At 39.4% G+C, this 72,089-nt stretch overlaps 1 protein-coding gene across 2 annotated transcripts; it reads left to right on the top strand.

Moving 5' to 3' along the window:
* The first annotated feature begins 30,727 nt into the window (after window positions 1-30,727).
* Window positions 30,728-64,104, top strand: LOC111160523 (translin associated factor X). Of its 2 annotated transcripts, XM_022523680.1 has the most exons (7): window positions 30,728-30,930; window positions 31,402-31,506; window positions 33,672-33,786; window positions 36,693-36,823; window positions 58,339-58,466; window positions 61,735-61,910; window positions 62,243-64,104. In XM_022523680.1, the coding sequence occupies exons 1-7, from the start codon at window positions 30,915-30,917 to the stop codon at window positions 62,286-62,288; spliced, it is 717 nt and encodes a 238-aa protein (XP_022379388.1). In that variant the 5' UTR covers window positions 30,728-30,914; the 3' UTR covers window positions 62,289-64,104. The 2 variants fall into 2 exon arrangements, with proteins under 2 accessions (XP_022379388.1, XP_022379387.1); XM_022523679.1 differs by lacking the exon at window positions 61,735-61,910.
* The last annotated feature ends 7,985 nt before the right edge of the window (window positions 64,105-72,089 follow it).

The raw sequence follows: 72,089 nt of genomic DNA, 5'->3' as shown, positions 1-72,089 counted from the left end.
GCTGAAAAAGATGAAGATCCAGAGGAATTGAGGCTGGCAAAAATTTGATGTTAAAGGAACTCTCAGAGGCATCTCACCAGGTTGAAAGTTCAATCGTATAGAAAATTGATCCAGACTTTGAAAGGAGTAAGACGATGAGCCAAGGCTTAGGGAGGATACTCGCTCCAGCTAAAAAGTTACACAATGAGAAGGTAAACACTATTTATTTATTTATTAAAAAGATTTTTATTTATTTGACAGACAGATCACAAGCAGTCAGAGAGAGAGAGAGGAGGAGGCAGGCTCCCTGCTGAGCAGAGAGCCCGACGTGAGGCTCGATCCCAGGACCCCGGAACCATGACTTGAGCCGAAGGCAGAGGCTTTAACCACTGAGCCACCCAGGCGCCCAGTAAACACTATTTAAACCACTCTTGATAAACACCTCTTGCAGAGAAATAAAACATTTAATTTTCCATGTTTCTCATTTTTAAATTACAGTCAACTAAATATTAGTTTTGCCATTTTTTTTTCAGTTTGCTCTGCCCTGATAACTGACATTAGAGTGTTTTAATGTTTAGGTAAAAAATTTGGACGGGAATGGAACAATTGTAACTTTTCCTAGAGATTATTAAGAATCTTTTGCCTGGGGGCGCCTGGGTGACTCAGTTGGTTAAGCTACCGACTCTGGGTTTGGCTCAGTGGGTTAAGCCTCTGCCTTCAGCTCCGGTCATGATCTCAGGGTCCTGGGGTCGAGCCCCAATCCGGCTCTCTGCTCAGCGGGGAGCCTGCTCCCCACCCCCCCACCGCCTCTCTGCCTGCCTCTCTGCCTAGTTGTGATCTCTGTCAAATAAATAAATAAAATCTTAAAAAAAAAAGGAAGAATACTTTACCTGTCTATAATAGCCAAGATATGGAAGCAACCCAAGTGTCCATTGATAGATGAACACACATATATTTACATAGACACATACATATATATATATATGTGTATATATGTATATTATGGCTGAATAATATTCCATTATATACAATTATATATGTATATAATTATAAATCGTAATTTATGCAAGTAAGTCAGTTAGAGGAAGACAAATACCAAATGATTTCACTAATAGGTGGAATTTTTTTTTTTAGGATTTTATTTATTTATTTGAGAGACAGAGATCACAAGCAGGCAGAGAGGCAGACCGAGAGGGGGAAGCAGGCTCCCCGCTGAGCAGAGAGCCCGACCTGAGTTGAAGGCAGAAGCTTAGCCCGCTGAGCCACCCAGGCGCCCCTAATAGGTGGAATTTAAGAAACAAAACCAATGAACAACAACAACAAGAGACAAACTTTGTCTGAGACTGAGAGAACAGACGCTGTTTACCGACGGGAGGTGGGTGGGGGAGGGGTGAAACTGGTGATGGGGATTAAGAGGACACTTATCTTGATGAGCACTGAGTAATGCACGTAATTGTTGATTACTATATTGTATCCCTGAAACTAATATAACACTGTCAATTAATTAATTATACTGGAATTTTTTTTAATTCTAGAAGTTAAAAAAAAAAAAGAATGGTTCTGTCCTGTGGAGATCTTGAGAGATAAAAGTATAAACCCAGATATATATATATATATATATATATATATATATATAAGATTTAAATATACATATTTAAATCTAAATCTTTTTTAAAAAAAGATTTTATTTGTTTGAGAGAGCAAGAGAGTGAGAGTGAGAAAGAGTGAGAGAGAGCATGACTGGTGGGGGGAGAGGGAGAAAGAGAAGCAGACTCCCCACTAAGCAAGGAGCCTGATGCAGGACTCGATACCAGGACCCTGGGATCATGACCTGAGCTGAAGGCAGATGCTTAACTGACTGAGCCACCCAGATGCCCTAGAGACCAGTATATTAACTTATGAAAATCATAATTGGCAAAGTGATCTGACCTTATGCCCTATGGACAGTGGATTTTTAAATTTTGATTTCAGAAGGCCTCTTAAGGAGTACAAGCAGTGTAAAATCTGCTATCTAGTGCCCCTGGCATCCGTTCTCCATCCAGCTCCCATCATATCCTTCCTAACAGCACCTTGTTCATACACAGCTTATGTGATTATAGAGAATCTGACTTCACCCTCAAATTGGGAGAAAGGCTCTATCTGGTCTAAGCCTGTAACATTAATCTATCCTCTTGTCAAATCATTGACTAAGGGATGACATAAGCCAACCAGCAGATGCCATGTCCGTGTTAATGACAACCAATGCAATAGTGGGTACCCAAGCTCTGTCAGCTTGATCAGACTGATGGGAAAGTTCTCTCCACTCCTCCTCTCCTCTGCCCTCTCTTCCTCCCCTCCATTCCCCTCCTTTTGTAATAATAGTGGAAGACAGTGAGGACAAAGCTAATTCACAAAGGGCAGAATGATGAAATTGAACAGAGCAGAGCCTTCACTATGCTGTATCTGGTGCCTGTCCTGCACTTACACTTCCTGTTTGGTGAAATCTTTCCTTTCCTTTCTTTCACATCTAGGACAGTCGGAGAGTTGTGTTACTTGCAGCCAAGAGCATCTTCTAGATGCATCTTCAAGATACACACATGATCAGTACAAAAGACGTTAGTTTACGGCTTTTCCACGTACTCTGCACAGTGCTGGATGTGCTCCCCACCCCAAAGTCTCCCTCTCCGAAGCTCACCATCTCCTCTGGCTCCCACCTTCTCCATTCAGACATATTAATATCAACTTTCCCACAGCAGTTTTTGTTTTATTAACTCAGCAGTAATTTACTTTCTCTTTCTGCCTGAGGCCTATCAGTTAAGATGACTTCATAGAATTGACACAATACCTGTGTCTTTGGTTTAGGTCCCACTCACCCCTATAACAGGACAGACCCACATATCAGTTGACAGGGACACATTCCAAGGTAAACATCACTTTGTGGTTGATTCAAATTAAGGTCTTTATACAATCCACCGAAATCTCTCCTCTTTATACCTGGCTCTGGTATGTCAGATTCTCTTATTTCAAAGCAAGATACTAGATATTTGAATAAATAAAAACTTCACTGTAGTTGATTTTGACCTGGAGTTTTTTCAGTTCCAAAAAAATAGTAAGTGGCTTTTCCTCAGATAATCTCCCAAACAAATGTTTGGGACAAATGTTATGTCACCCATGGGACTGTTATGAATAGATGCTATTAGAGTTCCAACTACAGATTCCAACACCAGCAAATTTTAACATTCTTTGGGATTAGCTGTCCCTTCTGTCAGCTTGGTTCCTACGAAGCAGTTGAACCCTCATGAAATGCAGGATATGTTCTGCATATGGCTGTCCTGACCTAAAGACACTGTCCGATAAGAGAGGCCTGGGACAGTACTGAGTGTTGACTAAAGATACGAGGTGAGAACTTTATGGCAAGAATTAAAACAAAAACAAACAGCATGTGGATGTCTACAACAAGAAGGGCAACAGATGAATTACTGAATTCAAATGCCTTCGTTTTATCCAGAACCCTATTAAATTTAGCAAAAGAAAAGCATTTCTAAATTAGTCAACAGCCAAGATTGTAAACTGATTATAAGTAATAGTATTTATTGTGCATATACTACGTATCAGGTGACATCATAGAAGGCTTAGCTCCGTTAGCTCATTCTGTCCTCACCACAATTCTGTGGCATAGATAATGTTTTCCAAATCTTAGTGAAAATGTCTTACCCAAGTCCCTTAACAAGGAAGTGCTAAAAATGACAGGTGTTCACAGGTGTGCCTGGCTCCAAGCTCTGTGGTGTCTCCCCGTTTCCAAGCAGCATTTATAGGCACTGTTTTCCATGACTCCATGAACAACGTATGTAAGTACGTACAAGAAGCTATGAATGGGCCTAAAAAAACCCCGGAAGTATATAGATTTACGGCTACCTGCAGCCCCAGGTTTTAACTTCCCTGCAACAAATCCCAGGCCTAGACTTCATGCAGATTAATTTCATTACAAACACACGCGACTGACAAATTTGAATTCAAATGCTCTATTTTAGAGAACTTTACAAATCATTGACATCAACTAATTTCTATAAAGCTGAGAACACATTTTATTTTTATTTAAATTCAATTAATTTGAGAACACATTTTATAATTTGACGTATCATAACAATTTGTCCCCAAAAAGGATGTGCTATTTATACTTCCACCAATACTATTATACGAATATGTTTGTTTCCCCCTTACTCTTGGCTATGGTGGGTTTATCACACTTTAAAATTTTTGTCAATCCGGTCAGTGTAAAGAGTGTTTTCTTTTAATTTGCATTTCTATAGTTAAGGGTGAAGCTGAGTGTACTAACACTGATTTATTGTCCATTTATATCTGTTTTGCACAGATCTCTCTGATTATGCCTTTTGCTTGTTTCTCTTAAGTGTTGATCATTTTCTTGTTAATTATTAGAATCCTCTTTATGGTAAGGTAATGAACCCTTTGTAATGTTTTCCCCCTTGTTATGTTTTAAAAATAACTGTTTCATGAAATCTTTTTTCTAACTTGTCATTTATTAAATGCATATCTTTTTGCTCTTTTAAGACCTCTGAAATCAGAATATGTCTTAAAATTGGTAACCTTTTATTACGGCTGTTACTGAGGTGAAGGAATTGTCCTTGCTTGTGTATGCACAAATTGTTCGTGGTTGTTAATATTTCCATCACCTCAGCTCACTTATTTTATAATTAAGGGAAGGGAATTCAGTGGAACTTGAGTCAGTCTAGCCATGATGACACATTACAAAGCCATCACAAGATCAGATACTTTTTAAATACTAAGAGAATGAGCTGTGTTCATAGAATTCTTGATATTGAACTGTTTTATGTTTCTAAAATAAATTCACCTGATATTCATGTATCATTTGGCAAATATATTACTGAGTTCCATTGAACAGGATGTTATTTATAATTTTTGCAGTGACATTTATTAGTGAGATTCGGGCTATTTGGTACTTTTTCCTTTTGGTACTATCTTTATGAAATTTTGATGTAATAAGATTTCGTTAATTTTATTAAAATACTGAAAGTATTCTTTCTTATGTAAGAACTTAAACAGGTCTAAAATAATTTATTTCATGTATCACTAAAACTTGTAATAAAAAGTGCTGAAACCAAGGTCATGAATAAAAGTGATGAAATAAGATGTCATAACATTTACTGTGTTCCTGAACATGGGAATGGGATAAATCAGAGGCTATATCATACTTCAGTTTATACTCAGTTGATGTTATGGCCATTTCAAGGATCTGGGACAATTTAAACTCTAATAAAAAGAAGTGGCAATTTTCATTGATTCTACAATTTTTTTTTAAGATTTTATTTATTTATTTGACAGACAGGTATCACAAGTAGGCAGAGAGTCAGGTGGGGGGGGGGGCAGACTCCTTGCTGAGCAGAGAGCCCGATGCGGGGCTCGATCCCAGGACCCTGAGATCATGACCTGAGCTGAAGGCAGAGGCTTAACCCACTGAGCCACCCAGGCGCCCGTGATTCTACAGTTTCTAATTTTCAGTTTTATGGGAAATATGAGACATTTTTAATATATATGAATCCAATATGCACATATGTAACATTAGCTTCTATATATTGAGAAATGCAAGTTTGAAAACAGAACATTTGTATTTTTTTAAGGATACTTCTACTCTACTGTGTGTATCATCATGGGAGAACATTTATATTTTATCCTTTCCTGGCAATCGCACGGGATCACACAAAATATTAACAAATAAGTCAATGTTATAACTGTAATGGCTCTTAAATGCTAGCTCATTTCTTAGGGGTCACATTGTATACATCGTCTCACTCATTTACCATCATATACGGATGAGGAGACCGAGGCCCAGAGAGATGAAGTGACACCCCTGAAAACACGAAGCTTTAGCCCAGAGAGAGAGCCAGGGTTCAAATCGACGTTCATCTCATACTCAGAACTCTGTTACTTGGCGGCACTGTGCTGCTTCTCAGTATGAGTCCTTCTGCCATCCAAGAACATACTTTGGCTGCCAGTAATTACCTCAGCTCTCTATAAATGAGTAGGGAATTTCTGAGGCTGTGTGTGAACTGTCAAGAGCCACAGATTTTTTTTTAATTTTTTTTATTTTTATTTAATTTATTTTTTTTTAAAAGATTTTATTTATTCATTTGACAGAGACCACAAGCAGACAGAGAGGCAGGCAGAGAGAGAGAGAGAGGGAAGCAGGCTCCCCGCCGAGCAGAGAGCCTGACGCGGGACTCGATCCCAGGACCTGAGATCACGACCTGAGCCGAAGGCAGCGGCTCAACCCACTGAGCCACCCAGGCGCCCCCTTTTTTTTTTTTTTTTTTTAATACAGGTACCTACTCACCGCTGAAAGCCAAAGATAATTCATTAGGAAATACCAAGTGAGAGAAACTGTATTCTTAGCAGACTTGAAAGCAACATGGGTACGGCAGAAACTCCTTCTTTCATGGGCTCATGTATGCGCTTTCAAAGACTGCTGTTGAAAATTAAATGTACACAGCTCATTTATCTCTCACACGCCAGATAAGAGAGCATTTTTCTGTTTTCTTTCTCAGAGTTCTTAACAGTCTCACCAAAACCAGAGGCAGATTTGAGATTAAGACTGGATATTCTCTAGGTAACATTAATCTGTCCATCACTTAGCTCTGAGTCAAAGCAACAGCATGACACGCGCTCGTAAACTTGTGTAAACTTCGACGTGCTCTGAGGCAGGTACGACTCGGCTCCCTGAAGGAGTGGGCGAGAACTTGAGACACTGAGCATGTGTCATATTCATAGGAAAGTTGCCAGGGAAGTTTCTGCTTGGCTCATGTCATCATAGATTTGCTCATTTTGCCCAAACAGGCTGATTTATTTGGGGATTTACTAATTTCCCCTTGCTAAACATGTTGCTCAAACTTGATCTGAGCCAAGAAGAAGTAGGCCAAGTGGTTTACCAGTAATACAGATAAAAATAAAACTTGTTTAAAGTCAGGTAGCTTGACTAATCACATAAGGGATTTGTTTTATACTTGTACACACCCTTCAACAGAATTTTCAGCTATTCAGACTTAAAATGAAGAAAGGCAGATACTTTCAACCATGGACGGTTTAATTCATTTACTTCATCTATCATAGATGGTTTAATTCATTAATTCATTATCATCGCATGACAAGAGTTAAAGATCCAAATCAAATCAACATGTATTTATCAAGTGGCCATTATATGCAAGGTACTGTGCTTGGAGAAGAGGAGCAGGAGGTGATTGAAAGAGAACTAGGAGAAGAAGAAAAAAGCAAAGAAAGGGAAAAATTATCTCCTTTGGGGCGGGGAGTGTTTGATCTTTCCTTGAAGCTTGTTTTAAAGAGCCCAAGTCGGTGGTGTCCTTGTAAGAGAGAGTGAAGTCAGACTGAACTTGCAGATGACCGTATCTTTCAAAGCACCTTTCATCCAAGAAACTCACAAGGTTTGACAATCAAGTTTATCTTTGAAACTGAAGAGAAACTAGACAATTTCTGCAAAGAGGAGACTCCAGGCTCCTGGTAAGGAGTATCTAATGGTGGCTCCATCTCCCCAATGCAGAAGTGAGAGTGAAGCGAGGCTCTGAGGCTCCAACCTAAAGATTGTGAGAAACCCCAGCAGAGGTGGGAGGATTCATATACTGGGGTGAATGGGGAGATGGTGAGCAGGGGCCTTGGCCTGGGGAGGAGAACAGACTGGGCCCAGAGAGCCAGACCAGAGCCTTTCAATTCTTACTTGCTTCTCCCCCACACTGCCCTGGGAGTACCACGTGGAAGAGCAAGCCTGGCCAGCTGGTGTCTCGGGGTAGCACCAGGGCGGCCCAGAAGCCTGCTGGGGTGTGGTGAGGTGCTGAGGAAGAGAGGCGCTCGCTGACCACGGTTCCCTAAACTCTCACGCCTACACCCATTCCCACCCTGAACACTGGGACTGGTATATGTCACACGCCACAAAGATTGTTTCTTTCCAGCACAGGAGCGTGTTGCTGTGACTTAAGAACAAAGTCTGACCCAACCAGGAGTTTCCGGGTGTGGTGGCAGAAAACAGGGCGGTCGACTGTCCCCTCGTACCTGGGGTTCTCTGCCCTGAGGCTCATCTCCTCTATTATCTTAAAGTCACGGAGGGGAAGATAGATTAAGCCTGGGCATTGGCTCTTCTCTAACATGTATATGGTTACGTAGAAAAACAACAAAGCTGAATAGCCTATGCCACATGAATTTGGAAAGCAGAATTATTGGTACGGATGGATCATGAATTTCAAATAAGTGACAAATATTCTCACAGGAAGTATTAGTCATATGAAGGTGTATGAGAGGTTAAAAAAAAAGAACAAGTAGGAATGAAAGTTATGAAAAATACAGAGCACACAATAATGATAATAATAATAGTAACAGCTGCTGGAATGTACGTATTATTTACTTTGTACCAAGCAGTGCTCTATGTTTGCAGATTAAGTTCTCACAACCCTAGGTAGGTGCCACTGTGATTCCTACTTTACAGATGAAGAAACAGGCACAAAGAGGTTATAAAAATTGCTCAGGTTGGGGCTAGGATTTAAACACAGACATTCTGGGGTCCCTTGGCTGGCTCAGTCAGTAGAGCATGTGACTCCTGATCTTGGGGATGTACGTTTGAGCCCCACAACGAGTGGAGAGACTGCTTACACATAAAATCTTTAAAAAAATAAAGATAAGGGCACCTGGGTGGCTCAGTGGGTTAAGACTCTGCCTTCAGCTCAGGTCTTGGTCTCAGGGTCCTGGGATCAAGCCCCACATGGGGCTTCTCTGCTCAGCGGGGAGCCTGTTTCCCTTCCTCTCTCTCTGCCTGCTTGTGATCTGTCTGTCAAATGAATAAATAAGATCTTTAAAAAAATAAAGATAAGCAGACATTCTGGCTCCATAAAACAAATGGCAGATGGATACAGCCAAAGCAAGAATTAGGGAACAAGATCAATGGATGAGGTAGAGCCGAAGTTTCGGTCTTGCATGGACGAGATTTAAGAATGGAGAATGAAAGTGATTCACAGCAAGTGTGGCTGGCTGCTGTGCTTGGTGGGACTTGACCTCTGCTCTGTTTTCCTCTGTCCAGTCATTCCTCCATGGAGGAACGCACTCCACCAGCCACTGCCGGGATCCTAAATGCAAGTTCTATGAGACACATGAAACAAGGAATAAAATTAAAGCTGAAGTTCATCAAACGCTAGTGGAAAATTGTTGGAGAATTAAGAAAGAAGAGAATATTAGGAGATGGCAATTCAAGACACAGTTGGGACAATTTGAGAACCAAGATAACCAGACGATATTGAAACATGCTAGATACATTTAAATCCACAAGCTCATAAGTAATTATTCTCCCCTCCCCCAGATAAGCTCCTTACAGATCACTGTTAGAGGACGTGGTAAGGCAATTCGTCATTTAGAAAACTGGCAAATAAAGGGAGAGAATCACGCATTTTTTCTGCTTTTCCTATACACACTCTGAACTCATAGATGAGAGGAAGTCGTTTCTTAGAGAAGTAGCCCAGCTAAGAAGCGAGCAGAGGAAACAACTGAATTGAATATTATTCATCGGCAATAAATTAATGCACCCTACCATGGTTTATTGATAGCTGCTAACATCACACAAAAGGAAACACACATTATGTACTTCCTCGTGGGAGAAGGTAGCACCATCTTTGAAGTATCTTTGCCAAAATATCCAACCTGAATCTCAGAAACTACCAAAACACAGAACACTGCATATGATGAGAGAGGAATATATTAAACCATACTGTGAAAGTGCAACCAGCAAAATCCAGACTACAGGAAACTCTACTGCAAACGTAATCCAGTTTTTCAACAAATAAACAATCCTACAGTGTATTTTGTAGATAAAAAATAAAGATGTACAAATAAAGAAACCTTCTTATAGCTCTTCAGATATGACCAGTAGACATTTTTGCTTGACGAGCTTTGCTGATTTTATATAATTTGAAGATGATTTCAAATAACAAGAAATAGGGGCGCCTGGGTGGCTCAGTGGGTTAAAGCCTCTGCCTTCGGCTCAGGTCATGATCCCAGGGTCTTGGGATCGAGCCCCACATCAGGCTCTCTGCTCCGCGGGGAGCCTGCTTCCTCCTCTCTCTCTGCCTGCCTCTCTGCCTACTTGTGATCTCTATCTGTCAAGTAAATGAATAAAATCTTTAAAAAAAATAACAAGAAATAAGCAGTACATTAAAAACACAACTCCTAACATTTTTTTAAAAATGTGTTTTCCTTGACTCTTCTTATACCAGTGGCTTACATAGAGACTGATACACAAGTAAAATGCTTGTTGTTCTATTTTTCTACCATCTGTTCCAAAAGACCAAAACAAAAGGACTCTAGGAAAACTTATCAAAAAAATAATAAAGAGCCACAATCTGACTGGCTGACAACTGGCCTAAAAGCAACCAAGTCAGAATATAAGGCAATGATCTTGAAGGCTGAAAGAAAATGACTACAGGCTTAGATTTCTATATCCAGAGAAAATATCCTTCAACAAGAGCAAAAAAAATTTTGGTGGGGGGGCCAACAAAACTTGATAGAATTGGCCATGAACACTCCTGCACTCAACACCACTAAACCATATAATTCAATTAAAAGATGGGCAGAAGGAGGAGCCTGGGTAGTTCAGTTGGTTAAGCATTCAACTCTTGATGGCAGCTCAGGTCTTGATCTCAGGGTTGTGAGTTCAAGTCCCATATTGGGCTCCACAATGGGCATGGAGCCTAGTTAAACAACAACAACAACAACAACAACAAAACGATGGGCGGAGGACCTGAATAGGTGTTTCTCCAAGAAGACATACAGTTGGCCAACAGATGCATGAAAAGATGCTCAACATCATTAATCATCAGGGAAATACAAATGAAAACCACAATGAGATACCATTTTACACCTGATTCTAGAATGGCTAGAATCAAAAAGACAAAATACAGTAAGTACTCGTGAGAATACAGAGCCACACCCATTATTCAGGCAAGAGAAAATATAATCCCAGATGGAAAACTGGAAATGCAAGAAGAAATAAAGAATAGTGAAAATGGTAAATATTTCAGTTAATCCAATCAATACAATTATCTATACTAATTAATAATAGCTTATGGGATTTAAAATATATAAAACATTTAAAATATGACAACAGTAGCATCCAAATTAAAAAAAAAAAGAAAATGGTACATGCATTGTTCAAGAGGAGGATAAAAGTAACAAGTAACAATAGGTTTTTATAAATCTAGGGTATATGCTGCAATCTTTTAATTTTTTTTAAAGATTTTATTTATTTGAGGGGCACCTCGGTGGCTCAGTCATTAAGTGTCTGCCTTGGGCTCAGGTCATGATCCCAGGGTCCTGGGATTAAGCTGTGACTGGGGTTCCCCTCTCAGCAGGGAGCCTGCTTCTCCCTCTCCCACTCCCCCTGCTTGTGTTCCTGCTCTCACTGTCTCTCTGCCGAATAGATAAATTAAATCTTTAAAAAATAAAATAAAATGTAAATAAACTAAAAAGTAATTAAAAAATATTTTATTCATTTGAGAGAGAGAGAGACAGCATGTGCAGGGGGAAGAGGCAGAGGGAGAAGCTAACTCCTGGCTGAGCGGGGAGCCTGACAACGGGGGCTTGATCCCAGAACCCTGAGATCATGACTCGAGGGGAAGGCAGCTGCCTAACAGACTGAGCTGCCCAGGTGCCCCTATGCTACAATCTTTAGGGAACCACTAACAGAATATTAAAATATATAAATGCAAGACCAAAAAGGGAAGAGGGGTGGGGAAAAAGAATAAAAAAAAAAATAAGTCAATCTAAAAGAATGCACGTAAGGAGTAAAGGAATGACACCAAGTAGATGAAACTAATAAAAAGCAGCAAAGAGAGAGGTGGTAGATTTAAAATGAGTATCTTAAGGGCACCTGCCTGCCTCAGTCAGTGGAGCCTGCCGCTCTGGATCTTGGGGTCTGAGTTTGAGCCCCACGTTGGGTGTAGAGATTATTTAAAAAAAAAAAAAAAGGAAATTTAAAGTGGATATATCAAAGAGTACCTGGGTGGCTCAGACAGTTAAGTGGCCAGCTCTTGATTTTGGTCCAGGTCGTGATTTTGTGGTCCTGGGACTAAGCCCCAAGTCAGGCTCCCTGCTCAGAGGGGAGTTCAGCTGAGTGTTCTCCCTCTGCCCCTCCCACTGCTCACACACACACACACACACACACACACTCTCTCTCTCTCTCTTTCTCTGTAAAATAAATAAATAAATCTTAAAAAAAAAAGAGTGACTATGCCAGTAATTACATTAAATGTAATTATATTAGCTGGTCCAATTAAAATACAAGGATAGGTGCATTGAATCAAAGAAAAAAAACCAGTTATATGCTGTTTATAAGTAACATATCTAAAATGGTAGGGTACAGAAAACCTAAAAGATGGAAAAAGATAAGGCAAACCCTCAACCGAAGAAAGCTGGTTCACTGCTATATTTATAAAAATTTTGATTAAAAAAAAAAAACTGCTACCGAAGATAAAGAATTTCACTTCTTAGCGCAAAATGGTTCAATTTAATAGGAATACACACATTTGTGTGTGGGTAAAATCCACATATAAGTGTATATAATTTGTAGGGAGTTAACTTTAATATATACATTGTTTCACTGCTCACTGGGTGATTAGGTTGTGCTAATAAACTCCAATAACCAACATAAGGAATAAAAGAGGAGACATCACCGAACAGCCTACAGACATTAAAAAAGATAATCAGGAAGACTTCCGTGCCAAATCGTTGGAAATTTTCATAAATGGGCAAACCCTTGGCAAAATACAAATTACAAAAAGAGACATGAGATGAAGCACAAATATGAAGTCTTCTAATTATTAAAGAGATTCATAATACAAACATCTTCACACACATACACACACAACTCATGGACTATTTATTTCAGCAATAGAGCCCACCAACATTTAAGGAATAAATAATGCCAATATTACAGAAATCCTTCCAGAAAAATAGAATAAGAAAAAAAAAAAAAAAAGAACCATTCCCCAATTTTGTTTTATGAAGGCAGCATCATTTTGAAACCAAAACCCAGTAAGGAAAATTAAAGGACATTCTCTCATGAAGACAAGCAAAAATCCTAAACAAAACAAGAGCAATGCAAATTCAGCTTTGTCTAAAAGGATAATGGATCTCGACAAATTTGTGTTTATTTATTGTGTTTGTTCCTGTAGAGAAACTTGGTTTAATATTTGCTATGCTGAATACCAAGACTTAATGCAAAATTATGATAAGTTTGACAGTGTAGTACATGGACACATAATTTATGACAAAGGTGACAATACAGAGCTATAGCTAAAGAATGGATTTTTAATTTTTTTTCAAAGATTTTATTTATTTATTTGACAGAGAGAGAGAAAGATATCACAAGTAGGCAGAGAGGTAGGCAAAGAGAGAGGCAGGCAGAGAGAGAGGGGGAAGCAGGCTCCCTGCTGACCAGAAAGCCCAATGTGGGGCTGGATCCCAGGGCCCTGAGATCATGACCCGAGCTGAAGGCAGAGGCTTAACCCACTGAACCACCCAGGTGCCCTAAGAATGGCTTTTTAATAAATTATGCATAATTGAATATCTGAATGGGAAGAAAATCAAAATTGGCTCTTAAACTACATGCAATAATCAATTCCAAGTGGATTGTAGCTCCAGGTGTGAAAGGCAAAATAACAAAGCTTCTAGAAATTGATACAGGAAAATATCTTCATTACTTTGGCATAGGGAAACACTTCTTTTTTAAAAAAGAAAGATTCATTTATTTATTTTGGGGAGAGAGATTGTGAGAACAGGGGGGAGGGGCAGAGGGAAAGGGAGGGAGAGAAGCTCAAGCAGATACCCCACTGAGTGCAGAGTCTGATGGGGCGCCCTACCCCAGGACCCTGAAATTAAGAACTGCTCTGAAATCAAGAGTCAGACACTTAACCCACTGAGCCACCCAGGTGCCCTGGGAGACACTTCTTCTTCTTCTTTTTTTTTTTTTTTAAGATTTTATTTATTTATTTGACAGAGATCACAAGTAGGCAGAGAGGCAGGCAGAGAGAGAGGAGGAAGCAGGCTCCCTGATGAGCAGAGAGCCCCATGTGGGGCTCGATGTGGGGCTTGATGCCAGGACCCTGGGATCATGACCTGAGCCGAAGGCAGAGGCTTTAACCCACTGAGCCACCCAGGCACCCCTCTTCTTAAAAGAGAAATAAAAAACCCTAGCCATAAAGGAATAGATTGTTAAATTTAACTGTAATAAAGACAAGGACTTCTAGTCTTAAAAATACACCACTGAAAGAGTTAAAAAAAAAAAAAAAGAGTCCAAAGAGTTGAGCAGATACTTTGAAAACATATAACTGGCAAAGAGCTTCTGTGCAGAATATGCAAAAAAAAAAAAAAAAAGAAAGAAAGAAAGAAAGGAAAGAAAAAAATCTACAGAGCAATTTTTAAAAACATTGAACAGGATTTAAAAATGGGCAGGAGATTTCAACAGGCCCTTCACATGAGAAAATATCCAAATGACTACTGAACATATGAAAACATACTTCATCAACAGTCATCACAGTGAAATGAAAGATGTATTAATTATAAAATAAATCTCAACAAATTTTAGAATTGGTTTCAGAAAGACCACCTGTTCTGATCAGGATGCAATTAAATTGATAAAATACCAACAGACAAATAAACAAAAAATAGCATATGTTTGGAAATTTAAAACCACATTTAAAATAACGGGTCAAAGAAGAATTCATATTGGAAATTTAAAGATGCTTAAACAGAAAAAAAAATACATGAAAATTTGGGGGAATACAAATAAAATTGTGCTTAGAAAGATATTTGTGTCATTGAACTTGAACATTATAAGGAAGGAAGAATGAATTTTTGTGAGTTAAGCAGGTGGCTTCTTTAAAGAAAAATAGTCATTTGAGAAGAGGTTTGATCTCGTTTCAAAATCTTCAGGCCCTACACTGTGATCTTCCTGTTGGGACTTGCAATAGCCTTCTTACAGCATCCAAGTTAACTCAGATTCTTTGCAAAGTATTCGATCTGTTGAGGCTCAAGGACCCAACACCAGGACTGTACTGCAGTTCGAACCAGCAAGACACAAATCCAATCTGGCGGCTTTCTCAGCCACTTGGCAAATGTATTGGAGCAGGAAAATAGGAAATTAAAAATGCTGCCTCCGGAATTCAAAAATCCCACTGTTGTCTCACTGACTCTGAAGCTGTGGGCAAAAGATGAAATATCTTTTCTGTGAACGGGTGAACATATCGTAACATGGTTATCCGCTAAAGGCATAACTTCTGGAATGGGGCAGGGTCTTGTATTTCCACAGATCTTTATTTTTGAATGCTAGAAATATGTGTCAGACATGAGATCTTGGGGGCCTGCTGGCTCTGGGTCCCACTGTCATGCCGTTATCAATGTAGTAAATTAGAACGCAACCTTGGAGAATAGCAAGTCCGTCAATCACGGGTGGCAAAGAACAACAGCTCAATGCCCTGAGCCAGGAGAGTACATGTGTACTGCTGTCCCTATCGGATGCAAGCAAACGCTTCTACTATTTTCTCCAATTATTTGTTATCTATTAAAAACAACATTACCCTTCATAACTCATTTTCTACATTTCCTTCAAAATGGGTTGTTGCAAGGTTGGTAGAGTGTGTGACTCTTGATCTCAGGGTCATGAGTTTGGGCCCTATGTTGGCGGTAGAGATTACTTAAAAAATGAAAAAATAAAATGTTTACTGTTTCCCCTAGAACAACTCAGACTGCTCATGGGCCTGATGGCCACAAGTAATAACATTTTGCCACAATGTACAATGGGCTACAATGATTCTCTTTTGCTTCTCATTCTTATAACCAATACTGTGTCCTCCACAAATCCTGCAATCCACTCTGTGGTTATGATTTCTAAATCCAAGTTGTTATGTGGCAAGCAATAGAAACTAATTTAAGCAATATTAAAGAATTTATGCAAGATTCTGGAGAGCAGCCAGCATCAAAAGCCTGGGTGGCTCAGTGGGTTAAGACCTCTGCCTTTGGCTCAGGTCGTGATTCCCAGAGTCCTGGGATTGAGCCCCACATCGGGTTCTCTGCTTGGCGGGAGGTCTTCTTCCTCCTCTCTCTCTGCCTGCTTGTGATCTCTGTCTGTCAAATAAATAAATGAAATCTTAAAAAAAAAAAACAACAAGATTAACAAAGGGGCACCTGGTTGGCTCAGGCAGTACAGCATGTTTGCTGGCAATTTTATTGTCCAGATCTGGGGGTTGAGAGTTCGAACCCAACACTGGGCATAGAGTTTACTTAAAAAAATAAATAAGTAAGCTATGAACAATGAATCCTTGGGGAGGATAGGAACCAGTGCAGTTTCAGGGAAGTCACAGACCTGCAAATGACTCAGCTAAGACTACCTTTCCTCCCAGGGCGTGTCTGTTTTAGAGTCAAATTCTAGGAGAGAGAATAGATTGATTTAGGATTATACAAATAAGAAGAACAAATGCCTAAAGGAGGTAATATTGGGCAGGGCAAAATAACATATTATGTAACACAATAATAACATAATAATATATTCAGATACAAGTCCAGTTTGGGATATATGCAAAATTAAAAATTTTTTTTTATAGAGAGAAAGAATGTGTGTGTGCATGTGCATGAGGTAGGGGCAGAGGAAGGAGAGAGAGAGAGAGATAGAGAGAGGGAATCTTTTTTAAGATTTTATTTATTTATTTGACAGAGATCACAAGTAGGCAGAGAGACAGGCAGAGAGAGAGGAGGAAGCAGGCTCCCCGCTGAGCAGAGACCCCCCCCTATTCGGGGCTCGATCCCAGGACCCTGGGATCATGACCGGGGCCGAAGGCAGAGGCTTTAACCCACTGAGCCACCCAGGTGCCCCTGGACATACAAAAATTTTAGAAAATGGAGAGATGGGAACACACCACGTTCCAACAACCAAAGATATTCAGTTACTCTTTTTCTAAATAATATTTTTCTCATTAGAAAAAATAAAGATTTTATTTGTTTATTTGACAGACAGAGATCACAAGTAGGCAGAGAGAGAAGAGGAAGCAGGCTCCTCGCTGAGCAGAGAGCCCAGTGCGGGGCTCGATCCCAGGACCCTGGGATCATGACCTGAGCTGAAGGCAGAGGCTTTAACCCACTGCGCCACCCAGGTGCCCCTGGACATACAAAAAATTTAGAAAATGGAGAGATGGGAACACACCATGTTCCACCAACCAAAGATATTCACTGTTACTCTTTTTCTAAATAATATTTTTATTTTTATTTATTTTTTTTGTTCTCACTATAAACATATACATGTGGTTACAGTGCAGAAACGTAGGCAACGTAAAGCAAACATTTCCTGTAGGTATGACAAGCATCTGATCACGGATACTCAGTTGAGGCTTCTATTTGCTGGGAACTTAGCAGGCAGTTTGGTCCTGGTGTCTGTATGATCTAGAACCATTCTTTTTTTTTTTTTTTTTTAAGATTTTATCCATTTATTTGACAAACAGAGATCACAAGTAGGCAGAGAGGCAGGCAGAGAGAGGAGGAAGCAGGCTCCCCGCTGAGCCGAGAGCCCGATGCGGGGCCTGATCCCAGGACCCCAGGATCATGACCAGAGCCGAAGGCAGAGGCTTTAACCCACTGAGCCACCCAGGTGCCCCTAGAACCATTCTGACTGTATTCCTAGCCTAGAGTTACAGGAATCAGGCCCAGTTTGTTTTTTAGGTGTCTCCTCTGGCTATTGCCTAGAATCCTATTAACCTCATTGAAACCAAGGAGCTCATTTCAATGGCAGAATCACCTACCTACATCTCCTGGCTACTGAAAACAGTCGCTTTAGCACTTGGAAAATTCTGATCCATCTCTTACCATTGTACTTTTTTTGTTTTTTTTAAGATTTAATTAATTAATTTATTTATTTGGAGGGTGAGTCGGGGAGGGGAAGAGGGAGCAAGAGAATGTTTTTCATTTTTTGAAGATTTTATTTATTTGACAGAGAGATCACAAGTAGGCAGAGAGGCAGGCAGAGAGAGAGGAGGAAGCAGGCTACCTGCTGAGCAGAGAGCCCGACGCGGGGCTCGATCCCAGGACCCTGAGATCATGACCTGAGCCGAAGGCAGACGCTTAACCCACTGAGCCACCCAGGTGCCCCAAGAAGAGAATCTTAAGCAGGCTGCCTCCCATGTCCTGGTATAGTGAGCTGAGAGGAAACCAAGTCGAATGTATAACCAATGAAGCCACCAGGCGCCCCCATTGAGCGTTTCAAAGCTGTAACGGGGAAAATGTATTTAGAGTTCTCTCACTGAACATTATTAAAGGACGAGTGTATAGATGCATCTGACAAATCCCATCTAGCATTCCTATCTCCCTTTACTTCATAAAAAGGAATTATTGCAACTTCGTTCCATTTAGTGTCGGTCACCACTGAATTAGGTTTCCGATAACTGAGTAAGCAAACTATTAAAATCACTCCCATCTGCTTGAGCACCTATTAGCAAATTTGGTTCTATCTAAAGTTCTTCCCTCTTCCCTAATCTAACACTCTCACAGTGCATTACTTGGGTATACCTCAGGGGTTTGGCATAGAAATGAACAGAAGTCCTGTTTTATGAGCTTTCTCCTTTAGGGAGCCTTTCCCCATTAGGGTTTGACTTTGTAATTGACTCCAGGTGCCTGCTGGGATGTACCGTCACTGCAGACACAGAGGCAAAGGAAAGTGATGGGAAGAGGCCTGAGGCAATTTGGCTACCTCTTCCGAGGTAACCATCCGAGGCAAGGTGGTTATTTGATCTCCAAGCAAAGCAGAAACAACTTCATCAGATGTGTGGAGTGAGAGATTACACTTCTGATTGCCAGGAATGCTCAGTGGAATGTGCAGCAGTCGAAATTATCCAAATTCTCCTCTGTGTCAATTCCTGGGGTCTTCCATTCTATTCCGATTAGTGTCCTAATTTTGCATGAGGTCTGGTGATAACTGTAAAAAAAAAAAAAAACACCCAACTTTTTTTTTTGTTTGTTTTAAAGATTTATTTATTCATTTTAGGGAGAAATAGAGAGAGAAAGAGAGAGAGAGAGATCACATGTGCATGCAGTGGGGAGAGGCAGAGGGAGATGGAGAGAGAGAATCTCACGCAGACTCCCCACTGAGCACAGAGCCTGATGTGGGGCTCGATCTCATGACTACGAGATCATGACCTGAGCCAAAACCGAGTGTTGGACGCTTAACCGACTGAGCCACCCAGGTACCCCTGTAAAAAGCAATTTAGCCTTGCAATTTTGCAATCCACCAGATCAAAATTTGAGTTTGATATTCTGTGACCTCAGTTCTGAGGTGAGGAACCTAAAAGTTCTTTTAGCAAGCACAGTTAAAGATGGCTCCCGATTCTCTATGGTGAGCCAAGAATTTTTATCTTAAGTCTGTTACTAGCTTGCTTTAAAGTTTTTCAGCACTGAAATAAGGAATGAGACACCTGTCACTCAGTATTCCTTCTTCAGGCACTTCATTACAGTCAGCCGAGGTAGTAATTTGAGCAACACTTGACTCTCCATGCCATAGTCTACCCAAGAAACACTCTCACTAATTTTGTGCCTTCAGATCCCACTAAGTTCAATAACCACTTCCTTGAGGACCTGTGCCCTGCAACTGTTCCTCGTAGCAATTTCTGTGCCAATCAGAGTTTTTCTTTGTAACTATACAATCCATTCTAACTACTTTATCAGAAAAGGAATGTTTTTTAATTTTTAAAATTTTCATTTTTTATTTATTTTTATTTTTTATTTATTTTTTTTTAAAGATTTATTTATTTATTTATTTGACAGAGAGAGATCACAAGCAGGCAGAGAGGTAGGTAGAGAGAGAGGAGGAAGCAGGCTCCCCACCGAGCAGAGAGCCCGATGCGGGGCTCGATCCCAGGACCCTGAGATCATGACCCGAGCCAAAGGCAGCGGCTTAACCCACTGAGCCACCCAGGCGCCCCAAAACTTTCATTTTTTATTAAAAAAATATTTTATTCATTTGACAGCAAGAGACACAGTGAGAGAGGGAACACAAGCAGGGTAAGTGGGAGAGGGAGAAGCAAGCTTCCCACTGAGTGGGAGCCCGATGAAGGGCTTGATCCCATGACCCTGGGATCATGACCTGAGGTGAAGGCAGATGCTTAACAACTTAGCCACCGGGTGCCCCTTTTTAATTTTTTTTTTTATTAACATATATAATGCATGATTTGCCCCAGGGGTACAGGTCTGTGAATCATCAGGCTTACACATTTCACAGCATTCACCATGGCACATACCCTCCCCAATGTCCACAACCCAGCCACCCTATCCCTTCCCTCCCACCCACCAGCAACCCTCAGTTTGTTTTGTGAGATTAAGCGTCTGTTATGGTTTGTCTCCCTCCTGATTCCATCTTGTCTCATTTTTTCCTCCATACCCCCATGACCCCCCGACTCTGCCTCTCAAATTCCTCATATCAGAGAGATCATATGAAATTGTCTTTCTCTGATTGACTTATTTCCCATAGCATAATACTCTCTAGTTCCATCCAAGTCATCGCAAATGGCAAGATTTCATTTCTTTTGATGGCTGCATTGTGTATATCTATATATATATATATATATATATATATATATATATATATATATATATATACCACATCTTCTGTATCCATTCATCTGTTGATGGACATCTAGGTTGTTTCCATAGTTTGGCTATTGTGGACATTGCTGCTATAAACATTCGGGTGCACGTGCCCCTTCGGATTACTACATTTGTATCTTTAGGGTAAATACCCAGTAGTGCAACTGCTGGGTTGTAGGGTAGCTCTATTTTCAACTTTTTGAGGAAACTCCATACTGTTTTCCAAAGTGGCTGCACCAGCTTGCCACCAACAGTAGAAGGGTTCCCCTTTCTCCACATCCTCACCAACATCTGTGGTTTCCTGACTTGTTAATTTTAGCCGTTCTGGCTGTTGTGAGGTGATCTCATTGTGGTTTTGATAAGTATTTCCCTGATGCCAAGTGATGTTGAGCACTTTTTTATGTGTCTGTTGGTCATTATCTTCTTTGCAGAAATGTCTGTTCATGTCTTTTGCCCATTTACTTATTGGATGATTTGTCCTTTGGGTGTTGAGTTCGATAAGTTCTTTATAGATTTTGGATACTAGCCCTTGATCTGATATGTTATTTGCGAATATCTTCTCCCACTCTTTTGATTGTCTTTTGGTAGAAAAGGAATTTGTTAAGGGGTTTTGGATGGGTCTCCTAAATTGAAGGAGTAATTTTAATAAGAGGAAGATGCCTTTAACCCTAGCACAAACCTTGAAATCTAGTCATATGACCTCATACTTAGAAATTATCCTGAAAATGTAGCTGTTAGATCTCCCTAACCCCTCAAACACTGGAAAACACATTAAAGAAGTAAACTCTGGCCTTCACTGATAATTTTCTAAAGGGTAGCATACTGCCAACTGACTCTGATTACATTCACTCACACACACACACACACACACACACACCCACACACACCTATCTATATATATTTGAGTATAGTTGACATACAATGTTACATTAGTTTCAGGTGTACAGCATAGTGATTCAACAAGTTTATACATTATGCTGGGCTCACCATAAGTTTAGCTACCATCTGTCACCATACAAGTCTATTACATATCATTAACTATATTCCTCATGCTGTCCTTTTATTCCCATGACTGATTCATTCCATAACTGGAAGCCTGTATCACCCACTCCCACTCACCTATTTTGGTTATATTAACATTTAAAAAATGTTTTCTGTGATAGTCATCAGTAAGATTCTTTCTTTTTCTTTCTTTCTTTCAGAGAGGGAGAGAAAGTGGGGCGAGGGTCAGAGGGATAGGGAGAGAGAGAATCTTAAGACCCAATGTGGGACTCCATCTCATGACCTGAGATCATGACCTGAGCCAAACAAGAGTCTGATGCTTAACTGATGAAGCAGCCCAGGCACGCCCATCAGTGAGATTCTTAATTCTCTGGGTCTATTAGTTATCTACATGCAGATACCTTTTCTGGGGTCTTCTGTGCTATCCAAAGCTTGTGATTTCTATTCTTAAGCATCCAGAAAGGTTTGATTTCTCAAGAAATTCTTATTTTAGTTAGGATTGCTAGGAATTTATGTCTCTAGATAGATTCTACTGATGCTCTAACAAGCGATCACAAACTCGTGGCTTAAAGCAACACAAATTTATTATCTTATTGTTCTAGCGGTCAGATGTCAGAAATGGATCAAAAATTTTATTGGGTTAAAATCAAGTGTTTCAGGTGCCTGGTGGTTCAGTGGGTTAAGCCTCTGCCTTCGGCTCAGGTCATGATCTCAGGGTCCTGGGGTGGAGTCCCACATCGGGCTCTCTGCTTGGCAGAGATCCTGCTTCCCCCCTCTCTCTGCCTGCCGCTCTGCCTACTTGTGATCTCGCTCTCTGTCAAATAAAAAAATAAAATCTTAAAAAATAAATAATCTAGTGTTTGCTGTGCTGCATTCCTTCCTGAAACTCTAGGGAGGAATCTGCTTCATTGTTGGGTGTCCAGCTTCCCGAGGCTTTCTGCATTTGTTGGATCAAGACCTCCAGCCAACAATCTCATCATTGTTACTTCTCCTACCATCATTATCTCGTTTTCTGACTCCCCTGCCTCCACCATCCACTTGTAAGTACGCTTCTGATTGCACTGGGCCCACTTGGATAACCCAGAATAATTTCCCTATCTCAAGATCCTTAATTTAATTACGTTTACAAAGTCACTTTTGCCACTAAAGTAACATATTTACAAGTTCCAGTGATTAGGATGAGGACATCTTTGATCTTTTTTAAATTTTAAATTTTAGTTAGTTAACATAGAGTTCAATATTGATTCATCACTTGGATAAAACACCCAATGCTCATCCGAAGTGCCCTTATTAAAATCCATCCCCCCACCTCCCTCCATCAACCCACCCAAGAGTCTCTTATGCTTTGTTTCCCTCTCCTTTTTCTCCCCCTCCCTAAATGTTCATCTGTTTTCTTTCTTAAATTCCACATATGAGTGAGATCATATGGTATTTGTCTTTTCCTGACTGACATAATCTACTTAGAATACACTAGCTCCAACCATGTTTTTGCAAATGGCAAGAGTTCATCCATTTTGATGGGTGAGTAATATTCTATTGTACATATGTATCACATCTTTTTCCATTCATCAGCTGATGGCCGTTTTGGGCTCCTTCCATAATGCTACCATAAATATTGGGGTGCATGTACCCTTTCGAATCTGTATTTTTCTATCCTTTGGGTAAATACATAGGGTAATTCTATTTTTAGCTTTTTGAGTAAACTCCATCCTGTTCTCCAGAGTGGCGGCGCTAGTTTGCATTTCCACCAACAGTGCGAGAGGTTTCCCTTTTCTAGGATGTGGACATCTTTGGAGGCCCATTATTTGGGTCACCACAGAAGGACCCAATGAGAAGTTGCCATTTTCAGTGAGGAAATGAAGAAAAGAACAAGTCTGGAAGAAATCTGTTGAAAGAGTCATTCATGCTTAGAGAACAGTAGGTGCTAAGGCTTTGAGGCAGGACCACGTCTAGGCTGTTTGAGAACAGAAGGTCAAACAGGATGGAGCAGAGGGAGCACATAGTAGATGAGAATAAGGTAATGCAGTGGTGGTTAGGGCCAACTAGGTAGGGTCTCATAACAGCTTTGACTTTTTCTCTGTGGTAGAGGAGTATCCTTGCAGTTTTAAGTGGAGGAAAAACATCTATATTTTAATGGCATCACTGACTGCTGTGTGGAAAAATACTGAAAGTGGGGCAAAATTGAAAACAGGACACCAGTGTGTATCAGTTTATTGCTGCAAAACAAACTACCCTAAAACTTAAAGGCTTTATATATATTGTTTTTCAGATTTTATTTATTTGACAGAGAGAGAGACAGTAAGAGAGGGAACACAAGCAGGGGGAGTGGGAGAGGGAGAAGCAGGCTTCCTGCTGAGCAGGGAGCCCGATGCGGGGCTCCATCCCAGGACCCTGGGATCATGACCTGAGCTGAAGGCAGGAGCTTAACTACTGAGCCACCCAGGTGCTCCAAACTTAAGGGCTTTAAAATGACTTTGCTTTTCATAATTCTGAGGGTTGGATGCATGGTCCTTTTGCTCCATGGTGGTGACTGCTGGCATCATCATCCTGTTGCATTCAAGAGGGAGTTCAGCCGGGGGTGAAAGTCCTAGAAAGCTTTACTCACATCGCTGGCAGCTCAGCTGGGTTGGCTGTGAGTAATGGAGCTGGTCAGGCTTCTCTCTCCAATAGAATAGTCAGACGTCTTACATGGTAGCTTATGGTTCCAAGAGAGCTAGAATGGAAGCTGTTGGGTCTTAGAGGTCTAGGCTTGGAATTGATGCAGTACCACTTCCTCCAAATTCTATTAGTCAAAACAAGTAAAAAAGACAACTCAGGGGGTGCCTGGGTGGCTCAGTTGGTAAAGCCTCTGCCTTGCGCTCAGGTCATGATCTCGGGGTCCTAGGATCGAGCCCCACATCGGGCTCACTGCTCAGTGGGGATCCTGCTTCCCCCCCTCTCTCCACCTGCCTCTCTGCCTACTTGTGATCTCTCTGTCAAATAAATAAGAAAAATTTAAAAAAAAAAAAAAAAGCCAACTCAGTTCTAAGGGGAGAGAAGACTGACTGCGTCTGGATGAGGAGGACTGGCATCTGTATTCAGTTAGAAGAGCACTGCAGTATTCCAGATGCGAGATGACAGTAACTTGGGTAAGAGGAAAACAGAATTTGGGGAGGTGGCTGCAACATGAACACATGCTGAGTGTAGAACCAACAGGATATAGTAGCGATTAGTGCCTCAATCTGCTTGCGCTGCCACAAAAGAATACCATAAAGTGGGTTGCTTAAATAATAGAAATTTCTTTTCTCATACTCTGGAGGTTACAAGTCCAAGATCAGGGTTCCAAGGTTGTGGTGAGAACTCTCTTCCTGGCTTGCAGATGGCCACCTTCTTGCTGTGTGTGTCCTCAAAAGGCCTTTCCTTGGTGTATGCACATGGAGAAAGAGATCGTTCTCTCCCTTTTTTTCTCTCCCCACCCCATGAACTTACTTAACCTTAATTACCTCCTAAAGCCCCTATCTCCAAAGACAGTCACATTGAGGGTTAGGGCTCCCATAAAGCAATTTGGGGGAATGCAGTTCAGTCCATACAAACAGGATGCAGAATATAAAAGACAGAGGAGTCAAGGATGACTCTAGTTTTTCAGTCTGATACAACTGGAAAAAAAGATATACACTAACTTAAAAAGGGAATAATGCTTAAGAGATGGGTTTTGGGGGACCGGGATGTTCAATTTCGGACGTGTTCATTTTGAGATAAATATTAGACACTCAAGAGATAGGTGAATAAGATAATGGGTTATGGGTTTGGACTGGATATGAATTTTCTGGAGCAGAGACATAAAGTGGGGTTTTATTAGGTTATTGATGGCATTTAAAACCATCAGAATGAAATCAACATGTCAGTAAGTGTAACATAGAGGAAATCTTTTAAGCAATTGATCGTCGAGTTTGGGGAGATGAGGATGAGCAACAGAGCATTGGGAATAGGCTAGGGAAGGGGGAGGAGGCCGAGAGAACGTGGTGTCTGGCAGTGGCACCAGAATAACTGTGTTAAATGCTGCTTATAGGTTGTGAGATGAAGAATAAGTATTGGTCACCAGATTTAAAAATGTGGAAGTCATTAGAGATAGTGGTAGCAGCAATTCCTAAGCAGCCATAGCCTGATTAGAGATAGACCAGCAGAGTGGGAATACAGGTAGTATAAGGGTTTTATTGCAAAGCGGTGGAGAAATGGTGGGTAGGTTGGGAGGTAGAAGTGGTCAGGAGACTCTTAAGATGGATGATCTGACAGCAAGTTTGTATGGTGATGGGAATGATGCAGTAGAGAGCAGAAGAAAAACAATTAACAATAATAATATAGGAGAGAAAGGGGAGAATTACTAGCACACACAGGGAAGAGAAAGTACCCCAGCTATGTGTATGGCTCACTTGTTCACTTCCATTAGATCTATGGCCACACGTCCCCTTCTCAGTGAGCTATCTTCCAATTGCCCTATTTCAAGGGCAACTCACTCTCACCCCTGGCAAACTTATCTTTCATCTTTTTCTTTCCTTCATTTTATTTTTCTCGATAGCAACGATCACTTTCTAATGCTATATACTTTTTTTGTCCTTGTCTGTCTCATCTCACTAGAAGATAAACTTTATGTGAACAAGGATCCACAATCCTTAGAACAGTAGCTGTGACATGACAGGTGCTCAATAAATATTTGTTGAATCATTAAGAAAACGGTTGTGTCCTCTATGGCACCAATCACATCGCCAGGCATAAATTAGGCATGGAAATATTTGTTGAAGATTATTAGACCTGTAAGGTTAAAGTACTTTACATCTTTTTAATTACACATTATTAAAGGTAAGTTTAAGCCACGTTGTTTCATGTTCTTCCTTAATGACACTTAAGTATGTCTATATATCTATATGTATATACCTACAGGATTTGAAATGAATGTATCCCATCAGTTTTTCAAAAAATTTTCTTAACAGCTTTATTGAGATAAAATTCACTTATTTACAATTCACTCAAAGTGATAAATTCAATAGTTTTAAATATATTCACAGATACATGCAACCATCATCACAATTTTAGAACATCTTTATCATCTAAAAAAGAAACTCTATATACTTAAGCTATCATTCTATTCCTTCTCCCACCTCCATGCCTCTCAACACAAGGAACTGTAAATCTACTTTGTATAGATCTGCGTATTTGAAACATTCCAAATAAATGGAATCATATAATACGTGATCTCTTGTGATGGGCTTACTTCACTTAGTATGTTTTCAAGGTTCATTCATATTGTAGCATGGATAGTATCTCATTCCTTTTTATTGCTAAATAGTATTCTATTGTAGAAATGGTCCACATTTTGTTTACCTATTTCATTTACCTATTTTATTTATTTTTTAAATTTATGTAAAATAAATTTTACATTTATTTTACCCATTTCTTTACCACATTTTGTTTTCCTTTGTTGCTGGACATTTGGCTGGTTTCCAGGTTTCCGCCTCTTCATTATTGTAAATGGTGCTGCTATGAACCTTCATGTACAAGTATATACCTATTAGTGGAATTACTGGGTCATGTGCTAATTCCATGTTTAAATTCCTGAGACTGCCAAACTGTCTTCTTACAGTGAATGCACCATATTACATTCCTACCATCAATGAGAGTTCCATTTTCTTCATATCTCTGCTACCACTTGTTACTTAAAAAAAAAATTTTTTTTTTAATTATAGCCATCCTCCTGATTGTGAAGTGGTATCTCGTTGTGGTTTTGCCCATCCCTTTTTATTCCCTTAAACATAGTTCCCTCTCCAGTAAAGAACCGGAAGGAAAATCATTTTCTCCTACTACATCCTAGAACTGCTTGAAAAATAAATCTGTAAATTGGTATGTGTACACTTCACAATACTACTTCAGACCCTATAGATAGCTTCTAAATATTATGTTTATTTATTTATTTATTTAAAGATTTTTATTTATTTATTTGACGGACAGAAATCACAGGTAGGCAGAGAGGCAGGCAGAGAGGAGGAAGCAGGCTCCCTGCTGAGCAGAGAGCCTGATGCAAGGCTTGATCCCAGGACCCTGGGATCATGACCTGAGCTGAAGGCAGAGGCTTTAACCCACTGAGCCACCCAGGTGCCCCTATGTTTATTTTTTTTATTTTTTTTAAAGATTTTATTTATTTATTTGTCAGAGAGAGAGAGAGAGGGAGAGAGAGTGAGCACAGGCAGACAGAATGGCAGGCAGAGGCAGAGGGAGAAGCAAGCTCCCCGCTGAGCAAGGAGCCCGATGCGGGACTCGATCCCAGGACACTGGGATCATGACCCGAGCCGAAGGCAGCTGCCCAACCAACTGAGCCACCCAGGCGTCCCCCCTATGTTTATTTTTAAAATGGTCACTCAAGATTCTGAAAATTTCCCCTAAGACCTCCCCCACCAACCAGGATTTATTTAACAACTATGTAATAAGGTAAAGGCTAAAACAGAAATATTTTGAGAAGCTGTATTTCTTCCCCTTGGTTGATTATATGATTTTTTAAAACCTCAATCCAATTTTGGTATCAGATTTCTTCTTCCTATAAAGGTGGTAAGTGTGAGGATTTATAAAAACAGGTGCCTGGAAAGCTTACAGCTTTATTCAGAGTCAAATGTGGGCAATTAGAATCCAAAAAGAGGAGGAAGGAGAACCTTTCCAAAAAGTAAGGACTTACTGAAAATGTTTACCTTCCACTTCCCAACATGGGGTGGTAGTTTTCCTTTAAAAACAAACAAAAATATGTTTTGCCAAATACCAAAACTACGTGAGCGCCTCTGAAGTCACAAAACAAGGAGACATGGTGGAGATGCCTTCCGCAGGTTACCAGAGGTTGGAAGGTATTTCCTGACAAGGGAGCAGCTCCAGATGGGTCACCTGCGAAACTGCGTATGCAAATAAATGTCGGGAAAGTGTCCCCGGGATTCACCTCATTTGGTTACTTTAATAAGTCATTACGGGTTACAAAACTTTGTGTTCTAATCCTAACAGGTATGGGAAGCAGTGGAAAGCAGTTCAAGTAACACGGATGTAATTAAACACTTGAACAGCGAGTGGTGGCTGGAGAAAGAAATAGGGCTGATCTAGTTTTTGGACAGTTGAGGTCTTCGGAGCTGCTATTCCCGTAGCATTAGGAAAAAAATACCCTTTTCTCAGACTGTGATAAAAAATATTAACTCTAAAGATGTTCATAAGTTACTGGCTTCTTTGGACCTAGAGAGAGACACAGGAAAATGATTCTATTTATACCAGAGGATTTTCCCCCCTCAATTTTATCAACAAAGAGGGATACTGGTGGATGTCAGCACAGACTTCCCACAAACTCAGAATTATTTGCCCCAAATCTACAAAGCAAGAGTCCTGAGCAGCCTATTTCATACAGAAGGGATTTGTTTAATCAATTCACGTATTGGAAGAGCTGCAAAGAAACGGGTGGGTGGTGGCTACCTTCTTGCTTCCGAGCTGGGAGAGGCTCCGGAGACCAGCCAGAGCGGAAAACCTTTCTGGGGGCACACCTGTCTCCGGCTTGAAAATACCGCCGTATTCTAGCCAAACCGTTTCATTTACGGTTATGAAACTTTGTGTTCTAATCCTAACAGGTATGGGAAGCAGTGTGTTCCTAAATTATAACAAGGAGGAATTAACAAGGACGGTGTGTACAACACGTGCCCACAACACGGAGAGTATTCAGAGACAGGTAATAAAATGCACCTGTGTTTTCCCCACTAGGTCTAGGCTACCCAACCACCAAGCCTTACCCTGAGTCTGTATCTAGAAGATGTAGGATGGCTACTTAGTTACCCCTCAACCTCATTCTTCGAGAAACACTTATGGAGGCTTACAAGCACTATGGGTTCCGGGGGTGGGGTGCGGGCCGGGGGCTTATAAAATGTAGGAAGTCTAATAAGATATGGCAGTACCTGCCCCAAGTAAAAAGCTCACAACTTGGTGGCGCACACCTGTTGTTACCGACCCCTCGCTCTTCTTTTTTGGAGCTCGACGTTGGGAGAAGGCTACGAAAGCTAATTTTTTTTTTAAGATTTTTTTTTCTTTTTAATTTATTTGACACAGAGAGATCACAAGTAGGCAGAGAGGCAGGCAGAGAGAGAGGTGGAAGCAGGCTCCCTGCCGAGCAGGGAGCCCGATGCGGGGCTCGATCCCAGGACACTGGGATCATGACCTGAGCCGAAGGCAGAGGCTTAACCCACTGAGCCACCCAGGTGCCCCGAAAGCTAACATTTAATTGAACATTTACTTCGCGAAAGGACACTCTTCAGGGAGCCTCAGTATTAACTCACTTGGTCCTCGAATAAGCCTAGGACGCAGGTCTTCTACCCCTGTTTCACAGATCAGGAAACTGAGGACGGAGGTCAACTATCCTTAAGGTCGCCCACCCAGGCCGTGACGGAGCCAGAAGAAACAGGAAAGCGAAACCCGGCGGAAAAGGAGCCGCAGAGTGGGGAACGCGGGCTGAGGGGACAGGGGAGAGCAGGGGTGCGGGGGACAGGGGGGAGGACCAGAGAGGGCGGGCTTTACCTTCGTCAGAACGCCGGCTAATGCCATCCACTTACTGATTTGCATATCCCAATTCCTTCACCTGCTAGCGTCACAGCCAGGAATAGGAAGTGTAAACTCCCAGCTCCGTAGGGTTCGGCCTCATTTCGGAGAAGACCTTCCCATAGGCGGCCAAGGGCTAGCTCCTTCCTCAGCCTGGTGGGTGAGCCGGATGGCCGGCTCCTGCAGGCGAACTACAACCCCCATGATTCCCCGCGCGGAAGGCTAGGTCCACGGTGAGGGAGCATGGGGGTGTTCCAAAGGGGCCTTGAGAGAAAAAAAAAAAAAAAAAAAACACGTACATCTTCCGGCACTTTTCTACCTTCACACAGGCCTCGCCTACATCATCTGTTTTATTAACAGACCGTTTAGTGAAGCGTGTAGAGTCGCTCTGTCTTCAGGCACAGCAGAGGGCAGGCAAGACCACGGCGCGCGGGCGCGAGGTCCTCGGGCCGCGCGCGGGGAGGAGCCAGGGGCGGCGGGGCCGGGACGCAGGCCGGAAGCGTGCGAAGGCGGAGGGAGAGGCGTGAGTGGTTGCGGGAACGCGCTTCCGGCCAGGGCGTCGACGTCGGCCGGCTGCGAAGGGGTTCTCGGCGGGCTCTCCGGCTAGCACCTTACGCACCCCTCTGGTTCCGAGGCTCTCAGTCTCCGCTCATCTCGCCGTAGGCCCTGACGACATGAGCAGCAAAGAAGGTGGCGTCCCCAGCGGCGCGGGGCGTTATTTATTCTAAAGGGGAGAACCTCCATCCTTTTTGTCGGATTTTCCACCGCTCTTCACCCTTGAGGGATGCCCGCTCCCTTTGCACGCTCGGGGGGGCGGGGGTGGGGGGCGGCCCCGGTGATTTCCCGGCCACGTGGTCCTGTTCACACCTCGCTCCCCCCCCCTTTTTTTTAAAATCCTCGAGTTGTGTTTTTTAATCTTAGTTCTGTAATTGCTCCACCTTGTGCCAGACCAGGGAAGCCACTGGTGGAGGCCCGGGTGAGTTGAGCCGCAGGTTTGGGCGAAGAAAGGCAGGGCTGATGTTCTGCCGTCCGCCGAGAAAGCCTCGGAGGCGAGGGCCCCGCGGGCGCCGGTTCGGAAGGAAGGGGCTAGCCGACCGGGACGCGTGTCCGCTCTTGGTGGTGGAAGAGCCTCTCCAACTTCTTTCTCCTTCTCTACGTAAGGCTCAGGAGGGTTCAGGAAAAGGAAGCATGACAATTTCCCACATAACCAGAGGAGAGAAGGGAAGGATGTTAACTCATCTTCACCGCTGATGTTGGCCTTCAAATGTAAGTTCCCTGTGATGGAAGTTAGCGAGGGGAAGATCACGGAGCTGGGGAAGCAGGATGGTTTAGACGCGTTGTGCACACACAGAAACAGCCGTCAGAAGGAAGAGGTGCCTGTGTGGCTTTTTTTAACTTTTCCTGGAGGTTTGCTGTGGTGCTGGGTCTGCCATTAAAGTCGCGATCCCTGAAGTGTTGACCCCCCCCCCCCCCCATTACAGTTCTGCAGGTAAACCTTAGTTAATTCACATCAGAAACCCAACCTACAAATACGTATCCGCTGTATGTGAGTCAGGACTCATCTGTCAGTACATCATCTGCATGGTACGCAGACGCCATAGGAATATAACGTGTATGCGCATGTGTATGTATTAGTCGCCGTCCTCCTTTTAACTGGCTCGAGTGGCTCCTCCTTTCAGAACATATGAGCCTAAAATTCTTCCTGCCATCCTGGATCCACCCTCCTGTACCTTATGGTTTCTGTGATTCGGAACCGAGAGGGCCTGAGCTGTAGACTCTAACTCCCACTTATCTGAAGGCTCGATCGGAGCTGGAGGATCCGAGGCAATTGACAAGTTAGGCCTGCCAGCAGCCGGCGCTCAGTCTTCACGGGGAGCCCCCGTGGTGCTGCTCCGGTGTCCTAACGTTACAGCGTCTGGCTTCCCCAGTCAGAGCCGGGAGGAGACCACAATCTCCTTATGTCCTCATGATCATGCAGTCATTTTTGCTACGTTCTGTTTGTGAGAAATGAGGCAGTTTAAAAACTGCTTCCTGTTTAAACGGAAGGGAGTTAGATTCCACCTTTTGAAGGGAGTCTCAAGTAATTCCGGGGCATATTTTAAAACCAACACGGCATCTACAGGGATACTCGGAGGTATGACACAACTTGTGATTGAGTAGAGAGCGCATTGATAAAAACGCCACACACAGTGGAAAAACTGCACTGCGTCGCATGTTCCCCGTGTTTACACTTTGACACCCTATACTGCTTGTTTCCAAGCATAGATTGCTTTTGTTATGTTTCTTTCTGGCTTTTCACACGTAGTTCTTTAAGCTTGAAATTGCTTCTAATTTGCCTCCCCCATTGTTCATCTGGTGAACTGTGGTTTTCACCACCTAGCTCAAGTGATCTTCCTTGGAAGCCTTTTTGATTTTTTCCTCAAGCAAATTTACGGATAGACGTTGCATTTATTCATTATCCATTCATCTGTTTAGTCATGAAATATTTATTGAGTATCTACTCTACTAGCCTGTGTTAGTAGTGAACAAGAATACAGTTCGTGCTTTCCTTTACATATATTTATTATGTTTTTTTTTTTATTTGTTTACATCTTTGTCTTTTACTGGGCTAAACTCCTTGAAGATAGAAATTGTCTTATTTCACTTTGTATTCATAGTACCTAATTCACAGAGGTCATTAATATTTACAATAACTAATGAAAGCTTTTGATTATCTTGATATTTTAGGCAAAATGCCAGCTTAATTATTATCTCAATAATAAAAGAGCAGATGTATTTGGTTCTTGTCAACCTGTTAATTTGATTAATAGTTTATTCAGGTTCTGGGGTTTTTCTAATTTATGTAAAATACATCTCTGTGCTCCCTACAGGAGAGGCTGTTTGCTAGGTCTTTGGCATGGCAATGCTTCTGAAATAAAGTGGTGATTGAGAGTTAAGTGACTTATGGGTATTTCAGTGACTGGGGCTTGGAAATTCAGAAAGTTGATGTCCTTATAAGTTATAAACTTTTAATTCAAAAAAAATCCAGGTTTTTGTGGGGGGAGATAATATTGCATGTGGTAGGGTGATTTTAAAAAAAGTTATGTAACTTAGGTAGTTGGAAGTAATTTTTGTAAGTCTCCTGTGATAATGCTGTGATAACGATCTCATGTTTACTAGATGAGGTTTTTTTTTTTTGTTTGTTGTTTTACAATATGTACAACTTACCGTGAGGCTGTGAGTAGTGAAACCCAGTTAAAGCATACCTGTGTTTAAAAAAATAGTATTTTGGTTACTAGTAGTCTCTGATTTCCAGTACTTTAAAAATGAATGAGATGATATGCTTCTCATTTTTACAGAGTAAATAATAGTTGCTTTATTGTGCATAATGGTGTTGTTTTATAGGCTTGAAGCATAGAATATGCATTCTTATGGTTGTAATAATGTGTTAGCATTTCAGCAGGAACTTGATGCAAGACATGACAAATATGAGAGACTTGTGAAGCTTAGTCGGGATATAACTGTTGAAAGTAAAAGGACAATTTTTCTCCTACATAGGATTACAAGGTGAGTAAATATCTTTAAAATTTGTTATAGTTGCATACAGTTTGATATGTATTATAATAGTATTTTGTAATTCTTTATACCTCAGTAGAGAGTAACTAGCTGTTAGACTATTCTGTGATTTATTCTTTGAACCCTGGGATCAGAAGAGGTTAGCAGCAAGTAGATTTTTTTTTTTTTTTTTTTTTTTTAAGAGAGTGAGCCATTGTGAGCTGAGGGGGAGAGGGGAAAGGGAGACAGAAAGAGAATCTTAAGCAGGCTTCATGTGCATCATGGAGCTAATGTGGGGCTTAATCCCACAACCCTGAGATCATGACCTGAGCCAAAATCAAGAGTCAGACACCCAATGGACTGATCCACCTAGGCATCCCACTAGCAAGTAGATTTTAAGAATAAATATTTTAATCAATACAGGAAGGGAAAGTTCTTATTTTCAGAGTAGCCAGGGATTTTGTGTTAAGATCCCTCAGTGATGTAGATGTTGTTTGTGAAAATATTAAATTTCTAATGGTTTATTAGAGCCTGTTACATTAAAGCTTTCTTTGGATGATACATGTGAAATTTTAATATTAGATCAGTGTTGAAATCTGCTTTATTTATCTTCCCATTCATTGTTCAACTCATTGCAATCTGCTTTTCTGCCTCACAACTATTGTAATTGACCTCTTACCCTCATATTGCTTAATCTAGTACATACTCTACTTATTCTACATTTTTGTAGCATATGATCCCATTGACTGCTTAATTGTTTTTTGGAACTTCCTTTTCCTTCAGCACCGAGGCATCTTTTCTTTGAAATTTCTTTCTGTAAGAATATTTCATTTTATTTTATTTTTCTAGGTAGTCTCTGTATATATCCTGGATTCCTTGGTTGCAAATCAAAGAAACCAGCTTATGAGGCGCCTGTGTGGCCCAGTTGGTTAAGTATCCAACTCTTGGTTTTGGCTTAGGTTATGCTCTCAGGGTCAAGAGATCATGCCCTAGGTTGGGTCTGCGCTCAGTGTGGAGTCGGCTTGAGATCCTTTCCCTCTCCCTCTGCCCACCACTCCTCTGCTGTTGATGTTCATGTGTGTTCTCTCAAATGAATGAAAGGAAAGAAAGAAAGAAAAAGAAACCAGCTTAAACTACCCTAAGCAGAAGAGTGAGGCAAATTATAAAGATTCAGGAGTATCTTATGAATACAGCAAGGTATTACTCTCTTCCATCTTTGCCTCATGATTTCCTTCCTATTTAATTTAATTGGCTTTCTTTGCTTCTCTGTTTTACATGAGGTTAAGAAGTGCCCACCAGGTAGCTCCCCAAGAGAGACTTTTGTTAAAAATTACAAATGCCTCTAGAGGGATTTACAGTATGTATTTTATAAAGTGTTTAAGTAAGTCCAGATATAATTTATGGTCTTTTTATTATTAAAAATATTACTGGGGGTGCCTGCGTTGCTCAGTCAGTGAAGCGTCTGCCTTCGGCTCAGATTATGATCCCAGGCTTCTGGGATCCAGCCCCGCATCTGCCTCCTTGCTCAGCAGGGAGCCTGCTTCCTGTCCCTCTGCTGCTCCCCCTGCTTGTGCTGTCTCACCCTCGCGCTCTCTGTCAAATGATTAAATAAAGTCTTTAAAAAAATACTATTGAAGTATTCTAGTCACTCATTTACAGTTTTTTTAATTTAAAATTTATTAAGATAACATACCAGTGGCTTAATTTTTATTGTTTATTTTATTTTATTAAGTGGAAGTGTATTTGCCATACATAGATTTATTGGAATGTGGGGCTGTAAACTTTGTATTATCACCTGACTCTAAAATTAGTTTTTGCTTGTTTTTTAAATGAGTTCTCAGCTTACATTACTGAAAGATTTTAAGTTATTCTTTTTTTTTTTTTTTAAGATTTTTATTTTATTTATTTGACAGACAGAGATCACAAGTAGGCAGAGAGGCAGGCAGAGAGAGAGGAAGGGAAGCAGGCTCTCCGCTGAGCAGGGAGCCTGATGTGGGGCTCGGTCAGGATCATGACCTGAGCCGAAGGCAGAGGCTTTAACCCACTGAGCCACCCAGGTGCCCCTTTAAGTTATTCTTGAACTTGAGCTTGTATATGGAAAGAAGCAACACTGTTTTGACTAATTATGAACACTTTTTTCAATAAAAATTGCAATTTTGAAAGAACTGACATCAGTATTCAGCAGTTTAAAGAAATAATAGAACTGTGACAGGAGATCTTAATATTTTAGAAAAAACCGTATTATTGTATGAAGTCATCTTGTAAGTATTTCTCCACCAAAAATGTACATTGGTATTATAGTAAACTTAGTAGGAATTTTTAGGAAAATAATAAAGTGTATAAAAGTAAAGATAATGAAAGAAGTCAGTCACAATACCAAAAGATAGCTACTGTCAGCAGATTTCATATTTCATACACAAATTTTATGTGTGTGTATATATATATTTTTTTAATTTTTTTTTAAGCTCTCTGTCCAGTGTGGGGCTTAAACTCATGACCCTGAGATCAAGAGTCCTATGCTCTACCAACTAAGCCAGCCAGGCACCCCTGATTCTATATATTTTTAATAAAATAGAATTGTGGTTTTAAGTTAGAAGCACCCAGATACAATATTTATTTAGCCCTGTGTTCATTGATAGCTAGATTATTTCAGGTTTTTTTTTTAAAGATTTTATTTATTTATTTGACAGAGATCACAAGGAGGCAGAGAGGCAGGCAGAGAGAGAGAGGGGGAAGCAGGCTCCCTGCTGAGCAGAGAGCCCAACAAGGGGCTCGATCCCAGGATCCTGGGATCATGATCTGAGCCAAAGGCAGAGGCTTAACCCTCTGAGCCACCCAGGTGCCCCAGATTATTTCAAGTTTTTCACTAACAAAGCATCTGGCTGATATTCTAAAAGTGCCCAATATTTTGATTATAGTGCTCCTGATATGGAAGAGATATTGACTGAATCAGAAATTAAATTGGATGGTGTTAGACAAAAGATATTGCAAGTAGCCCAAGAGCTCTCAGGAGAGGACATGCATCAATTTCATAGAGCCATTACTACAGGTAAGTGTCGGTTCACTTCAGTGGTAACATTAAAAAAAAACAAAATGTGTAACATGATTTATGTGTGAGTTGGAAGAATTTTAATTGACACTTGGTGAAAGGTTACTGGCTTTAAAAATTGGGACTTCGGAATAATAATAGAAAGATAACCTAGAAACATTAATTGGCTTTATTTTTCCAGTTATGTAGAATAGTCATTGATAGATTTTAATAAAGTCATTGAAAAAACAGACCTAACAGAAGGAACTTTATTCTTGAGCATGTAAGGCGTATTCAGACAGGGCACATCTCACTTCCCAGTATGGGTGTATCTCACTGGTGACTCTGAGATTCAGTTTAATTAGGCTCATAAAAGAGAATGTATCGCCTAGCCAGGTGGACCAAACAGCTCATGTTGTGACTCCATACTAGAATTTGAGGATAGTACTGGGTTTATATAAATACAAATCGCTTTATATATATACAAATCAGTCACATAAATATTCAAAGTGCTTGTTTCTTTTCATCCTTTTCTTAATGTGAGTTCATTGACAGGAGAGATACCAGATAATTCAATAAGATAAAGTCAAAGGCTGATTCATATTTATAGAAGTATATGAAAGTTCTCTCTTTCTATCAAATAGCTGATTCCATTGAACTCTGGACGTTTCATCATGAGAATTGAATTTATGTGATATCTGCTCAGTGTGTCCAGTTTTAGTGTGAACATTTATAATTTCAACTTGTTTTTCAGAAATGTCAACCTGTAGAATATTCAGATGTCTTTTGTTGTTGCTTAGTAATTATATATACACTTGACCCCTAAACAATGGGTCAAGGTTAGGGGTGCCGACTCCTCCCACAGCCAAAAATGTACATAAAACTTTTGACTCTTCCAGAACTTAACTGCCAATGACCTCCTGTTGACTGGAAGTGGTACTGATAATATGAACAGTCTGTTAACATGTATTTTGTATCTTAAGTGTATTTACTGTATTCTTAACAGTAAAGTAAAAGAAAATGTTCCTAAAATTATAAGGAAGAGAAAGTACATTTATAGTACTAAACTATATCAAAAAAGTTGACATATATGTGGATTATTGCAGTTCAAACCTGTGGTGTTCTGGGGTCACCTGTTATTGTGTGTGTGTGTGTTTGTGTGTGTGTGTGTATTTATTTTTTTGCTGAGGTATAATTTACTTATAAAGTTACATTAGTTCTAGGTGTACATTGTATATATTGTGAAAGGATCACCACAAGAAGGCTAGTTAACATCCATCACTATACATAGTTACAGAATTGCATTTTTATGATGAACTTTTAAGATCTGTTATTATTGTTACCAACCATAGTTGCCATGCTGTGCATTACATCCCACTTTTGCCCACCTTCAACAACCACCTAAAATGTCTTTTAACTAATCAGTAAAAGCAAGTTAAGTCTGGAGTGTGTTATTAGAAACTAAAGTGAAAACTCAGTTGTATGAAGAGTCATTCTGGTACATTCCCAAAAGTGATCCATTCCCATCATCATTTATTATTTATTATCAGAGATTTGTTTTTTTAAGTAATAGCACACATAATAAACAAGGCTTAATGAACTCAGTTTGTGCTGTCTTGTGGCAAAACCTTGGACATGACAGGTTTGGTAGGGTTGGGAGAGAACATGTAACTGCTGTTGAGAAGGGTGAAGGGAAAGCTAAAACAAGCCTCTTGAAGAAAACCTGAGAATATATGCATGATCTTGTAGTAGAAAAGATTTTTTTTTTGAAAGGACACAAGCATTAACTGGTAAAGGAAAAATGGATCAATTGGATTTCATTAAAATTAAGACGTCATTTATCCGAAGACAACATTAAAGTGAAAGGGCAAGCCTAAGTCTGAGAGAAGACACATGCATACCTTGGATAAAGGACTCACGTACAGAATTTATGAAGAATTCCTACAGATCACCAAGAAGACAGGCAATTTTTAAAAATTGGACAGGGGTGCCTGGCCGGCTCAGTGGGTAGAGTTTGTGATTCTTAATCTCTGGGTCATGAGTTCAAACTCCAGTTGGGTGTAGAGATTACTTTAGAAAAAAATGGACAAAAAACATCAGTGGGCCTCAAAATGAATATTCATACGGCTTTTTTAAAAAGCATATGAAGGGCGCCTGGGTGGCTCAGTGGGTTAAGCCGCTGCCTTCGGCTCAGGTCATGATCTCAGGGTCCTAGGATCGAGTCCCGCATCGGGCTCTCTGCTCAGCAGGGAGCCTGCTTCCCTCTCTCTCTCTCTCTCTCTGCCTGCCTTTCTGTCTACTTGTGATCTCTCTCTGTCAAATAAATAAATAAAAATCTTAAAAAAAAAAAAAGCATATGAAAAGGTGCTGAACATTATTTACTGGAGTCATGCAAAGTAAAGCCAAATGAAATACCATTTACTCATCTGCAAGATTAGATTATAAAGACTAACAATACCACTTTAAAAAGCTTTGGCAGTATCTAGCTAAAAATGTGTGTCTACTGCCTGATCCCTTCTGGCTATGTAAGCAATAAAAATGAGGCTTATGTCACCAAAAGACATGCAAGAAAGCTGGTAACAGCTGTAGTGATAATATCCTAAAACTGAAAAATGACCCAAGATGTCCATCAACAGGAGGAAGGATAAATAAATTACAGTATATTTGTACAGTATAATAGCTGTATAGCAATAAAAAATTATAAACATGCATACCAGCAAATATGAATCTCACATACATTCAGTTGGGCAAAATAAGCAGGCACAAAGGAGTATCTACTGTATAATTCCATTTAAGTGAAGTTGAAAAAGAGGCAAAATTAATCTAAGGAGCCAAAAGGCAGGATAGTGGTTACCTGGGAGTGGAGGTTAGGGGCAGAGGTCATTGATTAGAGGCATGAGGGAACCTTCTGGAGTGATAGAAGTGTTTTGTATTTTTAGCTGGGTGACATTCAGAGTGTACACATACTTAAAAATTCACTGAGTTACACATGTAAGATTTATGTACTTTATATAAATTAGCTCTTTTTTTTTTTTTTTTTTTTTTTACAAAGTCACTATTGACAAATTCTTAGTTCCTTTTCCCAGAGTGGTTCTTCATATCAGGAGATCATATCAATAATCTCTTTAGGGTATAGGGGTTCCTGGCTGTCTTTAGAAGAGCATGTGACTCTTGATCTTGGGGTTGTGACTTCGAGCCCCATGTTGTGTGTAGAGACTAGTTAAATAAATAAAACTTAAAAAAAATCTCTTTGTGGCAGTCTTATGGTGAAAATAAATGCCATGTTCAGTGAAAACAGCTATGTCATTCGTATTGATGATATTCTCTGTCAGAATCCTTTTGGTGAGGTTTCTCTTGGGTAACCTGACATTTCCACTATTTCCACTAGGGCAGTATTTTTTTTTTTTTTAAGATTTTATTTATGTATTTGACAGAGTGTGAGCATGCGCACAAATAATGGGAGTGGCAGGCAGAGGCAGAGGGAGAAGCAGATTCCAGATGAGCTGAGCAGGGAGGCTGACGTGTGGGGCTCGATCCCAGGACCCTGGGATCATGACCTGAGCGGAAGGCAGAGGCTTTAACCCACTGAGCCACCCAGGCGCCCCTGATCTGAAATTTTTATCTGCTTCTTCTAGTGAAAGTGGATTGGGAAGGAGGTGAGCTTGAACATCCAGCCATTTCCCCGTGTTAGTTCTCAGGGTTGATTGGAATCCAAAAGTGGCATGTCTAGGCTGCAGGTGTGTTATAGAACTTTTCAGGGATATAGATCAGGAGTGGTGGTGTTGGGGTTCCTGTAGGCTCTTTGGGAAAAGCATGTGACTGTTGATCTCAGGCTCCTGAGTTCAAGCTCCATGTTGGGAGTAGAGATTACTTAAAACAAATCAGTAAGGAGGAGCAGTGGTGTTATTATTTCTTGATACATGAGTATTACACTGCCATGAGGAATCCCAGTGACATTGCTGCTGTTCCTTCCCGGGAGCTGGAAGTAGCTTGAGCCATACTAGAGACAGATTGGTGGCAGACGTGCATTTCAGTCCGAGTGGTCCTGCTCCGTATGACTGTGTATGCATGTATAATCCAAAGGGCCACTGGGTGGTGGAATTGGTGGTGGGGAGCAAGTTGGGTCTCCCAGTTTCTAGAAAGTCCTTGATCTGAAGAGCAGTATGGTCTAAATATCTTAACTGCGTCAAAGTGAACAAATCACATTCTGTGGCTTCTAAATATCCCATCAACTCGGGTAACTAAGGGCAAGAGTTTGAGTAACTTCCATAGCTTGATTGTTTTTCTGTCACACCATGCAATAAACTTATCTTATAAAAACTTTATGACAATGTAATACATACAGTAAAAGGTGGCTGTAGTAGTCTTCACTTTTGACTTCAGTCCATCCTTAAAAACTTTCATACTTCTGGAAGAACTGGTATATGTTCCTCATGATGTTAGTGCTTCTTCATATGATGTGTCTAGATTAAATGTCTCAATTCTGTATTCAAGGTTAAGCCCTACCAATCCTCATAACTTAAAGTTTTGGCGGGACAGTGTAGATTTGCTTTATTTCTCCCAGTAATCTATTTTGTATGTTCTTCGTCAGTGAGTAAAGAGTAAGGAAAGACTTTAAACAAGACCGAGGACCATATGGGTAGTGACATAAAAAGAAACCTAGAAAGTTGCTCTTGGCTTTTAGAACAAAATGGAGAAATGAAGAAAAAAGACAAAGGAACATTTCATTGAGTCAACAGAATATCACTTAGGAAGGAGACATTGCACTATTGGAGAGAGTTTAGATAGGGCATTAATAAAATGGAAGCAGTTTTCAGATTTTCCCTCTTCAGTGTATCATTGAGGATTATTGGAAGCACCAGTTCCATTTTAGGCTTTTATCTATTTTTTGTAAGTTTTTGTGAAGATTGCTTATTCATGGTTTAAAAATTTAAGGATTCCCTGTATCTCACTTTTCTCTAGTTAAGCCCTTAAAATAAAATGAGATTCTTTAAATCTAAACAATAAAGTTTTTTTTTTCCTTAAAGTTAAGGAATAAAGCAGTTAAAGAGGTATCTGGGACTTAACATTTTGCTGACAGGTATTTTATTTGGTAAAATAAGGTTACTTATAATTAGAGTAGCATTAACAATATGATGTTTATGAATAGCTTGCTGCTTGTAATTGTTAAATGCTTGTTTTGGTGTTACTCCAAATAGTTGTTCTTTTGACTTGAAGATAAAACAATTCTGGCATTGAACTAAAGGAGTTCTGTGCTTTTCCTCATTAAGAATAGTGCTAATGGCACGCAGAGCATTTCCCTAAGGGATACTTGTGTGAGCTCAAACGTTGAGTATCCTCCTAATAATTGAACAACAACAAAAAGTTAGGTCTGTTTTCTACACATTTCTTATCAGAGTAGATTACAGATTGTCCCAAGGGATGGTTAAACAAATGAACGAATAATTAGTTGCTTGAAATAAGTCACTTTAAAAAATGTTGGGTTCTGTCATGTTTTTGTTTTGTGTTTTTCCCTTGTTGAAAAATTAACAGTTGGGGGAAAATGTTCTCCATCTCAAAGAAAAAAAAATATTTTTTTGTTTAGTTTATATCACTCTGATAATGATAAAAATCGTTATTTAATTTTGAGATGTTTTGGTGCACATAACTAAGTTCATACCCTAGCTAATATTTTAGTTCTCCTATTCAGGAATGTGAAGGAATGGTTAAGTGGATATTTTGGACCACTTAGACATTTTTCTTTAAGCTGTTCTTTATGACCTTTGCAATATCCCTAAGTTATAGATGTTATTCTTACTGCTAAATAGGTGGGAAAATTGAGTTACAGAGGAGTTAAGCAACTTGCTCAAGATAAGCTAGTAAGTGGTACCATTGGTTTCTTACCATATGGATTTAATTTATCTATTGACTTTAGAACATCACTCCTACTAAAGGCTTAGTCTTGCTTTAAGTCCCCTTCCCCCCAGTGTTAGGGTTTTCCTTACAAATCCAGCACACATTATAGCTCTTATGTTGCTCTTTTTTGTCCATAGCACTTAAAACCTTCTGACATACTATGAAGTTTCTTTTTATGTTATAGTGTCTCTCTTTCCTGTATTAGAAAGTGGACCCTACACGTCTCTACAGATTTTGTTGTGAACAACACATTTCGATAAAAACCAACAGTTAAGATTTTATTTATTTATTTGACAGAGACAGAGGTCACAGGTAGGCAGAGAGGCAGGCGGCGGGGAGGGGATGCAGGCTCCCTGCTGAGCGGAGAGCCCGATGTGGGGCTCGATCCCAGGACCCCAGGATCATGACCCGAGCCGAAGGCAGAGGCTTTAACCCACTGAGCCACCCAGGTTCCCCAAAACAACAGGTTTTTATAAAAATTTAATTTAATTTTTACAAAAGTTTTTTAAGAAAAATAATATTTTATAAAAATTTTTATATAAAATTTTTTCTAAAAAGTTCATTTTTATAGAAGTTTAATAACAGGTTTTGATAAAAGTTGACAGAATGAAGAACAAAACCATTTTCAAAGGGCTTTTCTTTTTTTGTTCAACCAGATCCTTTATCTGATGATTGACTTTTGCAAATTTTTCCTTGACTTTTTTTGTTTCTTCCAAAAGAAAACCTGTTTCCAGTGGCTATTACCTACACATGATAGTAGAAATAGGATCGGTATTAATATTCAGGAAATCCTAAACTTTGTTTTATCAGTACAGAGAAATTTGATACAGGTTCAGCCTATTAGCAAAATTCAGAAGGCTCACTGAGAAAATGAACTAGGATACAAAGAGTCGTAAGCCTTTGGAATGATAGAACAATTTAGTGAAGGGAAAGATATAGCTGAAAATTGAATTTATCTGTTTATACATGAGATTCATTATGCCAGAGATGTTAGTTAAGATAAAGCTAAGAACTGAAATAGATGAATAAACCATGACGTTTTGGTGGTTTAACAAAGCAGAAATTGTTTCTTTCTCCCTGTAAAGTCCAGGCTTTGTGGCGGTAGTTTGCACGGGCTCTGCCAGCTTAGTCATTCAGGGACCCAGGATCATGGGGCTCTGGCATTATCAATACCTGGTTTCCACGATGAGCTAGGGCATCAAAATAAAGCCTGTGGGTTGTGGGAAAGAAGGGTGCAGGGTGATCCCTGAGGTTTTTATCCCTGCAAAAGATAGATCACGTCTGCCCACATTTTTTTGGCGGGTCGCATGGCCACATCTAACTTCAAGGGAGAATGAGAAATACGATCTCTTCCTATGCCAGGGTAATGAAATGTGTTTGGTGAATAGCTTTTTTTCCTGCCCAGTATGGCAATTTGATGTCCATTTGGTTTAGTGGAAAATCCAGGTATATGCGTGATGATGGATTTTAAATTTTTTTTCTGAATATGTTTTAATTTTGTTTGAAAACATTCATTCACCTAATTTGAGAATAATTTTATAACTGAAAGAATGGTTAGAGGATACCTAGTCCTGCTACCTTATTTTTTAAATGAGCTTAGTGATGGTATTGGAATTGAAATCTGGTTTATATGCTCTGATGCATGTTCTGCTAGACCACCTCTTCTCTGATAGCTAGTATTGCTATAATAATCTACTATAATACTAATAATACTCTAATATAATAATACTAACAATCTACTATAATTGTTTTTTCCAAAGCCAAAGACTTTTACTTGACTGTCTCAGATCCTATATGTGGTTAAAGATACTGGTACTTCCTTTAATTTTACCTGTACATGTAAGTAAAATGGATACAGTTTAAATTTGCATTTAAATGTGAGATGGTTCAGTATACGTTTTCCTGACTATTTTAATCACAATTTAGGGGCACCTGCGTGGCTCAGTCAGCTAAGCATCTGCCTTCAGCTGTGGTCACAATCCCAGGGATAGAGCTCCCCTGCTCTGTGTGGTGCCTGCTTCTCCCTCTCCCTCTGCCTGCCGCTCCGCCTGCTTGTGCTCTCTCTCACTGTCAAAAGGGTGAATAAAATCTTTTAAAACAAAATCACAATTTAGTAAGAGTGTATATCATAGTGCAGACCCCTGTGGTGAATAGTATGACCATGAGAAAAATCTCTGTAGGTATTTTCTTGGTTACAGAAACTCCATTTGTAAACATTCTTCTAGATAAATGTCTGGTTCCTACAACTTGGACTGTCCAAGTATGAGGTCTTCTAGCCTAGTTGCTCTTTTCACCTTTGAACATTCCTGTTGCTTTTCTGAAATCCTGTTTGAGAAAGCTCCTTTTTTGAGCTGAGGTCTGTCGGTTGATAAGGATGGAGCTAAGTAGGGAGCATGGAAGGGACAGACAGCTTCTTACTTAGTTTTGTGTGAATGCACCAAGTCAAAGAGCTTATTCCATGACAGACTATTTTAATTTAATATGCCTTAGTAGGATGAACAGTCGTGTTCCATTAATATAATTTGCCTTTACTTAGAATTATAATGCATGTTGGGCTAGGGTAACATTTCAAAAGAATGGCCTCTTTTAATATGAGTTAATACACTGCAAAGAAAACAGTAACAGAGACACGACTGACTTCTTTAAAGAAGTTAGAAAATGTTGTCTAACAAAAATTAATCACCTTCATTCTTTTTTTCAAGATAAATGATGGAAGATGTATTATGAGCTTTATTTTTCCAAAGATAATGCCCTCATTCTTATTTTAGTTATTCTTACTTTAGTTTAATTCAGCAGTTTCAGAGGGCCTTGTCCCAATACTGATGCATTATTCCATATAAGTCCTGCAGTGTAGGTAGATGTCCGTTCTTCACAAATACGAAATTGAAGTGCAGTAAAGTTCATAAATGACCTTCGTTCACACAGCTAATGAGACTGAGTTAGCTTGTGAGCCTCATTTCAGGTCTGTGCCTTTCTTTTATGCCACCCTCATATTTTATTTGGAGGAAGGCTAGAGGCAGGGAGGTGAGTAAGGAGGCTGTGGTGGTCATTCTAGGTGTGGACAGAGTCCCCGGGCTGGTATTAGCCATGGAGATGGAAAGGAAAGAGCATACTTTTAGCATGTGGTTTTTTAAATGTGCAAGAGGAGGGAAATAGTCTCAGGACCACTTTTAGGTTTCTGGTTGGGTTGGTTGAATGAGGGCGTTATTTAAGAGAAGAAAACTGGAATGTGGAATGGGTTTGGGATGATTACTTGGAAATTATGGGGCATCCAAATAGTTGCCTAATAGGCAATTGGATATAGGGTCTAGAGAGCTGATGATACAATGCAGGACTGATCTTCAGTTTCAGCCTCAGAGTCATCAGCTTATAAGCTGTTGTTGGGTTTACAGACACGAATAAAGTTGTTTGAGGAGAGTATAAGGTGGCAAGAAATCAAAGACTGGGTCCTGTGGAACTTTAACTAAAGGGAATAGAATATTTGACTAAATTGGATCCCAGAAGAACCAGGAGAGGGTGAGATCCAGAGCTTAGGTTAATTGACATGCCTTAGAGGAGAGGACAGCCACCTCTTCAGAGATGGGCAGTTAAGGATGGGTATAGAGGTAGGTAGTGGAGGAAAATTTTGCTCACTATCTCTCTTTTTCTGTTGTGTGCCAAGAGAGAAGGGATGGGAGGTGGGGCAGTGGTTTGGAATTGATGGGAGACTGGAGATAAAAGAAGGACTGTGAGGGGACTGGGAGTGGGTCCTTAACCAGAGACATTTATTGTGACTTTTAATCATTTCTGAAAGTTTACCTGATGAGTAAATTTGATCTTTTCTATATAGCAATAGAAGTGAATGAGGTAGAAATTTAATTTGTGGTTAGGGTTTTGCTCATTAGTTGCAGCAGATGACAGTGGGAGAAGTAGGACAAGATACTCAGTTCAATAGTCTATGGCCATTTTGGTTGTTAAAAGAACACTTCTGTGTCTGTTGGTAAGTAGTGTATTACTAACTGTGATGAGTAGCAAAGTCAATAAATAATACAAATTTCCGCATATCTGGCGTATCTCATAAGCCAAACACTATAGATCCAAGATACTGCAGTAGTTTGTTAGGGCTGCCATAGTAAAGCACCACAGACTGACTGGCTTAAACAGTAGGAATTTACTTTTCCACATTTCTGGAGCCTTGAAGTCCAATAGGCAGGATTGTTGTTTTTCTGAGGACTTTCTCTGGCTTAAAGATGGCTCCTGTCTTTCTGTGTCCTCACATCGTCTCTCCTCCACACACAGGCATCCTTGCTGTTTGTCTCGGTGTGCTAATCTCCTCTTCTTACATGGACACCAGTCAGGTTGAATTAACCGTCCAAGTTACTAGGGTTAGGGCTTCAGCGGATAAATTTGGGGGATGTACATAGTTTAGCCCATGACCTGCTTTCTGGTTTTGTGCAGTGCAGCTAGGGGGCAAGCTGCAAAATTAATGTTACTCCGGGGTGGGGAGATGGGGGAGTTGCTCTGAGCTAAGTCCAGAGGTGCAGCTGAGCTGTGGCCCCTTTCTGTAAACATCTGCAGAAATGCCCTAAGGGGATGAGTGGATAGCATTGGGGAAGTCTGCCAGGAAGCAGGGATCTAAACAGGTGTTTCATGCAAAGCATATTTCCTCAGGTTGCAGTAAGAGTCTTTGAGGTAGGTTCAGGGGAGCTTTGCTTTAGCTGAGACATACCCCCTGATGCTGAGGGGAGCTGCTCTGCACTAGGGGAGGGGTCTGGGGGAAGGAATCTGCCCTGAGTCTTATCGAATGCCTGAAGGACAGCACACCTCTCCCACCCAATAAGTGACTTCCAAATCTTTCTCTTTTTTTCCCTTCTACTCCCTTTATTTATATCTCAGTGGTTAGAGCGAGGATAATGAGAGAGGAACAGAGATTTGATGAGTAGTGGAGAGATAGAGGTAGAGGCAGGCCTGTGAATCCCCACGTAGGCAGGATCCCCAGTCACTGAACGACTCATCGAAATGGAGAAAGTCATGGGAAGAGTTTGATGATGTTCCCAATATCAAATCTTGCCTCAGTGGCTTCATTTAGCTAGAGAAAGACAGATTAAAAAGACCTTTCAACCACCATCTAAAAATCAAGAAATGATTTGGTAAGTAACTTACGCTTCTGTCTTATAGCACTTGGTAAGCAGTTTTATAATAAATATAGCTTAATGTAGTAAGAAAGTAAAAGAGTCTGTTTAGAATTTGGGATTAATATGGATTTATATAATAATTTATGTTCCTGTTAAATATCTTGAACATCACTGCAAGGAACAAAGGAGTTGAAAATGCTGACAGGAGATGTTAAGGGATTACTATAGTGATTAAGTGAGATAGGAAGAGACCATGATCCTTTGGTACTAGCAGAGTCAGCTTGGAGGGATTTAGAAGATCCCCAGATTACTATTAACTTTTCTACTCATTCAGGTTTGCTATTTAAACAGATAAAATTTACTCACTGAGGTGAGGTAGAAAGAGAGCGTCTGCTGTCAGACACACCTGGGTTTATGTGTTCGCTCTGATATTCCTTAGATTTGTAACCTTGGAGCACAGTATACAACCTGTCTGAATTTCAGCTTCCTCACCTGTATGTGGGGATAGGAATAGCTGCCTCATGGGTTGTATTGAAAACTAAATGAGGTATGTTTATGGAAAGCATTTCCTATTTTGTTTGGCACATAACTGTTAACAAATATTTATTCTCTTCCCTTCTGGAATTTAGCAGAATTAATTTGTAACAGTATGCTAAATTTTAAAATTCATTTTCATTTTGGGTTAAGAACTCAGTCATACTTTTTCAGTGTACACTCTTCAGTTTTAAAGTAAAAGCCATGTGCAAATGGACGATATCCAAATTCGACAAAGTCCGAATTAGTGAAATTGTGCTTAAGTTTTACTGTTGGTAGTATAATTGCATGTATTTTACAAAGCTAAGGCTTATGGATGTATTTTCAGGGTATAATTTATGTATTTGCAGGTAGATTTATTTTAGCAGAGTGGCATGTGACTAAACCTGGATCTGACTTTAACATTTCAGTGATCTAATAGAGCTAACTTCTGAAAAAATTGAAGTGGTGTTCTTAAAAATAGTTATAAATGCAGTTTTAAAAATTGACATACGATTTATACATCATAAAATTAACCCACTTAAATTGTATAATGCAGTGGTTTTTATTGTAATCACAGTTGTACAGCTGTTACCATTGTCTAATTCCAGAGTGTTTTCAGCATCCCAAAGGGACACCCCTTCCCCGTTCGCCATCACTCCCCATCTTCCTTCTCCCACGCCAATACACCCAAGCCTAGACAACACTAATTTACTTTCTGTCTCCATGGATTTGCCTCTTCTGAATATTTCATATAAATAGAAGCATACGGTATGTGGCCTTTTGTGTCTGGCTTTTGTCACTTACCGTAATGTTTTCAAGGCTCTCATGTATGTTGTAGCATGTATCAGAACTTTGTTCTTGGGATGCCTGGGTGGCTTAGTTAAGTGTGTCTGCCTTTGGCTCAGGTCATGATCTCAGGGTCCTGGGATTGAGTCCCGCATTGGACTGCCTGCTCTGCAGGGAGCCTGCTTCTCCTCTGCCTGCCACTCCCCCTGTTAGTGTGTTCCCACATGCGCGCACTCTCTCTCTCTCTCTCTCCCACAAATAAATAAATAAATAGAGCTATCTTTAAAAAAAAAAAAACAAAAAACACTTTATTCTTTTTAAAGGCTAAATAATATTCCATTACATATATACCACATTTTGTTTATCCATTCATCAACTGATGGACATTTGGGTTGTTTCTACTCTTGGGTTATTGGGAACAGTGCTGCATTTGTCTACAAGTCTTTGTGTGAGCCTCTACTTTCAGTTTCTTGGGTATATACCAAGGAGTGGGATTGCTCGGTCATATGACAAGCAATTTTTTAAAACACTGAAAGCCTGGAAAAAGTAGTTGAGTACAAAATTTGAATTTAGAATGAAACCTCTGTCTTGTCTGTTTACCTTTATATATGGTTTTTGATGGAGATTTGGAGTGGATGTATATTGCTTAAGTATTATAAGAATAAGTAAAAATAATCAGAAGTCTTTAATTGGGTTTCCTTGTATATGTTGTAATAGGGGAACAAGGAGAAAAATAACAGATTACATAAAAACAACCTACAGACTTCTCTCTTACTGGCAGCTGATTCTGTAAATAATTCTAATTGGATTTCATCCAAGGTAAAAGCAGAAGGGGAAGACATTGTTTGATGGAATATGGCAGTAGGTTGAAATTTTTCACCTTGGGGATTATTCACTGAAAATAGCGGATGTCCTTTTCATCAAGTTGAAACATAACTTGTTTAAACATCCTTTTACCTAGATGTGACCAAAACTGCTTTTCAGTGTTTGGGGCCAGATGTCCTTGAACTTTCTGTGTGTTATATCATGAAACCTACTTACCATGGAGCAGTAATGGCCACCTTATCTCTGAAGTAACTTGAATCAAACACATTCTAAAGACAATTTAAATAATGACTTTAGATATACTTGAAAATGGAATGTTTGACAGCCGTCCATATTTATGTAGATTGACACCACAGATGAATTTTGAAGGCTGTTGTTCTGTACTCTCCTTTTTTTTTTCCCATAAAAAATAAATCAGAGAACTTTAAGACCTCCAGTTCTGAACTTCATCAGTTTGAACTTCAATCTTGTAAGAATATTTCTTTCCATTAAGGACTTAAATCCAAAGTACTATAAATTAAGTATAATTAGATTATTCTGAACATTAGGTTTTAAAACATTTTTGTCATAGCACTTACAGTTCCATCAAACTAGTGAGGAAGAACCACGGAGGAATTATTTTAAAGAATTTTCTAAACATTTGAGTCTCTTCTCAAGGTACTTTTGGGAGTGGGGAAAGGAGAAGGTTGTAAAGGTGTCGTTCTTTCCTTCAAAACTCTGTGGTGCAAAAATAGGTGTTGATAGCTCAGAGCTGGCTGAAACATGTAGCTGAAGTGTAAGTTTTATGTAAGTTGTATGAAGAAATGTGTGCTTCCTTGACTGGGCATATCAGAACATTTAAGCCTTTTTTTTTTTTTTTTTTTAATAGGTAAAAAGGATTTGAGAGAAGACAGCCTAGGTACAGAATAGCACGGAGTCATGAAAGTATGTGGTGTGAGAGACTAGAGAATACAGTTGAGCAGAGCATGGAGAATAGTTGAACTGGGGATTTAGTGGGAGAAAAAGTGAAAAAAAATTCATTAGGTTTTTTATGGAATTGACTGTAAAGAAGCAGTTAAGGTGGTGGGAAGGATATGAACTTTTGAATTAGATTTTTTTTTTACTTTGTGACATGGGTGAATTTCTTAATTTTTAAGTTCTCTGAGCTTCAGTTTATCTCTAAAGGAGGGATAATAGTCTAGTCACGTGAGGTTATAATATACATGAAAAAGGTGGATGTAAATACCAGATATGTTAGCTTACATATAACTAACACTCGGGACTTAGTAAGCTACTACTCATACTTTATTTATATTTTTAAAAAGTCTTGTTGGAGGCTTCTGATTATACACCCCAAAACAATTAAGAGCAGGGACTTTGGCAGATATCTGTACACTCATGTTCATGGCAACTTTATTTGCAATACCCAAAGGGTGGAAGTGACCTAAGTGTCCACTGATGGATGAATGGGTAAACAAAACGTCCCATGGCCGAACCGTGGAATGCTCTACCGTCTTAAAAAGGAAGAAAATGCTGACACAATCTACCACATGGATGAACCCTGAGGGCATTGTGCTAAATGAAGTAAGCCGGTCACGACAGGATAAATACTTCACGATTCCCCTTCTGTGAGGTACATAGAGTAGGCCAGTCCAGAGACAGACAATAGAATGATGGTTGTTAGGGGCTTGAGGGAAAGGGGATTGAGAGTTGTTTAACAGGTATAGTTTCAGGGGCGCCTGGGTGGCTCAGTGGGTTAAGCCTGGGCCTTCGGCTCAGGTCATGATGTCAGGGTCCTGGGATGGAGCCTCACATTGGGCTCTTTGCTCGGCAGGGAGCCTGCTTCCTCCCCTCTCTCTGCCTGCCTCTCTGCCTACTTGTGATCTCTCTGTCAAATAAATAAAAAATCTTTAAAAGCAGGTATAGAGTTTCAGTTTTGTAAGAAAACAGTTCTGGAAATGGTGGTGATGGTTGTACAGCAGTGGGAATGACTGCAATGGAACTATGCACTTAAAAATACCCACTTAAAATGGGAAGTTTTATGTTTTTACCCTATTGGGTGAGTTTAATACTATTTCATATGCATTTTGTGTAAGAATGCAAACATTTTAGCAACAGCATACTGCTCATTTCTATGTCATTCAGCAGTGCTTTGTTCCAGGAGCAAATGACGGTTCTATTTAATTGCCATATCATTTAGTTTTACTAAACGGGGGTTTTTTTTGTTTTTGTTTTTGTTTGTTTTTTTTTTTAGTAGGAAGAATAGTTCCTGCCATTCTGAATTTGAAAATTACCATAGAGATCATTGTGTACTTCTGTTTTACAACTGAAGGGCAGGCATGGAGGTTGGTTGTACTTAGTTGATTTTGCTAACTACAAATCATTTTAAGAATGTATTCACTGGAACCGTTTTCCATGCTTTCGATTAGCTCAACTGGATAAAACAGTTGGACAACTAATGAATTCAGCCAAATATTTTTTTCCATTCACAGAGGAGTGTTGTTTTACCATATAGTCTCCTGTAGATAGCATCTTGATTAAATAAAGTTCATTAAGAATCAGGAATAATTTTTATAATACTGGTTTGCTGTATTCACTGTTTGTCCCCCTCTCCCTCCGTAGCTGAACTCTGGAACTTAGAATTATTTCTCTGTGATTATGCAAGGCATTTCAGCTGTATGGTCCCTGTTCTGCATTTAGCTCCATGTCTACCCTTGCATGTCCCAACAGTCCTTAAAGGAATCTTAAACAAAGGGACATCTACTCTGGGATGCTATCCTTACGCATCATGAAGTAGGTCCTGGAATTTCAGTCTTGAACAGGATCAAGTTCTTAGATAGGATTTGCCCTTGCCAGTGTTTATAAGCAAAATAGTGCAATGCAGCAATATTTGTTCACTACAGTGATTTAAGCCACTTTGCTCAGAGAGCTTAGGGGGTTAGAATCCTTTTGATGTTGTTTTAAGTACCACATTTTCCCTCTTTTCCATTGGTGGTTTTTTTGTTAATTTATACTTAACTATATATACTACATATAGTATATATATGACCAAAGTTTTGTACTCTGTACACATTTATGTTATGTGCATTCAGCTGAAGCATTCTGCCTTTCCAGGTATGCCATTCTACCATTTCACACTAGAGATTCTCCAGAGAAGCAGGGGAGAGAGCGAGTAAGGAATCTATTTATATATTTAAAAGAATTGGCTCTTGTGATTGTGGGGGCTAACAAATATGAAATTTCCAGAAAAGACTGGCAGACTGGAATGTCAGTAATGAATCGGTGTTGCAGTCTCGAATCTGAACTCCGCAGTCTGGAAATATAGGCGAGGTTCCTCTGTTGCAGTTTTGGGGCAGAATTGCTGCTTCTTTGGAAAAACTTAATCTTTGTTCTTTCTTTCTTTTTTTAAATATATTTATTTATTTATTTGACAGACAGAGATCACAAGTAGCAGAGAAAAGGCAGAGAGAGAAGGAGGGGAAGCAGGCTCCCTGCTGAGCAGAGAGCCTGATGCGGGGCTCAATCCCAGGACCCTGGGATCATGACCTGAGCTGAAGGCAGAGGCTTTAACCCACTGAGCCACCCAGGCGCCCCTTAATCTTTGTTCTTAAGGCCTTCAGTTGACTGGATGAACAGCCTCTCCTCACCCCCATTATGGAGGGTGATCTGCTTTACACAGAGTCTTATTGATTTAAATATTAATCACATCTAAAAAATACTTCACAGCCACATCTGGACTGATGTTTGACCAAGCAAATGATCACCATAGTGAGCCAAACCGACATATAAGATTAACCATTATGTACTGTATTATCATAGGAGAATAGAGAGGAGGCTGGTTCAGTTTAAGTGATAACCCCCCTTCTGATATCTTCTACCTTGAATTGCACATAGGAATTCATATCTTTTTTTTTTTAAGATTTTATTTACTTATTTGAGAGAGAGACAGAGAGAGCATGAGAGGGGAGAAGGTCAGAGGGAGAAACAGACTCCCCATGGACAGGGAGCCTGATGTGGAACTTGATCCCAGGACCTTGGGATCATGACCTGAGCTGAAGGCAGTCACTTAACCAACTGAGCCACCCAGGCGCCCAGGAATTCATATCTTGACCATCAAGCCAGCTCGAGGTTTATAGGTGTATAGATGTGATTATCCTCCATCTTCAAGTTTACATTGACTTACACCCATTAATCCAAGACAATGATTGCTCGGCAATGTCATTGAGAGCCTTAGCTTGAAGGTTCAGGAAAATTTATGTTGCCACTTTCAACTGATGCATGTTATAGTCACAGTTTATGCTCTCTCCTATCCCTATCAGTAAACGTGTAGAATAAGCACCTTGCCGCTTGTGTTTGATTCTAACATTGAAAGTACTGCTGGTTTTGCTTAACATGGCCCTGAAATGTAAGCCAACCCTAGGAATTTGGAGACAGGTTATATACCTAGAAATATTGAAGTAGTGATTTATATTAACTGTAGGGAAATTCACATTACAGAATACATGTAAGTCTTGTACATTTGTTGAATTTTTTAAGGATTTTAAGAACAATTCTGACATTTTACAAATATGGGTTTGTGTACCCATCTTTGAAATTTAACCTTTGACAAGTTATAACTTGCCTATGGCATGAGTCGAGGCTGATATAGGTAGTGGGGTGGGGGGAAGTTGAGCAGGGTCTTATTGAGCTGTGTTAATGATTTTGCTCTGTATTCTCAGAGCCATGGAAAGCTATCTGGGCTTTAAGCAGGGAAGTGATGTGACTGTTCTTTATTAAAAGGACAAACATTCAGTGGTATGAGAATGGATGACAGGTCAAAAAATGGATGCAGGGAAGGCCTCAGAATTGGCAAAACAAAGAGGGGGACTGCATTTGGAAGGAAGATTGTGATTTTGAAGTCCCTCTGATAAGATTGTCAAGTATGTATTTGGATATATGGGACTTTAAGCCAGAGATGTAAAGTTGAGGGATGGCAGGAGTAATTGAAGCAAGGTGTAGGTGAATTTGAGAGAGCCTGGGACTAACTAATAGATGCAGAGAGTAAGAGGATCTGGCCAGAGAGGTAGAAAAAATAGAAATTAGGAGATGATGCTATCAGAGGGACCAAATAGAAACTCGTTTAAAGAATTCCTCCTGGGGTGCGGGGTCATGTCATGATCTGGGTGCTCAGATCATAATCCCTGGGTGCTGGGATCAGTTTCTCTGTGGGGCTCCCTGCTCAGTGCAGAGTCTGTTTTGCCCCTCTCCCCTTGCCTCCTGCTCATCCATGCTTTCTCTCTGTCTCTCAAATAAATAAATACAATCTTAAAAAACAAAAACAAAACACAAAGAATTCCTCCTTTAAAGTGGTCAAAATGCTGACTGCTGCTAAGATTGAGACTGAAAAAATGTCCCTTAACCTTATTAAATAGTGTAATCTTCATGATAGCTGGTGTGTAGAGACGGGCTCAGGGTAGGATGAGGTAGGCTGAGAAGTGTGAGGTGAGGTTATTGAGAAATGTTGTAGCGAGCTGCTTTAAGAAATTTAGCTCTGAAGGGGAGAAGAGAGATGGGGCGGTAGTTGGAAGGAAAGAGGTCCAATAGGCAGGAGAGATCTGAGCATGTTTGAATACTGACCATTAGCATCTGATAGAAAACACAAGGTGGAACATTGAAGGCAGGATCCATTTCAAGCTTCCTGCTGGGGTTGCATCTTTATCCTGATCGTAGAGACAGCGACTAGTCTCAAAAGATAGAATACTTCCTCTGTAGTGATGGGTGTAAAGGAGAAATAATATCATTATTTATTTTCCTAATTCCCTATTGTATTTACCAGGGTCCAAACAGGAAACAAGCTACACAGTAATTTGAATAGGGCAAGTTTAATATAAGGATGAACTGTGCAGGGGGTTACCTGATAGAGCAAAAGTCTATTCTAAAAAGTATAGGAATCTCGGAGGGGGAAGCCACTACCCCAGAGCTAAGGCAGGGCATTCAAGAAAGAAGCAAATCTAGAAGAGTATACCTCTCACCCCCACCCTCCCTCACCCCTTGAAGGCATGGCCCATTGGATGGCAGAGAAGTCTGCTGAGGTATTGAGCTGATTTCCGGAATTTCCAGAATTCTCAAACTCCTTGCCCAAAGTGGTGGTGGCTCATTGGGAAGCTGCTCTCAAGGAAATGCCGTGTGCTACTGGCCACCTCAAGCAGCTGGTTGCCTCACAAAGAGAAGGCTGCTAGGAGGGACACGTGAGAACCGGGAGGAGAGCTTTCTCGTCCTTTGCTTTCCTTCCAGTGCTCTCTACCAGCAAAGTTTAATATTGTGCCAGCTGACATGTTTTAGGGTCCACCTCCGTTATCTGAAATAGTGGAGCTGAGAGACGGTAAATGGACAAGCGACATCAATGATTGATCTTTTAAACTTTTTCTACTTTTTTGCTATAATGATAATGATGAATATCCTTGTATGTAAATCTACGTGCACATATTTTCTGTTTAACTCACTCATAAGAGCTGACCATAGTAGAGCTTATTTAGAGATGCAACGAGTGGTCCTTAGGTTTTGTTCTTCCCTTTTGTGTGTGCGAAGTTATTTCTGGAAGGAAATGACAAGTACAGATTGTCTTTGGGAAAGAGAATTGGGCGGTCACCTATTCTGAAAACGAAAATTTTACACAAATATTTTTTATTGTAAATGTAAAAGATGTTATCTGTTCTGTTAAACTTAACTTTATTGTTTCATTTCTCAGCATGTTACGGTTTATGAAACAGTGTCCTATTCTATCATGTCCTGTTCTGTCCGCTGAAGGCACCAGTCTCTGACCTTGCTTTAACATCACTTGTGGCTCAAAATGAATCAGGTTATTTTATTTAGTAGTTTCCTCTTACTGCTATCAAAACCAGGTCATCCACTTCCCCTTGTTTCTTTGACCCTTACGTGGCATTTGAAGTGATGATACCCAGTGGGGGGGTGTTAATAACGCTGCTGCCAAGCCGGACTTGTAGTGTCAGCGCTGGGAGGGCTCTTCACAGGACGTGTTAGAGAGGCAGCTTGCGCGTGATGAGTCTACTCAGTTCTGAGTTTTCTTTCTGTAGTAAGAATTCTTTTTGTTCTTACAACAAAGCCTTTTTTTTGTTTTTGTTTTTTAAGATTTTATTTATTTATCTGACAGAGAGATAGTAAGAGAGGGCACATAAGCAGGAGGAGTGGGAGAGGGAGAAGCAGGATTCCCACAGAGCAGGGAGCCTGATGTGGGGCTCGATGTGGGGCTCGATCCCAGCCGAAGGCAGATGCTTAACGACCAAGCCACCCAGGCGCCCCTACAACAGAGCTTTTACAAAGAATACTAAGACAGTTTCTTAACAGTAATGACATTCATTTTAAGAAATACTTTTTCCGTGTAAATATCACTTTATGGATTATGCTGTAATAAAATAACATTGAAAATTGTAGGTAGAGAATTTAGTTTTTTCAAAAAACACTAGAAGTATTTATAATACTGTTTTTTTGACCTTTACCAAAATTTGTTTTTATTTCAGTGTTAATTTTGTAGAACTTAGATCTGGTACAAAATTGTATTGCTCATTAGATTTTTTGTTTTTTTTTTTTTAAACTTAAATTACTAAAGCAGAAAAGAGTTATCTGTTTCTTCAATCCATTTTGGAGTAGGAGGAAAAAAACCAGTATTTTGACACTTAGTTCTGTATTATTTAGTGTTTTTTGCCTATTAAAATTTCAAGAAAGATCCAAATTATGTTTGATTTTATGCCTCGTTTGATTAAAACATTATCTGTTTTGCTGCTTCAGGGAGCAAAAAATAATCCAGTGTGTAGTTTCTGCTACAGCTTAAAGAATTTTTATAATAGCATTTTCTTAAATTCTTTAAACAGTTTTTTTTTTCTAAGCATCTTTAACATTTCTCCATAGGAAGGAGTGTAGATTTTTAAGACTATAAAGACCCGTGAAGTAGAAAGAGCTTGAGTACATTTATATTTGAGTGGTCTGTGAAGTTCAGTGTCAGAAATGTTTGGTGTGTTCAGTACTAACACCTACCATCTATCTCAAGTAATTCTGTGTAGTCTAAGTATTGAATCCAGTGTTACCATTAGAGTCCGCATCCTTTAAGCTTTTTTTTTTTTTTTTTTTTTTTAAGATTTTATTTACTTGAGAGAGCAAGGGAGAGCAAGTGGGAGGGAGAAGAAGAGAGGATCTGAAGCAGATTTCACACTGAGTGCAGAGCCTGATGCAGGGCTTCATCTCACAACTATGAGATCATGACCTGAGTCTAAACCAAGAGTCGGACACTTAACTGACTGAGACACCCTGGTGCCCCCCATTAAGCTCTTGTTGAACTAGGTGATGAGCAATTTGAAGTTCTTTATTGATGACAGTCTGACTAATTCATTGGTTGTTTCTTAGTCATTTTCTCGGTTGGTATTTCAGGACTGCAGGAATATGTGGAGGCTGTCTCTTTTCAACACTTCATCAAAACACGATCACTAATCAGTATGGATGAAATTAATAAACAATTGATATTTACAACAGAAGACTATGGAAAAGAAAATAAGACCGTAAGAATTTAAAATTCATTTCACATTTATTACATAATTTATATAGCAGTATAGTGATGTTAGGAGATTTGCTGGCTTGCAATGCTAAGAATGTTGAGATAGCGGTGTTCCTTCTAAAGTGTGATTTCAGAGATACCCAATTAAGGAAATGGCCTTTTGAAAATTTTTGCTCATGGATGGAACAAGAGCAGCTGTGGCTGTGTTGGGGGAGAATAATGCTATTTATCTAAAGCACTGCCAAGTGATTACTGTTAAGTCCAGTCTTGATTTTACTGTTATTTATGATGTGCCCTTTGTAAGCACTGTCTCATTTAATTTTGTTATTAACTGAATGAGGTAAGAATTATCACCCTCATTTTACAGAGTAGGAAACAGGCTTTAGAGAGTTGAAACAACTTCTCAAAAGCCACACAGCTAATGAAGTGTGACAGAGCTAAACTTGGAAACCAGGTGTTTTGAAATCTAAGCCAGTGCCTTTGCCTACTCTGCCAGTTATTTCTCAAAATGTGCTACAGAAACCCTTGTACCAAGTATGTGCCTCAAAGGAGTGTTTTATAGGATTTGATTTCAAAGTTTTCAGTTAGGCCGTGTTCAGTATATGGCACATAAGTGCTCACTAACGATCATTATAAAAATTAATATAAAATTGTTACTGTATAGGAGAGCTGTTAATCACTTACTAAATTCATAAAGCTTGTATCTGAAAATTACGTAGCTATTCCGAATTCAGAAAAGAGACATTTTTGCGGTTTGACTTTTAAATAAATACTGTTTTTCCCCTGGGTTTCAGAATGTAATATTCAGGCAATGAAAGGTGAGATTTGATACTTCCTGAGATACCAGTACACTCAAGGATACAATTAGACAGTTTTTCCTATCTTAGTTTTCATAATTTTTTATTACTTTTTAAACATTACTCAGCCAGGATGGTTAGGCAGAAGTTGGAGGAAGCTGTAGAAATAATGTTTTCTTGAATATTAACTAAAATGTTAACATTGAAAGGTCAGACTTAATTTGGCATGACAAATACAACTTTAAGGAAGCCATGTATATTCTCAGTTTTTAAAATTATATGAGGTGTATTAAGGAGGACATTCATTTTTGAGAAGTAAAATTTTGAGAAGACTGAATTATGAAAAGAATAAAGTGAGCCTATTTGATCCTGCTTCTTAAATATATTAGAGAAGTTACCACACCCTCTTTCAAGTTCTTTCTAATTCAGAATGCAAATAATCAGGGTAAAAATGTAAAGAAAAACTGAGAGTAATGCATTGTTTTCAGGATTTAGGTAGTAAATTATTCTATGACTATGGTATCATCATAATTCATATGTACTTTTCAAATTAAGACCCACATTCATAAATAATTTTTCCTTTTAGTACTCAAGATTCTTGGTGTCGAAAATTCTGGGCTTTTGATAGGGGAGGACATTTTGTTCTGACTTGCCTACTGAGAATATTGTCAAAACCATTTAAATTTTAAAAAATATTTTACTAGGAAAAATTTCAAACATACAGTAAAGTAGAGAGAATAGTAGCATATGGACACCCATGTACCTACTACCTGGACTCAGTAATTGTTACAATTTTACCATATTTGCTCTATCGAGATACTTTTCACTAAACCACTTTAAAGTAGGGGTGCCTGGGTGGCTCAGTGGGTTAAACTACTTTAAAGTAAATTATAGATGCCATGATATTTCACCCCTACATACTTCAGACACATCTTGAAAAATTGCATTTCGAGAAATTTTCTTTTCTCTAGTTTCTAATATAATTATCAGTAAAGCAGAATTTATTTCCTTGGTAACTAGTTGAAAATTGTTAAATTTTTAACATGCTTGTTTCTCGAAAATCATCTTCTTAGGCATAACCAGAGAACTCTTTCCATCTAATGATAGAAACAAAGAACATTAATATGTGCTTAAGCCAAAGTTATTTTTATAAACAACCTATAAAATGCGGTCCTCCCCCCTTCCCCTCCCATAATCTACCCTTTCTCAAAAGATGCCAGTTCTCCTAACAGTTAATAGAAACAAAACATAACAGGTAGTTTTATGTCATGATGTTGTTTCAGAGGCATCAGAAAAATTAGGAAATTATGACTTTGGATACTTATCTGGGTATGTCATTAACTAGCTCTATGATGTATTGCATTTCTTGGACCTCACTTTTTATATCTGCGTTGAAAGGATTGGCCCAGACGGTCTCTGAAGAGTCCCATGATATCAAGTGATGTTAATAAAAACATAACTTTGACTCTGTCATTTCCTTGCTTAATTCTCAGTGACTGTCTGTTACCCACAGGTAAAATTCACATTCCTTAATGTGACTTTCTTTCTGTAGTCATCCTGTACTACTACTCGCTTTAAACTTTACCCAAGGAAATACCTCATGAGTTCCTCCTATACGTAACACAGCCCTCGCCTGCACACTTTTGCAGTTCTCTGTGCCTCAGATGTCCTCCAGTATGATTGCAACCTCACTCAGCGATGTCTCATACAGACTTTTAATAATAATGTAGGCCTCTCCTCTTCCAGAAAGGTTCCAATAGAGAGAGGGAAAAGTGGACGTGGAGAGAGGAGATGGATGTGGTGGTGGCGGTGATAGCAGCTAACATTTATTGAGTATTTACTTTGTGTTGGGCATTATGCCAAGAGCTTGGTAAATGTTATCTCATCCTTAAAATAAACCTCTGAGGTAGGTACTGTTATCCCATTTTACAGATGAGGAAACTGAGGTTTAGAGAGATGAAATAACTTGCCCAAGGGCATACACCTTATGAAGCAAGGTCCTGGAAGAGGTGGGAGGAGATGGGTCAAGGTCATTTGGAAGAGTTAACCTCAAACAAGAGGAGGGACAACTCATCATCTGAGACTGGAGGATAGAAGGTAAAGATGGATGGGGACATAAATGAGCTTTTTATTTTGTTTTGTTTTGTAGGATAAGGTCACTGAGAGAGCTTATGCCAGGTGATCTGGCAAATGGTCAGGTCAGTGAAAGTAGACAAGATTGTCTACTGGCAGTGGAGAGGTTTGGGATTGTGTAGGGGGCTGAGGAGAGTGGTGAAGGTTTGGAATAGTGTCGGAAGAGACCGGAGAGAAAACTTATAGGAGTAAGTAAAAAGGATTGGTGAGTATTTGTAGCAGTACCAACTCTGTATAGTTGTGATTACTTTTTTTTTAGTCCAGTGGTACTCAGCCACTTGAATAAAGCACTAGCATGAGTAGATTTTAATATCGATTCAGGGTGGTGTCTCTGTTGGGCAGGTGGAGAAAAAAACAACAAAGGAGTCTAAAGGAGCTGAGGAGGAGACAGTGAAAGCGATAAATCACGATGGTCCGTGCTATGTGGGGATAGAAGAGGCCAGAAAGGGACTAAGCGACTTAGGAAAACATGAGTGGATCACAAACCTGGAGGGCTTTAAGATTTGTCATTTGAATAAGTAAGTGACTGTCATGCCATGAAGTCACCAGGCTTCGTTTAAGAATGTTTTCATTTTACTTCATATGTCAAGTGAAGTTGGGAATAGTTGATTTTAAAATGATACAGTATTAGATCACAAAATTATCTGGAGTCACTTACTGCAACTTTCTACCCAGGTCATGCATTCTTGTAACATCCCAAATGGTCATTAAACAAAAAAGACCTTTTTACTTAGAGATTAGTAGGACTCATCTGCTCTTGATTTTGTGCCTTATGATAAATGCGATACCTACATATTCACACTTTTTCACATTGTATTTTCTTTGTGTGTGTGTGTGTTTTCTTTGCCAGCCCTCCTCTGATGCGCAGGATAAGCAGTTTGGTACTTGGAGACTGAAAATCACACCTGTTGATTACCTGCTGGGAGTGGCTGATTTAACTGGAGAGTTGATGCGGATGTGTATTAACAGTGTGGGGAATGGGGACATTGACACCCCCTTTGAAGTGAGCCAGTTTTTACGTCAGGTTTACGATGGGTTCTCATTCATTGGCAATACGGGACCTTACGAGGTTTCTAAAAAGTTGTATACCCTGAAACAAAGTCTGGCCAAAGTGGAGAATGCTTGTTATGCCTTGAAAGTCAGAGGTTCAGAAATCCCAAAACATATGCTGGCAGATGTCTTTTCAGTTAAAACAGAAATGATTGATCAAGAAGAGGGCATTTCTTAGGATACCCTACTTGGTTGTTATTCTCTTGAGAGACCAGTTTGTAAGACTGTTATTTGGTAATTCGTTTGACTTTATTGTGGCTTTTACATAGAAATGTTTTCAGTTGTACTTGTTTTAAATTGTAAACAACCTGTACATAAATTATCGAGACGAATCATTTCTTTATCTTACTCATGAACTTTTGCATACAAATGTTTGCATATATGCCTATTTGAATTTTTGCTGGCTAAATTTCATCATTTATCTTTGTAATGTGAACATGCTTCAGAGTGTACTTCCTGCCATACCTGTTTTAATTTACAGTGTGTGAAGTCTGGAGTGATAATATTTAGTGGAAGCCATTTATAATTTAAGTGAAGATTTTGTTATATATAGCAAAGATTTCTTAGTTACGCGTCTGGACTTGAGCTTCCTGTTTAAATTTCTTGGTAATACTTTGTCAAGCGTCCACTATAGGCTTATTCTATAGGACAAGAATGAAAAATTATTAAGTTATCAATAGACTTAATTTTATGAGGTATAGTAGTGAGAATTCAAATTATATTCTGGCCAGTTTTTAGGCCATTTTGAATCCATTTGAAAGCCTTCCAGAAAAGTGACAAGACACCCAGTTTTTAGTTTTTACATCTGGTTTTTATCCTTTATCACAGAAAGTCTGATAGTGAATTGGAGCTAATGTTTTAATATCTTCACTGGTGTTTGACTTCAATTATATAATTGTACATACATCTGAAAATCTTTCAGTAATGATTATTTAGCAGTTCTTCCATTGTCATTATATTACATTAGGCATGTTTCTTATAGATGTGTCTATAAGAAATTACATTTAAATAATTATAATGAAGTTTGAAATTTTTGAAATACTGAGTTAATTCAAACCTTTATAGTTGTCCAGTTGTGTTACTTGATAGTATAAAAAGTTGCCAAAGAAAATTTATCATGTACAATTCAGCAATAAGACAATTGTCAACACAGTTGGGAAGAACAGTGGTAGTCTCTAGTGATATTTAGAATTGGAATTTGCCTTCTGGGACTGGTTATGGCTTATCCCTGTGACGTGAAACTGACTAGCGCGCGACACTGCTCGCTGACGACCAGACGCTTCCGTTCGGTTTTGTGAGTTTTGAGAATCTAGATAATGGATTTCATTTGTGGAAAGACTAGCTGCTCTGTTTGCAAGGGCTGGTTCTTTGAAAGTGAAATTTTCCCCAAAACAAATATATATCTCATATATATATCATGTAAAGGAAATGAGACGTAGACATGCCTGATAAATTAGGTTGGTTGGTTTGCTTTGGTGGTGATAAGTGTTTTGGTTTTCCTACTTGAGGACATTGCTAAAATATAGTTTCATTACATATTTTTGTTTCTTTTGCCACTTAAAGTTAAATTTATAATGTTAAAAGTAAAATAATAAATGGATTGATGAATGTCTTACAGATGTTTAAAACTGAAGTCTTTAAATAAAATATTAAAAGATAAAAGTTAAGCTTATTTTTTGATCATATTGAGAAATACTTAATCAAATTGTTGTAGAATTTTTGGCCTAAATAGGAAGCCTGATGTAGACTAGCTTAATGTGGAGATTTATTATTTCCTAAAATAAGTCCAGAGATAGAGTTTCAGGAAGGACATCTCTTCAATCATTGACCCAAACTGGGTAACATTCTCATCTTTCTAAACCAGTTAGTGGAAAGAAGGAGATCACTTGGATAGGCCAACATACCTTTTTTCTGAGAGGAGGAGAGACACAAGAAACCGAATTAGGGCATTGTCATCATAGGAGGAGGAGCAAATGGCCTTTGGGTAGGCAGTCAGCAGTATTTACCACAGGTGGATTGGTGCCATTGCTGTTAATGCACTGCCACGTTGCATCTTATATGGTGGGTCTTGGACCACTCATAGTAGAGCATCTCTAAGTATATCCTGAATGTCCCTCAGTTCTAAAATAGTTGGTCTGATAGCATCATCTATTGTAATATTTTTCATCTTTATTATAAAAAGACTGGTTCTAGATTACATGGCAAGTTACTGACAGAATTCTGAAATAAAATTGGGTTATTTCCTTCGTAAGTAATCCCTGCACGTATTAAATCAGTGGGTTTCAGAATCCACACTGCAGAGCCTCAGGGCTCTCTGAGGGTGCCTCAAAGAAGATGCTGGCTATGTAAATGAGTCATTTGGCAGAATGGGTTTGAAAACTTGATTCAGATTCTTTGCACTCTATAGACTCACCTTAGATTCAAATCTACAAATAGATTAAAAGTAAAAGAATAGAGTAAGATATTTCATACAAATAGTAACCAAAAGAGAGGTACACAACATAGACTTTAAGGCTAATTTTTCGTTTTTGCTGGGGACATGAACAACCTGTAATGGTTAAAGGCTCACTCTATCGAGAATATATGGCAATTACAAACACACACACACACACACACACACACACACACACACACACACACATTAACCACAGAGTCCCAGAATACATGAAATCACATCTGACAGAACTCAAAGGAGAAATAGACAATTGAACAGTAGTAGTTGGAGGCTTCCATACCTCACTTTCAGTGATAGCTGGAAGGATAAGACTGATAAGTAACGAAATCGAGGACTTGGAGAGCACTATAGACCAGTTGGACTTAGACTCACATAGAGCACTCCAACCACTAACAGAAGACACAGTGTTCTCAAGTGCGTGTGGAACATAATCCACAAAATGTCAGGTTACAAAACCAGTCTCAATACATTCGAAAAGACTGAAACCATACGAAGTATGTGACCACAAATGGAATGAAATTAGAAATCAATAACAGAATGCAGAAAATTCATAAATAGGTGCAAATTAAGCAACATATTTCTGGGTAACCAGTGAATCAAAGGATGTAATCACAGGGAAATCGGAAAATATTTCAAGAGGAATGAAAAATATACAACTGACGGGATGCAACAAAAGCGGTTCTCAGAGGAATGTCTTTATAGCTTCAAATCTGTACATTTTTTTGTTTAAAGATTTTATTTATTTATTTGACAGAGACAGCGAGAGAGCGAGCACAAGCAGGTAGACCAACAGAGGCAGAGGGAGAAGTAGGCTTTCCACTGAGCAGGGAGCCTGATGTGGGGCTGCATCCTGGGATCCTGGGATCATGACCTGAGCCAAAGGCAGATGCTTAAGGACTGAACCACCCAGGTGCCCCTCAAATCCCGACATTTAAAAAGAATGAAGTGAAGTCAATAATTAAATCTGCCTTTAAGAAACTAGAAAAAGAATAGTAAGCTAAACTACAAAACAATTTAGAAAAAGGAAATAACAAATATTTGAATAGAAATAAATGAAGTAGGAAATAGAAAAATAGAGGCCATCAGACCAAAAAAATGGTTCTTTGAAACGATCAACCTAATTAGCAGAAAGGGGGTGAGGATTGGGAGTGACTGCTAGCAAGTGATTTATTGTTGAGGTGATAGAAATGTTCTAGAATTAGTGGGAATGGTTGCACAACCATGTGAATATATTAATACCCATTGAATTGTACACTTTAAGATGGTGAAATTTATGTTTTGTGAATTGAATCTTTGTATTAGTTTTTTAATGCTTTGTAAAAGTAGATTGATTGCTTTGTTGAAATTTTAGAGAAATTGCCTAGCAATTTCCCACCATTTCCTAGCAATGTGAAACTGGGTATAATACTTTGCTTGTGGGAGGATTTTTTTCTAAAACAATCTGTGCAGTTTCTTTAATTGTATAGGACTATTCAAGCTTCTATCATTTCTTAATGGTAAGTTTCAATAAGGTATATATTTTTCTCAGGATTAGTCCTTTTTATCTTTTCAAATTTTTTGATACAAAGTGTTGTTAGTATTATTACATCTATATCCTGACTATATCTGTATTCATATATTTGTGTTGTCTCTCTGTATCTATTTTTCTTAGTCTGTTTTGTAAGATGTATCTCCATTATGTTAGTCTTTTCAAAGAGTTACCTTTTGCTTTTTAATTATTCTTTTTTAAAAAATTTCAATTTCCGTATGGTTAACATACAGTTAATATCAGTTTCAGGTGTACAGTGCAGTGATTCAGCAATCCTACACATTTCTCAGTGCTCATCGTGATAAGTATACTCTTAATCCCTGTTATCTATTTCCCCCATCCTTCCTTCCTCTGCTCCTCTGGTAACTATCTATTCTCTATAGGTAAGAGGTTTTTTTGGTTTATCTTCTTTTTCTTTGCTCATTTGTTTTGTTTCTTAAATTGTACATATGAGTGAAATCACGTGGTTTTTGTCTTTCTCTGACTTCACTTATTTCAGCATTATACTGTCCGGATCCATCCATGTTGTGTCAGATGGCAAGAGTTCATTCTTTTTAATGTCTGAATAATATTCTTTTTCCATTCATCTATCGATGGACACTTGGACCGCTTCCATACCCTGGCTGTTGTAAGTAATGCTGCAATAAACATAGGGGGTGCACATAGCTTTTTAAATTAGTGTTTTCATGTTTCTGGGTAAATACCCAGTACTCAAATTGCTGGGATCATACGGTAATTCTGTTTTTAATTTTTTGAGGAACCTCCATACTATTTTTCCACAGTGGCTCACCAGTTTGCATTCCCACCAACAATGTGGGAGGATTCTTTTTTCATCCACATCCTTGCCAACATGTGTTGTTCCTTGTGGTTTTGATTTTGGCCATCTGACAGGTGTGAGGTGTTATCTCATTGATGTGCATTTCTCTGATGATGAGTGATGTTGAGCATCTTTTCTCTGTCTGTTGGCCATCTGGATATCTCCGGGGAAGTGTCTGTTCATGTCTTCTGCCCATTTTTAAATTGAATTTTATTTTGGTATTGAGTTGTAGGAGTTCTTTATATATTTTGGATACTGACCCTTTTCAGGTATGTCTTATAAATATCTTCTCCCATTCGGTAGGTTGTTTTTTAGGTTGTTGATTGTTTCTTTTGCTGTGCAGAAGCTTTTTATTTTGATGTAACAGTAGTTTCTTTTTGCTTTTATTTCCCCTGCCTCTCAGAGAAATTACTATCTGTACTGTCTTCTAGGATTTTTATGTTTTAGGTTTCACATTTAGGTCCTTAATCTGTGTATTTTTGCATATGGTGTAAGAAAGTGGTCCAGTTTCATTCTTTTGCGTGTAGTTGTCCAGTTTTCCCAGCTCCGTTTGTTGAAGATTGGCTTTGTTTTTCATAGTCTGTTTTCTGTTTCCTTGATTTATACTCTCATTATTTACTTTCTTTGGGTTTATGTTCTAATATTGATTATAGTATTTTTTACATTCTTCTTTAGATTTTTAAAAATTTTTTCTCTGAGTCTTGAACTTTGTTTGGTTTTTAAAATTCATATCAATAAATGCTCCTGGAATGCTTATTAGTAAGATATGATGCTTGACTAGTCTACTTTCTTTATAGCCCTGGATTGGTCCACCAGATCTCCTAGCTTTAGAGGTCTAAATGTCTCCCCCCACCATTTGGGATTTAGGTAGTTGCCTGATTAGCTTCTGTTGGCTGATGTTTATTGTTTTTCTCCCCATTTTTATTTATTTATTTTAAATTTTTAATTTATTTTTAAAATTTCTTTTCAGTGTTCCAGAATTCATTGTTTATACACCACACCCTGCTCCATGCAATACGTGCCCTCCACAATACCCACCACCAGGCTCACCCAACCTCCCACCCCCCGCCCCTTTAAAACCCTCAGATTGTTTTTCAGAGTCCACAATCTCTCATGGTTTGTCTCCCCCTCCAATTTCCCCCACCTCCCTTTTCCTCTCCATCTCCCCATGTCCTCCATGTTATTCCTTATGCTCCACAAGTGAGCAAAACCATATGATAATAGACTCTCTCCACTTGACTTATTTCACTCAGCATAATCTCTTCCAGTCCCTTCCATGTTGATACAAAAGTTGGGTATTCATCCTTTCTGATGGAGGCATAATACTCCATAGTGTATATGGACCACATCTTCCTTATCCATTCGTCCGTTGAAGGGCATCTTGATTCTTTCCACAGTTTGGCGACTGTGGCCATTGCTGCTATGATCATTGGGGTACAGATGGCCCTTCTTTTTACTACATCTGTATCTTTGGGGTAAATACCCAGTAGTGCAATTGCAGGGGCATAGGAAAACTCTATTTTTAATTTCTTGAGGAATCTCCACACTGTTTTCCAAAGTGGCTGTACCAACTTGCATTCCCACCAGCAGTGTAAGAGGGTTCCCCTTTCTCCACATCCTCTCCAACACATGTTGTTTCCTGTCTTGCTAATTTTGGCCATTCTAACTGGTGTAAGGTGGTATCTCAATGTGGTTTTGATTTGAATCTCCCTGATGGCTAGTGATGTTGAACATTTTTTCATGTGTCTGTTAGCCATTTGTATGACTTCATTGGAGAAGTGTCTGTTCATATCTTCTGCCCATTTTTTGAAGTGATTATCTGTTTTGTGTGTGTTGAGTTTGAGGAGTTCTTTATAGATCCTGGATATCAGCCTTTTGTCTGTAGCATCATTTGCAAATATCTTCTCCCATTCCGTGGGTTGCCTCTTTGTTTTGTTGACTGTTTCCTTTGCTGTGCAGAAGCTTTTGATCTTGATGAAATCCAAAAATTCATTTTCGCTTTTGTTTCCTTTGCCTTTGGAGACATATCTTGAAAGAAGTTGCTGTGGCCGATGTTGAAGAGGTTACTGCCTATATTCTCCTCTAGGATTCTGATGGATTCCTGCCTCACGTTGAGGTCTTTTATCCATTTCAAGTTTATCTTTGTGTATGGTGTAAGAGAATGGTCGAGTTTCATTCTTCTACACATAGCTGTCTAATTTTCCCAGCACCATTTGTTGAAGAGACTGTCTTTTTTCCACTATATTTTTTCCTGCTTTGTCGCAGATTATTTGACCATGGAGTTGAGGGTCCATATCTGGGCTCTCTACTCTGTTCCACTGGTCTATGTGTCGTTTTTACACCACTACCATGCTGTCGTGGTGATCACAGATTTGTAGTAAAGCTTAAAATCAATCCTCTTAGTATCTATACAGTCTTTTCAAAAAGCTTATTCAGAAAACTATAGCCACATCCCAGCCCTTGTAGCCACGTCACCCATACCCAATCCAGCAATGGGGAGGGAGGGAGGGAATGGGGGACTTTGAGGACCACAGGGGTGGGAGGGCTGTGACCTTGTCTCCATAGGCCTGCACTCCCTTGGTCCTCGGCCTCTGCCCTGCCTCTGGGTCCCTTATCCCCAGAGCTCCTAGCAATGTACTTGTGGAGGGGTGGGCAGGGCCTAGGCACTGGCCCCACCTTATGCTTGGGCCAGCCTAAACCTCTCTACCAGCCTTGGGCTGCTTAGGAATTAGGAAATAATGAGATTTCCTTTTGGTCATTTGTTTTTATTCTTATTAATTTAATTTTTAAAATAGATTTTCTTTATTTATTTGAGGGAGAGCAGAGCTAGAGAGAGACCACAAGGTGGGGGAAAGGGCAGAGGGAGAGGAAGAAGCAGATTCCCCACTTAGCAGGTAGCCTGATTTGGGACTCCATCCCAGGACCCTGGGTCATGACCTGAGCTGAAGGCAGATGCTTAACCAACTAAACCATCCAATCACCCCAGTCATTTGTTTTTAAACAATAAATGGAGTTTTGTTGAATAAATGTCCCAAAGCTGTCCCCTAATAAAAGTTCTTATTTGTAGAATCACATTGATATTTTAAGTCAGGCATTATTACCTATTATGACTGCTCTTCATGTTCATATAATTTGTGTCTCAAGAGAAAGGTTTTTTTGCTTTTGTGGAATAAAGTAATATACATAGTTAATTTTCAGTCATCTTCCAATTTTAGGGTAAAAGTTTTCCCTTTTGTTTTTACCTTTATTATTTGATATTATCCCACTTGCGATATAATTGACAGGCAACACTGTAATTTTAAGGTGTAAGAAGTTGACTTGATACATTTATAAATTGCAAAATTATTACCACCATAGCATAAGCTACCACCTCCATCCCGTAACAGTTACCTTTTTTTTTTTTTACATCCATTATCATACGTGGTTGCACACCATTTCTTTTTTGTGGTGACAACATTTAAGATCTCTTCTAGCAACACTCAAGTATATGAAACAATATTATTAGCTATAATCGCCATGATGTACAGTTAGTTGTTAGTCTTTGTGTACTCTCTTAGCAATCTCCCTGTTTCTCCCACTCCTCAATCACCACTTTATTCTCTTTGTCCTTTTTAGATTATTAAAAAGGTGATATCATATGGTATTTGTCTTTCTCTATCCGACTTACTTCACTTAACATAATGCCCCTCAAGGTCTTTCCAAGTTGTTGCAAATGGCAGGATTTCCTTTTTTCTCATGCCTGAATAATACTATATTGTGTGTGTGTGTGTGTGCACGCGCGTGCACATGCACTCGTGTGTGTGTGTGTGTGTGTGTGTGTGTACATCGCATCTATATCCATACACCCATTGATGGACCCTTAGGTTGTTTCCATATTTTGGCTCTTAATGAATGCCGTAGTGAGCATAGGAGTGCAGGTATTTTCAGTTTCCAGTTTTCATTTTCTTTGGCTATATACCTTGAAGTGAGATTTCTAGATCATATGGTAGTTCTTTAATATTTTTAAGGAATCTCCATGCTGTTTTCCATTATGGCTGCACCAGTTTCCATGCCTATCAATAATACACTAGGATTCCCCTTTCTCTCCGCCCTCACTAACACTTATTATCTCTTGTCTTTTTGATGATAGCCATTCTAACAGGTATGAGGTGGTAACTCATTGTGATTTTGATTTGCTTTTCCCTGATGACTAGTGATGTTCAGCATCTTTTCATGTGCCTGTTGGCCATGTGGATGTTTTCTTTAGAAAACCATTCCCTTCTGCCATTTTAAGAAGTTGTGTTTTTGCTTTTGAGTTGTATGAGATCTTTATATATTAATCCCTTATCAGATACATGATTTACAAACATTTTCTTCCATTCAGTAGGTTGCCTTCTCGGTTTGTTGATTCTTTTCAATAGTTTTTAGTTTGATGTAGTCCCATTCATTTCTTTTTGCTTTTGTTACTTGTGCTTTTGCTATCAAAAGCATTTATTTTTACCAGTCTACTTTTTCTGGAAACATCATGTTTGTAATCCGTCTTGAGGATCTTTTATTTATTTATTTATTTATTTATTTATTTAATTTATTTTTTTTTAAAAGATTTTATTTATCCATTTGACAGATAGAGATTACAAGTAGGCAGAGAGGCAGGCACAGAGAGAGGAGGAAGCAGGCTCTCTGCTGAGCAGAGAGCCCGATGCGGGGCTCGATCCCAGGACTCTGGGATCATGACCTGAGCGGAAGGCAGAGGCTTAACCCACTGAGCCACCCAGGCACCCCCATCTTGATGATCTTTTGAATAGTATATGCGGTTACATATGCCGGATCACAAGTGATGCTTCAGGAACCATGACAGAACAGTATCT

Source organism: Enhydra lutris, unplaced genomic scaffold, assembly GCF_002288905.1.
Source record: "Enhydra lutris kenyoni isolate GAN:26980312 unplaced genomic scaffold, ASM228890v2 scaffoldscaffold76, whole genome shotgun sequence".
Lineage (NCBI taxonomy): Eukaryota > Metazoa > Chordata > Mammalia > Carnivora > Mustelidae > Enhydra > Enhydra lutris.
The sequence above is the reverse complement of the archived record's forward strand: the minus strand, read 5'-3'. Positions and strand labels throughout refer to the sequence as shown.

What these genes read in the sequence shown, in the direction of transcription:
- LOC111160523 (XM_022523679.1), top strand. An exon ending in GCTGATGTTGGCCTTCAAAT is followed by an intron (nt 31,507 to 33,671) that starts GTAAGTTCCCTG and finishes ATAATGTGTTAG; the next exon opens with CATTTCAGCAGGAACTTGAT. An exon ending in CTCCTACATAGGATTACAAG is followed by an intron (nt 33,787 to 36,692) that starts GTGAGTAAATAT and finishes TTTTGATTATAG; the next exon opens with TGCTCCTGATATGGAAGAGA.